Source organism: Callospermophilus lateralis, chromosome 4 (assembly GCF_048772815.1).
Source record: "Callospermophilus lateralis isolate mCalLat2 chromosome 4, mCalLat2.hap1, whole genome shotgun sequence".
In the NCBI taxonomy this organism is placed as follows: Eukaryota; Metazoa; Chordata; class Mammalia; order Rodentia; family Sciuridae; genus Callospermophilus; species Callospermophilus lateralis.
In genome coordinates, this window is record NC_135308.1 from 81,372,702 (window position 1) to 81,444,790 (window position 72,089).

The 72,089-nt window shown below is 40.5% G+C and overlaps 1 protein-coding gene across 1 annotated transcript; it reads right to left on the reverse strand.

Moving 5' to 3' along the window:
* Window positions 1–7,224: 7,224 nt before the first annotated feature.
* Hebp1 (heme binding protein 1) lies at window positions 7,225–34,956 on the reverse strand. Its single transcript, XM_076852682.1, has 4 exons — window positions 34,788–34,956; window positions 21,892–22,030; window positions 19,210–19,390; window positions 7,225–7,805 (listed from the first exon to the last, which is right to left on the reverse strand). The coding sequence occupies exons 1-4, from the start codon at window positions 34,863–34,865 to the stop codon at window positions 7,634–7,636; spliced, it is 570 nt and encodes a 189-aa protein (XP_076708797.1). The 5' UTR covers window positions 34,866–34,956; the 3' UTR covers window positions 7,225–7,633.
* Window positions 34,957–72,089: the final 37,133 nt, after the last annotated feature.

The following is a 72,089-nucleotide window of genomic DNA, read 5'->3' on the forward strand; positions in this document are numbered from 1 at the left end:
TATTTTTTTCTCTGATATATCTACTTGCCTGTAACAGGGCTTGGTATGCAGATGGTCCCCACAAAGGTTTGTGAAGTAAATGAATGATAAGGAATCAAGATTGTGTTAAGGCAGAGGAAGGAACCAAATACAATAAACAAGGTACAGGCTAAAGTATGGTTAACAGGGAAGAATTTGCCGGGCATGATGGGGCATGCCTATAATCCCAGCAACTCGGGAGGTTGAAGCAGGAGGATTGCAAATTCAAAGCCAGCTTCAGAAACTTAGCAAGGCCTTAAGTAACTTAGTGAGAGCCTGTCTCAAAATAAAACATAAAAAGGGCTGGGGATATGGCTCATTGGTTGAGCACCCCTGGATTCAATTCCTAATGCCAAACAAAACAAAACAAACAAACAAACAAACAAACAAACAAAACAGAGGGAAGAATTTTAAGCAGAGGATTGGTCAAATGCATGTGGTATCCCATATTCTCACTTCTGGCTGGAGGCTTTGTTGGGGTTTGTGTTCCAGGAGCGGGTCCTCACTCTTGCCCACCACCCATCCTTCCATTTTACATAAGAGAAGTTAGGAGAAGTCAGAAAACTTGCTGGATGATCAAGAAGAAATGGGACTTTCCAAGGGAAAGATGGCCTTGTGACTGGAGGAATATCTGGTCTCAGACTGTAGGAACCAGGGGAGAAGGACACCATAGGGCATCAGCAAACAAGGGAGATTAATCTTTCTCAGACTGATCTCCAGTGTTTTGGTTTGAGCAGTAGGTGAATGGTGGTATGGTTTAGAGACAAGGAAGGAGGGGTGAAAGGTTTTGGGGGTTGGGAGGGCGTGAACCAAGAGTTCAGTTTTGGACATGGTAACTTTACAATATGTGACTTAGTTGTGCAAGTAAGTCAAAGTAGGTCATTGGACATACGCTTCTGGAGATTTTAGATTTATTTCTGCATTTTATACCTTTCTCTTACAATTCACAGGTATAAAAGGAGGAGCATAAGGGAGAATGAGAGATCTGGGTCAAATGATATGGAGTAGCCATGCAACCCGATAAAGACCAGTGTGTGCTGGACCTTGAATGATGATTGATTTCAGAAAGTAAATATCAACAAATGGAATAAATGAAAGAAAAGGATACAAGAGCTTTGTATGTAAAGTAATTTGTAAGGTAATTTATGAAGGTAATGAGAGGGCTGGAGTGTACTGGAAAGATCTCCTGGGGGATTTATTTCTTACTTTCTTTTTATTTATTTTTTGGTTCTAATTGGAGAGACATGAGTGTGATTTCTTGTTGAGAGGAAGGAACCAGGGATGGGGGAGAGACTGAAACCTCAAGGACAGAATAGATGAAAGAGTAGGAGACAGGGACCTGGTTCCCAGTACAGGTGACAAGATTAACCTTAGATGGGATACCTAATCCCCTGAGAGGGGGAAGGAGTCTAGATGGTGTTTCCAGTAGCCAACAAGCTTCCCCTGAGGATTAAATTGACCCCACTTCCTCCATGGGGTCTTATGAATACTCCAAGTGCTGCAGGTTTCATTTGATTCTTAGAACAATTGAGAATTTGCTAGACTCCACCTCCAGTGTGGTCACTACCTGTCTCCATACAATACACTCTGTCCACCTGAAAAACACCTGGATGAATCCACAATCTGATAACCCATAAGAAAGGACTCAAAGGAGGGCAGGGGCAAGGACTTTTAGCTGAGTTTTAATCAACAGGCAGAGGCAGAGGCAGAGGCACAAGATGAGGCTGCTGATTGGATAAGTGGCAGAGAGGTTGCTCCTGGGTGTCTGCTGCTTGTGGAGTCTTGAGTGCATGGAGTTCTTCCTCTCCATCCCAGGCAGTGCCATAAACCCTGGGGACACAGGGATTATATTATCAGCACTTTGGCTGAGCCACAGAGTAAATACTACAGGGAGGAGGAAGCATCCACCCAGCACACTCACTGGGGATGTACACCCTCTGCCTTTCGTGCCAGCCAGGGAAAGCAGACACTGAACCGAGTATATAGTGTTGCACTGCAGAATGGCCAAGAGCCTGGGCTCTGGAGTTAAAACTGCCACAGTTCAAAGTCTGGCTCTGTCACAAATCATCTGATGGACTGGAGCTACTGATGAACCTCCCTGAGCTGCCTAGTTCATCTGTGAGAGGGGTAAAAGTCACAGAAGTAGTGACTGGTAACATAGATAATTCACGTAACTGGTTTGCAGAGTGCCTGACATGGTGAATGCTCAGTGCTAGCTATTGATAGCTCTTATTTTTAAAATTCTAACCAATCTACATGAATAAAACTGAGCATCTTCTATGTACATCTCCTTAAGCAATGGATATGAAGTGGGGGTCATAAATCACAGAAAAGAAGGGTATTACTGCAAGGATCAGGGAAGAATTCAAAGATGCTATCACTGGACTTGAGGAATGGGGAGAGGATTTTAGGTATAGGAGCAGATTGAATGAAGGCATGCAGAAGGGATGGGGGTGGGGGAACCCTAAGGGAAACAGCAATTATCCTAATGCCACTGGAGGACAAGGAACCCTGGAGAGAGGAAGAATCATCATATAGGAAGAAGCTGGGGTCTGAGCAGCTATAAAATGACTTTTTGATGAGAGTCTAGTTGATTGATGATAAAGAAGAGATAAGAGGTGGTTTTACCAATTGTCACCACACTTGCAGTCCACTCTGCATTGATTTGATTCTTAATTTTGCATTGACGGTTATATTGTTTGGGTTGGTGCATGAAATTCCGGCAGAATAATTGTTGCTATAGAAACAAAATTATTTCTAAGGGAAAAGCCGAGAGCTAGTCAAGAGTATAAATTCAAAGGCAAAATCCATGGCATTCAACCAAATAAATACCTGTCAATGTGGCATGCTCAAGATCAAAGTAACATTACTCAAGAGTGGAGAAGCCAAGTGTAAATGAAAAAGATCTTCCTGAAACAAGTGATGACCAACCAGCTCCCTGAACTTAGCCTAGGGTTCCCCTGTGTTTATAACAATCATCCCAGGGTCTTAAACACTCATAGAAGCCTAAGAATGTGGTATTGCACCGTGGTTCAGGCAGAACAAATTTTACTGGGTGGAGCTCACAAAAATGCAAGGAATATTAATGCCACAGAAAGGTGGCTTCTGGTAGGAGGCAAAGCATCCTTACAGAATCAGTTCTGGAGAGGCTTCAGCCTTGAGGCTGTGACCCTGGGCACTAGGCCTAGAGTGTAGATTAGGTATTTGTTGGTATCTGCAGTCTCCTGTTGACTAGTTTCCAACTTAGTTGTACAGCATTCTAAAGTTTTACTCCAGACCCTAGGGAAAGAAGAATGAGATGAGGCCTTCATCAGCTTCTATTTTGGGAAAGATACTGATTAGGAGTGTGGGAGGGGGGAATCAGGAAACAAGACTACTCTGCCAGCCCATAGATTGGCAATTAGAAACTCTGGTCTCTAGTTCTGTTTGTCACTATTAAATTTAGAATAACGATAAACTTATTTCATCTCCTTAGGTCCTGTCTCTTTTCCCCTCCATTTATAGTATCACCACTATCCAGTCACCTGCTATGTCCTCCATGTGGGGCAGGTGGCTGAAATCATTTCTCCCTTCTTTCCCTTGACCATCCTCCACTCTTTTGGCTTTTCAAAGGTGAAGAGAGGAGAGGGGGGTGGGAGCAGGAGACACTGAGAGGGCAGGTAGGAAAGTGCCTCTGAACCAGTGTCCATTGGCTCAGAAGCCAGGATGCAGAATCCAAGTCTGTAGGATCTTCTGCAGTCTGATGTCTCCCACCTCCCACCTTCCCATACTCTTGACCCCAGGCACACACACCTACTTTTTTTCCCCTTCCAGAAAACACTGTTGACCAGCTACCCCAAAGCCATTCTGAACATCCTTCTCCCTCGCTGCTCTCATGATACAAATTGGACAGCCACACACACACTTTCCCCAGTTTTCTTCTGGCTCCCGGGGGCCCTGTGTGTCAGTTCTGACCCGTGAAATATAGGAACTGATTTATAGAACTGAAGATAGAACTGATTCCATAAGGACGCTTTGCCTCCTGCTGCTTTGGGAACTTTGGGGAAGTTTGTGTTTTCTTATAAAACGGGATGGATGCAACTGATACAGCATCTTCTCCTCTTCTCCTTTTCTGGCCTTGAACACAGATTGTGATAGCAGGTGCTACACTAGTCATCTTTCTGCCCCATGGGAAAGAGAACAATTTCAGAGGTGCCAGCATTGAGTCACAGAACCTACCTCTGGATTTTCTGCTATGAGAGGAAAGAGGACATTATTGGTTTCAGCTACTGATGTGTAAGTATTCTGTTACTTAAAGCTTAATTTATTCCTAAATGATAAATCCCTGAGGTAGGTGATGGCCATTTAATGGAGAACAAAGCAGATATGAATCTCTTTTTTCACCAAACTTACCTGGTGTGAGAAACACAAAAAAGGACGTGAATAAGTCCAAAACATTACAAGTGATGATTTGTGTGATAAAGAAAAACAATAAAAAATGCTGTGACAGAACACCATAGGGAGGTGGTACTTTAGACAGAGGGGCCACTGCAGGCCTCTTTGAGAAGGGGGTCAAGTTAGGACTATTAGGATGAGAAGACCCAGCTGTTGAAATGGGGACAAAAAGGGAATCAGGCAGACATAACAGCTACTGCAGCTACTAGGGTCAAGCAGAGCTCAGTGTGTCCAAGGCTGGAGGATAAAAAGAGAGCCTAGAAATGAGGGAGCATGGAGAAAACTCAGGGGCCAGATCCCACAAGGCCTTACAGGTCTCAAAGTGGAGTCTGAATCTCAGTCTAAGTGAAAAAAAAAAAAGAGTTTTAAAGCAAAGATCTTTCTGGATGTTGTGTAGAAAAAGGGAGGCAGGAGTGCAAGTGTGAAGGCCAGGAAGGGGCTGTTGTAGGAGTTAGGTGAAGGAGGATGCCGGATGACTCAGGACTGGATCAGAGCACTCTCACAATGGCTGGATTCTTTTTCCATTTTCTGACATGTCTCCTCTACCACTTCTTTTTTGTCATTGTCAGACTCTTTTTCTCTGTTCTTCTTCAAATGTTCTGTTCCTTCCTCCTCCACAGCCTTTCCCTGAGTTCCTATTCACCCATTCCGTCTCTCTCTACATGGCATCCAAACACAGTTACTGAGTTAGGTTCCTTGTTTAACCATCAGACTCACACTCCCAGCCGTCCCCTAGGTAGCCTCACTTGAAGGCTTTGAAAACTAAATATGTCCTCTGGACACTATTCCCCAGCCAAGCTGCTTCCCACCTGTTTTCACCTTTGAGGGGTGACACTACCCACTCACACAGCCAAGCCCAAATCCTGGACGTTGTACTTGACCTTCCTAAATTCTATGGCTGGAGCCTGGCGGTTGAACTGAGCAAGGAGACTAGCAGGAGAAAAAGCATACACACTTTATCTGATATTAATATTTTTATGTGGTATGGGAGAGAGCTTCCCAGAAGAAGTGAAAACCCTGAAGCAGGAGCTAGACCCAGGGCTTCCATACCATTTTAACAAAGAGCAGCAAATGTGGAGACATGATAGGACAAAGGAGAAAGGGGCTGGAGCTAGGGGTGGTAAATCATGGGAAAGAGTCTAGGAAGTTTCCTGGATAACTTATGGAAGATAAGGGTTACTTTTTAAGAACTTTTCTACCTTATAAAAGTAACCCCTGAGTACTGTTTGTACAGACTCATCTTGTCATTGACTCCCCCTCGTCCCTGGTGACATGAATGTTCTCTTCCTGGTACAAGAAGAGCAGGAAAAATGGACTCTGCTTTAGGTAGAAAAGGGAAGAGCAGAGAGACCTTCTGGTCTCTATTTTCAATTGCCTTCAGCTCAAAATAATCAATGTGACAAAATGACATACTTGGGGGTAATATGCTCTGATCCTCATCAAAACTTTCTCCCTGATCTCATTCACCCATCACTCACCGAGTCCTGGTGATCCTCTCTTGTTCCAAACTGTCCATGTTGTTCCATCTCCACCACCACCATCCCAGTTTAGGCCACTATCATCTTTTACCTAGCATTGCGACTTGTCTCCTTGCCTCCTGACACATCCCCTTCCCATCTATTTTCCATGCCATGGACAGAATTTCCCTGCTAAGACATGATAGTATCATGTCCTGTTCAAACTCACTCAGGTACTGTTCATTTTTCTCAGGACAAAATCTTAACTGTTTGACATGTGCTAAGGCCCCTGTGGTGTCCTTTTGTCTTGGCCCTGAGTTCAGTGTGAAAACCCATGGGAGCTCCAGTCTCCTCAGCTCTTTGTGGGGATCTAATGGTACCTCCTTTTCCCCAGAGACTGAGCATGGAACATATGGGTAGGAGGGAGCATGCATGGTGTCCAGCATTGTATCTGGCAGACAATCAAGGCTGATCTTCAGAAACGGCTATGACTTGCCTTTAGAAGAGACCCAGGAAGATCTCCAGGAAAAGTTATGTGCAGCTCTCATTCCGCTCCTTGGGAAACCTCACTCCTGTCCAGTGAGAGCCTCTGTGGTGAGAAGGCTGTTTTCTCTTTCCCTACCTAGCACCCCACCGAGCCCTCACCTCTCAGGTAGTAACCCAGTTGGGCCACAGTGGGGATTCTCCTGGAAAACCTTTCCATCTGTCCTAGATAGAGTGGGGGACAGCTTCAGACTCTGGTATGCCTTGGGAGTATCGGAGCACCCTCTACATGCCTTGTGACCCACCAACCTCTTCCACGCGCACACACTCACCCACAGCCCGGATCCAGCCTAGCTTTCTGCACTTCCCGCTCACAGCCTCGCCTCCTCTTTCCTTCTCTGCAGCCAAACTGCATGTCATTTCTGTTCCTTTTAGTTAAGGAAATTGAACCACAGCCTTTTTTGTATCTCATCATCCCAAATAGGTTCTTCTGGCAAACTCCCTGCCCCCAGAGTTGTTTGTGATTCCAAGTGATGTTTCTCCTTGATCTGCTTCTGTGACTTCTGGGACCCTCCATGGGCCACAGTGATGCTCACCTTAGGGGCATATTACGTGCCCCACGATGGTCCTGGTAAACACCAGTTTAGAGACAGCCAAGCACACGGTGAATATCCCCTTCCCCAGGGTCTTTGTGTTAACATTCTGAAGGACTTTGGAACTCCAAACACAGGATTCCTGCTGTGAAAAACACCGTCAACAGTACTAATAACTATATTATCTGTAAGACTGCAGAACCTTGGAAATAATTATACTTAAGATTTGTCTCAACTGCTTAAGTCAGAGATCTTTATATTTGGTTTATTTTTAGACAAGCTGTTATAAGAATCAAGCTGAAAGATCGTGAACAATTCACATATTCCCTCATTAACAGAAATACAAATTCAGTGATGTTTAAAAATCAGTTTTTAGTGGCCCATATGGCTGAGAAAGTACTGCTGGAGTTTTTCTGATCTGCCACAGAAAATTCTAAATTAACAAGAACCATATTGCCTATCTTGGCTGTATTATTCCCCACCACGAGAAAAAGAACCTCAGTATATGGACTGCGCTTATTTCAGAAAACTGGCAGTGACTGGCTTTGAAGGAGAGTTGGAACTTGAGAAGCATTGGCCCCTCCTGACCCCAGGGAGTCAGGGAACGCAGAGGCACACTTCCAAGAAGCTCTCGATGCCATGAGTCACTCAGGTCTTCACGAGCCAGACCTCATTGCGACGTCCGTAGGGCTTCATGGGAGGGTCATATCCAGTGCAGAAGTAGATGTCATTTCGGTAAGTGGCTGTGCCCTCCAGGGCAGCACACAGCTGGGTGGCATGGGCTACGTAGTCAGCTTCCTTGGCATAACCACCAAACTGCCTGAGGATACAAGAGCAAGGACTGGTAAGAAAGGATGTGACCTTAGTGGGGAGAGGGGGGCCATAGCCAAGGTCATTGTGACAAGCATTCAGTGTAGTAAGACTACATCCGTCACTTCCTAGATAGGTGAACTGGACCTCTCTGAGACTCAGCTTCCTCATCTGTAAAATATACATTTTCCTTTTCCTCCACAGTCATGAGTGTTACATGCAACAACAGAGGTGAAGAACTATAATGCAGGGCCTCAAACATGATAGCCCCATGCTAAATGCCAGCTTCCCTTATCTGCAATTTCCCAAAGAGGTGGTGAGCTAACTGTCTCAGGGCCACCCTTCACCCTTCTCTCTAGCTCCCTCTACTGCTCTAGCTGCTCCTCTTCTGGCCTCTGTCACCAGTAGGAAGGAGGGCATCAGGGAGCTAGGGTGGAGCTGCTGTTAAAGGTAGTAGCTACTGTTGCTTTCAAAGCAGAGCAACTATAGTGATGGAACTCATCCAGCAGGGACATGTGACAGCTTCATTAAATCAGAGCTAATGAAGGCAGGGACCCAAGCAAGTTTTAGGAGGGATCTATGTCAATTTTACACATACCCCAAATAAGAAAACCCCTTTTAGTAAATCCCTTCTGCTCAGATCACGAAAGCCTGCTTTTTCTAATAGGTTGAGACATCTCCCAAATCAGGTGTTTTTCTTGATGGCAGAAGCTGGGGACAAAAGCAATAAAGCCTTCATTTTCAAGAGATTATTATGTCCCTGACGTCATCTGCCTCTGAACCCAAATTCATCCTGTAGCCTACCCTAACTATACCACTCTAAATCTGGTTGCACTAAAATCTTTATTAGAGTCAATACATGGCATTTCTAATGAGCTTTATGACTCAAAAGTCTGAATTTGTACCAGGCTAAGACGAGGCCAAATAACGCATTATTTTTGGTGGAGTTCTCTGAATCATGCTTTGCTCTTTTATAAGTAGTTAGTCATGCTCGGCAAGCATTCAGCATGTTGATTACAGGGTCGCTGATGTGAAAAACACCCAGGATTCATCTGTGAGGGATTGGTTATTATAATGTCTAGACAAGAGCTATAGAAGAGAGATGGAGCCGAGACCAATTTCAAGCAGACGAGGCTTGGTTCTTCAAATATATTGAAGAAGGAGTATAAGGCAGATGAAGAAAGTTGAACTCCAGTTTCACTGGGGCTCAAGAAAAGGGAAATTGGATTTGTAGACAGAGAAGGAAGATTCAGAAAGTTTTTTTTTTTTTCTAGCAATAAAAGTCTGCAAGATGCCAAAGTTTCTCACTCAGAACATTGTTAGATTGAGAACCACCTATCTGAAACAAATCAGATGCTGGAGGTGAGAAAAAGTGTTGAAGCTACCTGAAGGCCCTGCCAGTGAATGATACCCAACTGTGAAAAGGGATGTTACTGGCTCTTCAAACGACTTATTTTGGAAATGCCCAAAAGGACTGGTCCTCAAATGTGGCCATTCATCAGTTGGAGGCAAAATGGCTAATGTGGATGCTCAAATTCTAGCTCTGCCACTTCCACTCATGGTCTTGTAAAAATTCTTAATTTCTTGACCCTTAAGGTCCTTTGTTAAATATAAATGACGATAGCATTGATTCAGAAGATAAAAGGAGAGAAGACAGCAAACTGCTCAACCCAGAGCTTATAAGATAGTAAACTCACAGCACACTGCAGCTTTTATTGTTAACTATTTCTTGGTATCCATGGGGATGAGTTCCAGGACCCCCTTAGGGTACCAAAATCTGTGAATGCTCAAGTCCCTTATATAAAATGGCATAGTATTTGCATATATCGTATACACATCCTCCCATATAATCTCTAGACTATTTATAATACCTAATGCATGGTAAGTACTGTAATGTTTAGGGAATAATAGCAAGATAAAAGTCTGTGAATATTCAGTACAGATGAAAAATTTTCCCCAAATAGTTTTGACATACAGTTGGTTGAATCTGAAGATGCAGAACCAGCCAATACAGAGGGCCTGTTACGCTTTGCAATTCTCTCGGGACAGGCTTTTAATCCTGATTCTGCAGGTGGGGGACATGATGGTAATCTAAAGTAGTATCATGAACTGGCTCATTTAACAATTCTCACTTTCTCAGGTCTACTCTCAAAACCCCTATTTAACCTTGTAAAACCTCCCTCCTTCCCAATCTTTTTCATTTCCTCCTTCCCTCATTTTCCCCTCCTTCCCTTTTCTTTCCAGTACATATCAATAAGATTTGCTTATTATGTTCTGTTAGTCAGCTTTTTGTTGCTATAGCAAAATACCTGGGAAAATTAACTTACAATAGAGGTTTATTTGGCTCCAGGTTTTGGAGGGTCTAGTTCACCATCAGGCAGCCAGCCCATTGCTCTTTAGGTCTCTCTGGGGGGTGCTGGATGGTCATGGCAGGGAGAGCACACTGCTCAACTCATAGCCAGGTGACAAAAGGGGAAAAAAGGAAGAAGTAGGGTCCTACAATCTCCTAGCAGGGGACATCCCCAGTGACCTGAAGGTTTCCCACTAGGCACCTCCTCCTAAAGGTTCTGCCACCTCTCAACAGCACCAAGCTGGGGACTGTCCTTTTAACACATGGGCCATTCAAAATCTAAACTGTAGCATGTTCATTGTTTTATGCCCCCCGGTAGACTAGAGGCTCAATGATGGCACAGATCTTTGTCACTTTCTATGCATTGATGTACCCAGCACATCTAACACAGTGCCCTTGGCAAAATAAACAAATCTAAGACAAAACAGTATAAAGAGATTGTCTTCAGGTTGACAGACCTAAAGCTAGCACTTAAGACCTACTCCCGAGTTAAGTGTTTAAATATGTCAGTGTGCTGCCAAATTCACCCACTCATTCACCTAACAACCCTCTGAGCACGTACCAAGAGGACAGTGTTGGGAGCTAGAACAGGAAGCCTGGGTTGACTGGAGCCATATAGGGGAACCTCATGCAATTTCTTCAAATTCCTAATCCCAGATGCCAAGAAGAATCCACAAAAGGATTTTAAGGCAAGGGACCGATATGAGCAGGTTGCAACTTAGAAAGATTCCTCTGGTGGCAGTGGAAAGATGGTGGAAATGGTGGGGGACTGAGGTGGGAGGTCACTTGGGGCCAGGGATAGCCATTATGAGGCGATGGAGGCCTGGGCAAGGCAGATTTGAAAGGTGTTTGGATGAAGGGGAGGTAAGAGAGGGAGAGGAGAGAGTTCTCCTGGACTATAGGTAAGCCCCTGGTTGGAAGCACACCTCTAACTGGAATAGGGATTAAAGGCTGCAGAGTGACTCTGGAAAGGAGCAGTGGGGATGGGGCACTAACGGTCTGGTCTGGGGGCATGATGACGTTAAGGTGCCTTTGTGAAATACATTCATGTGAGTTATTAACTGAGTACTAAATGTGTGTCTGACCCTAAAAATCTTAGACTCAGGAAAGAATTGGAGTCAGAGATATCCACTGGGAAAGTGATGGATCTGGTGACAGAAACTGGGCATCCTAACCACATAGGCACTGGCTGCAGTCATGGTAAGGAGTGATGCAGGTACTGATGTTGCAGAGGGTCAGAAGATTTCTCCCGAGAATCCTAATACCTCAGTGGTGGGTGGAGAAAGAGGATGTGGCAAGGACACTGAGAAGGGTTGTCTGAGAAGGAGAAAATCCGGCTGAAGGTAATCGGGAGAATATCATCACTAAGGGATTCCAAAAATTCACCACTGGAACCGCCCCTCTTTCTTTCCATTTGTTCCTAGGCAGACCAAGATGCTCATAATGAAGATTAAAAGTTCCCTACTGCTTCATCATGGAAGCATTTTACTAGAAAGCAAACAAAGTTGGGAGGGTCATGGAAACATCCACGTGTTGTCTTTTCTGATCATATAACCAACTCACCCTGACCCTAATCACAGAGCCACAGAAACAAGCCAAAAAAACAGACCCTATTCAGGGACATTGCCTTGGAACATGAAGGGAGCTGGTGTATGGTGACTCAGCTGGTGATCCAAGAAAAGGTGCCTCATTCTTCCCTGCCTCAGCTTCCAGGCTGGACACGGAGGAAAACAACACAGTGCCCACAGCTCCTGAGTTCACAAGCATGCCTGAGTGTGAGTTAAGGAATGCTCATAATGTGGTTTGAGCTCCTAAAAGGAAGTAAACAGAAAGTATGCATATTATTTTTGTAAGCCTGTTAATAAGTTTCTAACTCCCATCTTCAAAGAAGTTCTCTAGGGCACTGTATTCTATCTTACCCAATGTCAGAACAAAGAACTTGGTTACCATGGGAACAAAGGACACACACAAACACACACACACACACACACACACACACACACATGCACAACCAGAAAAACAAAAGGAGCTGACTAAAAGACTGAGAGAATTGGAAGTCAGGGAGAAGGGGAGTACTTTAGGTAGTATGGAGGAGGCTGAGAGGCAGGCTTTTGATCCAAGGTGGCAAAAATTCATTATGTGTTATTTATCCTTCAGGGAGTGTCTGGTGCTGTCACAGTGAGGAAGAAAGAGGAATGGACTTACTGTGCTTGACCATCCACTGTTGTCTAAAACATCAACAAACCACAGGTCAACACCAGTTTGTGTAGGATCTATGGTGCATGTAGCTGTGTGCTAGGCAAAAGGAGTATCCGAGTAGCAGCTGTGAGTCCATCAGCAGGAAAAAGGACTAACAGTGCAGACTTTTGTTCAACCAGATCAAACCAGTTCTTACCATATGGAATGTCACTGAGCACAAAGCACCAGCCAGACACCATAAGAGCAGAAAGATGATGAAAGATATATATATATATATATATATATATTATAATCATTGTGAGGTCCAACTGTATTGGTTAGGGCAGAAACACAAATAGATAACCCTGGACAGAAAGAAACTCTACAGTGGAGGTAGAAGGTACATACAGAAGACTGTGGAGAGAAGAATAGGAAATAGTTGATTCTGAGATACTAGATAAAGGGAGTGATTATGGAAGACAAGAGTAAGCATCTCTTTTTGATGCTGGCAGGGAACAATATGACAAAGTTCCTCTTCTCTTAGAACTTAGGCAAAGACTGGGGAGTGGAATGAGAAAAGTCGGATGTGTGAGCAAAGGTCTGGAAGTGGCTGCAGTTGGGTGAAGGTTGGGATCCTCAGGGATCGGCCTCCTGAATTCACTGGGATTACTGCTGGGCACCACATTTTATGCTTTTAATAGAGCAGTATATGATGCCCTATATTTATAATTAGATGCCCTGTATGAATACAGTTGTTTATATACTTGGGTTTCATTTTATTTTTACATGAAGAAGAGACCAAGGATCATCGACTTCACATTGCCTTCAGCTATTTACATTTATATTTAAGCTGTAGCTTAATGACACAATAAAGTGTGCATTTCCTTATTTGGAATGAAGTACCATCTTGAGACTGACTGCGGCCATGTTGTAGAGGGTGGTAAATGCCATGACAAGTACTTTCACTGGGTGTAACCACCTGGTCATATATGGGGAGACCCAAGATTTTCCCATACCCCTCCTCCTGGGAATGGAGCAACTCCCTACTAACTTGGACTTTGGTCCAATCCCTGACATCTATCATGGTCAGGGACATGTCCCCAACCAGAGCTCAGCAGACTTCCATGAGGCTCAGAGTCCAAGCAGGTAGAGGTGATGTGAATGGTCCTGTGCTTTAGGGTGGGGTGGGTAATGATACAAGGGTAATTTGGAGGAGGCAGTGGTGGGAAAACCAGAGCCAATCAGGAGACCATGATAATCATTCAGGCAAGAGGTGAAGGAGACTTGTGACAGTATGGCTGTAAAGGTAAGGCTGGGAGGTGGTAGGACTGGGCCAATCAATGCATGTAGAAGGTGAAGGAGTGAGAACATCTGCACCAGGTAGGCAGGGGTGGAGGGGACTGTTGGTAGGACAGGGATCACGGACAGGAATCAGACTAGGGGAGGAAAGCCGAGTTTGGCTGGGGAACTCAGATTGGGTCACGGTGGTAAATGAAATGGTGCTTAATTAAATTTTAGATATGGAATCTTTTCATTGGCAAGGCTTTTAGAGGTGAGGTGACTTAAATATCAGAGATTCTCAATAAACACTTGCTCAGCTGAACTAAGCATCCACTCATCTGCATCATTACATATCACAACATCACGTGCCCCTCCAGATGGTGTGTGACCCCTCTGGGGGAGAGGACCTCACGACCTTGTCATCAGTCCATTTTACTGTCAGGAACCTTGTGCCACAGTGCTTTTATCTCTGAGTAGAAATATGTTTCCCTATAATGCTGGTCTGTGGATACCAGTTCTTATCTCTGGAAAAATGCAGTCCTTCAGTGTCTGGAGACATTTGCTTTTTGTCTGTTTTCCCACTAGAATGTCTTTCCTACTTCCAAGGGCAGATGTTGCTTCTTCTCTAATGTTCCTTCAGCACCTTCCCAAAGTCGTGAAACTAATAGGTAATAGAGTTGAAATTTAGACCCAAGTGTATCTATAGTAACTTTGATTTTTTGTTGTTGTTGTTTTTTTCTAATAAAACTTTTTAATTCTCGAGGCAGGTAAAGTCAAGAAGAAGAGAACAGGCTAGGATTTACTGAGTGTCTACCTCATGCCCAGTATTGGGTGGGCATTTATAGATATAGTCCTATCTCCTGTTTACAACAACCATGTGAGCTAGGCACTCTTACCCACACCTTACAGATGAGGAAAATGAGGCAAAGCAAGGCTTGGTTACTACCGGTGGTCCTGTGGGTATGGTGAGTGGATTGGAGCACTGGTCACCCTGGCAATGATCTTCTGGTTTCCAGCTCTTTCCTTCATATGCAAATATTTCATTAAAATGGTGAAAGTTTTAATAAAACTATCCAACCTTTCCCACTGTGGATCTTGTGGAGAACCCAGCACTGGAGGCCAATCTCTAATATCAGTGGCTTTTAGAAAACACAGAGGAAGGACAGTGGTCTGGAATATCACCCCTAGTCTAAGTGCGAGGTAATTCTATTACCTCCTAAGACTACTATGAATATTCTGATAGTGGTCCCCTACCCCTACAGCATTCTATTTATCAAAATACAAACAAACAAACAAAAATACAGCCAAATAAAAAAGCACTAGCAATTAATACTGCCAATAAGTGTGCGATCCCCTTTGTGGACAAGGCCATAAAAAAAGAAGACTTAATTCGGATGTAAAACTTTCATCTTAGAATTAATTTTGTCATGAACTCCCATTTTTACCCCGTATGGGAGTTCATAACCCACTTGAATCAAATGTATGAAATATGATATGTCAAGAGCTTTGTAATGTTTTGAATAACCAATAATAAAATTTTAAAAAAAAGAATTAATTTTGTCATGAAACACCTCACTGCTTTATTTGAGAAGTGCCAAAACCTAACCACTAGACCACCAAGGAGCATCATCACTGCATCCTTTGAAATTATACTTTTGTATTTGAAATAGTACTGTTGCCTTCTACCATCTCAATGCTCCTTTCAACAGAATCAGAAATAGCACACATTACCACAGGGTACTTTTAAATGCACATTTGATTGTGCAGTGACATCAAGTGGCTGGTTGAGGAACAGCTATATGCTATTAAAACATTTTTTAAAAAATTCACAGAGCCAGGCTAAATACGATATTTGTAGGTTAAATACCATATTTCATACTTTCATCTGGTGAGATTTCAGAGAATTAAAAGGAAACTTACACAAACCTGACTTTAATCTATCTTTTAAATTGATATCTTTTCCATTATAGGAATAGGATTTCTTAGAGAAATGGCTAATTCTTCCTCTAGAATAAAAAATAGTGCTTGAAAATAGAAAGTGATAAAAGACTATTAAAGACATGTAAAAAGGACTGAGAAATCAACTTAAAGAGGCTGTACTGGCCCAAGAGGCAACATGAGCATCAATAAAAAAATTTTTCAAAGAAAGGAAACACAACAGGCATGTTTAAATTCATATGTTTCTGTTGCTACTCAAAAAACAAAGACGATGACCACCTCACCTTTGGAGGAGGTCAAGGAATGAAATTATTATTCCAAAGTCTGGCAAATAAAAGAAGGTATATCAAGCACTGATCATGCTTTTTCTGTATGACTCTACCTTTGCAAAACCAAACAGGAGATAAGGAAAGCTTCTCATTATTTAAGTATTTCAGCTAATAAATGAAGAAGGAAACAGAACATTACCAATTTGCAAGCTAGTGAATAAGAAACCTACCTTAACTCTGGTCTCTAAATCACAAGAATAGAGGTAACCAACACTGTGACCCTGATGGGAATATACATCACCACCTAGGAAATATTCTTGCCCCGAATCCTAAAACCTGAATCTGAACACATCTCTAGTTTCAGATGCTTTAATTTATAAGGCAACCAAAGGAGGCAGAGGGACATATAAAAGTGCCACAGAAACAAAAATCAGCAAAATCTTGACTGTGGGAAATAGGACAAATGATTCATAAATTACAAGGAAAAATGAACAAGTACCATGGTGAGAAAAGCCATGGATTGTAAAAGTTCAAAAACATACCAATAGGGGACTGGGTTTGTGGGTCAGTGGTAGAGCACTTGCCTAGCATGGGAAAGGCACTGGGTTCAATCCTTAGCACCACATAAAAAATAAATAAATAAAATAAAGTTATTTAAACACACATACACACACACACTGACAGGCCAAGTGCAGTAGCACATGCCTATAATCATAGCTATTCAGGAGGTTGAGGCAGAAGGATCACAAATTCAAGGTCAGCCTGGCCAACTTAGCAAGATCCTATCTCAAAATAAAAATTGAAAAGGTCTGGGATATAGCTCAGTGATAAAGTGCCCCTGGGTTCAATCTCCAGAACCGAGAGGGGGTAAAATATACCAACCACTTGCAATGGATGGATATTACTTGGATCCAGATTCAAACTGTCAAAACAAACTATAAAATAATGGGAGAAGTCCTAACACTGTCTATTCTATGTTATTAGAACATTAACAAATTCCTATTAAAATTGGATTATGATTATATTTTTAAAGAAATCTTCACTAGTCACACTAAAATATTTATGAATGAAATAATAAAATATTTGAAATTTGCCTAAAATTAATCCAAGGTGGTATCATGTCAACACATGACACAAAACTGCCACTGAGTTAATTTTCAATGGTGAATGCTGGGTATGTATGGCTTCATTGTCTTATTTTCTATAAGTTGAAAATTCCCATACTAAAAAGTTAAAAGAAATAGGGCTGGGATGTGGCTTAAGTGATAAAGCGCTTGCCTGGCATGCGTGGGGCGCTGGGTTCGATCCTCCGCACCACGTAGAAATAAAATAAAGAAGTTATGTCCACAGAAAACTGAATAATAAATATTAAAAAATTCTCTCTCTCTCTCTCTCTCTCTCTCTTAAAAAAAAAAAGAAAGAAAAGAAAACAATTGTGCCAACTCTTCACTATGGCTCTGGTCTAACAAATAATGAGACATTAGCTTATCAGCAGGAAGTCTTAAGTAAACTAATTTGTGTCAACCTCACTCCTAATGAAATGAGAGAGAAAAGAATAATTACTGAAACCTACTTCCAGATGATAAACACTAACTAATTTATAAATAATATCTTAGTACATACTGAAAGACATTCTTTAACAATAATCCTACAAAATAAATTATATTATCAGTGCTTAGCAGATGTGGAAACTTAAGTTTTTTAAAAAATATTTTTTTAGTTGTAAATGGACACAATATCTTTATTTTATTTATTTATTTTTATGTGGTGCTGAGGATTGAACCCAGTGCCTCATATGTACAAGGCAAGCTCTCTACCTCTGAGCTACAACCCTAGCCCCATGGAAACTAGTCTTTTATTTATTTTATTTTTTGGAAACTAGTCTTAAAGGGGCCTAATAACTTCCCAAGTGTCATCCTGCTACTAAGGAGCAGAGCTAAGAATCACACTATAAAATACTAGCTTGTTATATTGTACCAGGCTGCCTCGCAAAGCACAGGAAAGAGAATGGGAAAGACAGAGCAGAAATAAGGATGAGACAAGCAGATATTCAGGGTGCAAGACAAGGAGGTGCTCACTTTTAGTGCCTACCCTGCACTTGGAGACAGGATAGACTATGAGACTGAATGCTTCTTTAAATTTTGTATCTTATGGCTGGGGATATAGCTGGGTTTGATCCTCAGCACAAATAAAATAAAATAAAATTGTATCCTAGGTGACTCACTTTCCTACCCAGAGAAAAGACACTGCTTAATCAGAGTCTGCTTTCTCTGCAGCTTCTGCACTGAAGGCTGGGAAGTCTGAACCAGGTCTGGATTAGAGGGAAACAGGAGTTGGAGGCTCCCAGGCCAGCTATGCAGTTGCATTGTGTCCACTGTCCTCTGGGAGGCTCTATGACCTAAGGATGCCACAGTAGGAAGGTTCAAAGCACTGCACTATCTCTAGGGAAAGCTGGCCCACGGTCAGCTGCAAAGTTGGAGTAGGTAAGCCAAATAACCAAGTTTGGAGGTCCTGGTAGTGGACCAAAACTCTGTCCAGTGCAAGATTATATGTAGTTATTTTTCATGAGGTTGTTGTAGAAAAGAACCAAACCCCAACCCACGGTTACCATTGGTCAAAATCCTGTTCTTCTCTTGTACCTGGTCCCGTGCCAGTCACACAGGAGGATTTTAACATGTGGGGAGTTACCAACCATCTAAAAGAGACTTGTTTACTGGGTAATGATTGGGGCTCAGGGATAAATACATGTAACAGGGCTGTGGGCATAGCTCAGAGGTACATTGTGTGCTTAGCATGCATCAAGCCTGGAGTTCAATCCCCGGCACTGCCAAAAACAATACAAACAACAAATATGCAACCATTTGTTTCTGCTACATTCTACACTCAAGGGAACATGACTCTGAATGAGGTCCTGGAAATAGGATCAAAATGACAATAGCATGAATGCATGCCACAGACTATGAACAACTAGGGATATGGAAGCCCAGCTCTGGCAAATGCTCTTTGCCCTTCTGGTATTCAGAGGGAGTGTGGGGTGAAAATCAAGTATTCTCCAGCTTTTCATATTTCCCATGCATACATGACCCCAAACCACAGCTTGACTTAGATATTCTAGAATGCAGCTAGTGTAATTATTCATCTTAAGCTAAAACTAAAGGGATACAGTCTTTACCCACCAGTTTGGCAACTGGCCAATGCATGTATTCAGAGAAATTACAAATGTCTGTGTGCTGCAACCTGAGGAAATTAACGTGAATAATTGTTAAGCTCCAATATTTCTTACTTGAGTTAATTCAGCAACAACAAAAAGCCAATACAAGCGCTAACTGGAGATAATCTAAGGAGTGGCAATGGAAATCAAGTGCTGCCCTTGGATGCCTTCAGAAAAGTTTCCTTACGTGGAGTAGACAGTGATGCTTTCCCGCTCCTCAATTTTGATGCTTTCATCACTGGGAATTGGTGGGTTGCTTTGAAACTGATTTGGAATCCGGAACCAGACTTTTAATTTCTTCTGTAAGGAGCCATCTTCATTGGGGAACACAGCAAAGGAAATAGGGACTGTCATCCCCATTCCAATTCCTGAGAACATAAAAACACAGAATGAAGTAGGTATTAGAGTCAGAGCTTACTCAGGGCACTGGAAAATACACTAACTAGTGTCATTTTTCTTTCATGCCAATATTTTTTGTTCTTGAAATTAAGAACAGGGTTGGGGTTGTGGCTCAGTAGTATAGCACTTGCCTTGAGTATGTGAGGCACTGGGTTTGATTCTCAGCACCATATATAAATAAAAAATAAAGGTCCATCAACAACTAAAATAGATATATTTTAACATTTAAAAAAGAACTAAAAAGACTATGATATTTAAAAAAAGAAATTAGAAAGATGGTGGAATGTGATAGACATCATTAACCTAAGTACATGTATGAAGACATGAATGGAGTGAATATACTTTATGTATAACAAGAGATATTAAAAATTATACTCTACATGTGTAGTATGAATTGTAATGCATTCTGCTGTTACATATAACAAATTAGAATAAAGAAAGAAATTAAGAACAAGTAATTCAGGCACTAAAACTAGATAGTTAGACAAATGCAAACAACTTTTATTTTTATATATATTGGAGTTAGGAATATGGTGGTACAATTCTTAAAAAAGATTATTTGGCAGTATGTCTCTAGATTATAGACATATCAATATTTAATTACTTCCTATCTAAACATTACTTTTAGAAAATAACCCAAAATATGGAAAAGGCTATACATAACAGGATATTCAGAAGCAGAATTTATAATTCTGTTCAAACTGTGCCCCCCCCAAAAAAAAGCCCCCGAAAACCCTAGGAATCCCAGCATCTTGGGAGGTTGAGATAGGAGGATTTTGAGTTCAAAGCCAGCCTCAGCAAAAGTGAGGTGCTAAGCAACTCAGCAAGACCCTGACTTTAAATAAAATACAAAATAGGGCTGGGAATGTGGCTTAGTGGTCAAGTGCCCCTCAGCTCAATCCCTAGTATCCACCTACCTCCCCAAAACCCCAGGAATATATCTAAGTAAATTATGGGCACATGATACAATATAATGTAGCTACGAGAAATTGTGTGATTAAGAAAACTATTTAGAAATAGTAGAAAGTAATCATGAAATAATAATTTAACAGAAGTAAAATATACTATTGTAGTAAAATATACTATTAAGATTACATTAAGGGGCTGGGATTGTGGCTCAGTGACTGAGCTCTTGCCTCATACATGTGAGGCCCTGGGTTCGATCCTCAGTACCACATAAAAAGAAAATAACAAAAAAATAAAAATTAAAAAAAAAAGATTACATTAAAAAGCCCTAAAAATATCTTCAAAAGACAACAATGATTGCTCTAGAATGTGATCATTAGAGATACTATTTATTTTCAGGATTTTTAAAAATAAATGTTATAATTTTTGTTCATATATTCATCTAAGAAGATACTATGAAAATACTAAGGAAAAAATATTTCTTCTTGACCTCCTATCTGTCAACTTATTTTCCAATCCAAAGTCTGATTACTTTGTTCATAGAAAATGTTACTACGGTTAATACCATTTTCTTTCTAAATTATCAGCTTGAGCAACAACCTAAAAATTAAACCCAATATCTCTTTTTTCACTTGCTTTCTGACTCATATTTAGTTTGCAGTGATTCCAAAGTGCTGACCAAATTAGAAAGTTTTCTTAAGAGTTCAACATTTTAAAATATGGTTTATATTCTAACATGTAGACCTTACATGAAACTCCAACATATCATTTTGAAAATGAGGAGTCAGCCAGCATGGACTGCCAAGTCTTTTAAAAGTGGAATGACCTAGTTGGGCAGGGTGGCACACTCTTGTAATCCCAGAGACTTGGGAGGCTGAGGCAGGAGGATCCCAAGTTCAAAGCCAACTTCAAGAACTTAGTGAGATCCTAAGCAACCTAGAAAGACCCTTTCTCTAAATAAATATAAAAATGACTGGGGATGTGGCTCAGTGGTTAAGTATCCCTGGGTTCAATCCCCAGTGTTAAAAAAAAAAAAAAGGGTGAAATATCCTAAGAATTCTCAGACACTTCTGTTACCAAAACAAAGTCTGGAACCTATTATCCCCATAGGTCACTAGGGTCTCAGTATCTAGCAGGGTCTGAGCTACCAGGAGTTGGTTTGGTATTTCCAATCTGATGCCACCATGGAGGTCTCAAGTCAGATGGTGGCCTTGCCTTGCACTGGGGCTTGGCTTACCTGGGTATACCTCACTCAGTCAACCATTCCAAAGTCACAATGAACACTGTAAGGTTAAAAAAAAGGGGCGGGGGAGCCTATGGCTACACATTAGGAAAAACACATGAACTGACTCCTACAGAACAGGGAACCTCATAGTGAGGGATAGCTGGGCTGACATGAGAGTGGCTCCTGCTGAACTCCTTGTTCAGGCAGCAACAGGAAGCTCACATGATACTGAAATAGTTAGGGGAGCCTTGTAGCCCCCACTTATGTTTTCTCCTGATGAAGTGAGATCATGCAGTGCTTGCCTCTGAGACCAGATCCACATCCCACAGGGAGACTCACCCTTGTCATTGGTACCTCCTACATACTTCATGACCTTGGGCATTGCTTCCCGTAGAGCCTCATCTACAGGCTTCTCTGTCACTTCCACAGTGGCAAACTTCCCCCCTTCACAGGTTCTTTCCTCATAGGAGACTTCTTCCTAGAGATTTAGGAGACATTGTAATTGAGAGGTATAAAGTAGCAGTCTATGCCAGCTGTAAGAAGTACAAAATTCTAAAGAACTTTCCATAATGGATATGGTGAGAGTACAGAAGAGACAGGTCTGAGTATGATGGACCATCAGAAATAGATTCTTGGATTCTTTTGAATGTAGAGATACCAGAAGCTGAAAACAAACAAAAACAAACCCAAAAACCAAAAATCAAACAAAAAAAAAATTCTCAGATTTGATATTCTCAGGGAAATAAGAGAACATACTGCATTCTAAAACAATGGAATACTATAAAAATGGAACACTCAAAGATCAAAACAACTCTTGGAAATAAAAACAATCTGATAAGAGAGATGAAAAATTCCATAGAAACCTTGGAATATAAAATTACAGGAAATCTGCCAGAAAGTAAAGTGAGGAAGTCCAAAATAGAAAAGAAAATAGGAGGATTAAGCCAGGAATCTATCATCTGACTAACAAGAGAGCCAGAAAAAGAAGGAAAACATGGAAGGGAAGAAACAAAAAATACAGTACTAACAACAGTCCCACAGAAGTCAAAGGCCCCCAAATCAGCCATTCCATTATCAGAGCTGTCCTGTTCACGCCACACTCCTGGACATGACATCTTTCCCTCTTTTAAAAAAAATAATGCATTATTTTTATTATAAAAATTAACTCATGTTAATTAACTGCAAAAATTAATGGGTTTCATGCGACATTTCCATTCTTTAATCATATCCACTCTCCCTATGTGACCCTCTCTTGCCTTTTCCTCTCCCCCTGCCCCCAGTCCTCTTCCCCATCCCTAATAATCCCTATCCCTCATTCACACATTAAAAAAAAAATGGATGAAAGACTTTAAAGTGAGACCTAAAACTCTGAAACTACTAGAAGAAAATATAGGGGAAACACAGTAAGATACAGGCCCAGGCAACACTATCCTGAAGAGAACTCTAAAATTAGCTCAGGATATAAAACCAAGATTTGACAAATGGGATTACCTCAAATTAAAATGCAATGAAAACAACAGAATAAAGATACAACCTACAGAATGGGAGAAAATTTTTACTAGGTATTCATCTGACACAGGATTAATATCCAGAACATATAGAGAGCTCAAGGCAGTTATCAATAAAAGAATAAATAACCTAATCAATTAAGACAAATGATCTGAACAGACTCTCCTCTTTTTTCCATATTTTTCTTTGTATTATAATACACATAGGTGGAATTTGTTGTTACATATTTGTACATGCACACATTACAATAATATAATTTGGTCAATATCATTCCTCAAGTATCTTCCCTTTCTATCCTTTCCTCTCTACCCTCCCCACCCCAGGTCCCTTCCTCCTACTCTACTCTCTCCCTTAGGTTTTCATGAGATCTCCCATTACCACCTTTCCCCCCCTTTTCTGCTCCAGCTTCTACATATGAGAGAAAACATACAACCCTTGACCTTCTGAATTTGGCTTATTTTGCTTACCTTCAAGTTCCATCCATTTTCCTCAAATGTTATACTTTCATTCTTAAATGTTATAATTTCATTCTTCTTTATGGCTGAATAAAACTCCATTGTATATATACTACATTTTGTTTATTCATTCATCCATTGAAGGACTCTACCAATGGCTGGTTCCATAGTTTGGCTATTGTGAATTATGCTGCTATAAACATGGGTATGCGTGTATTACTATAGTAGGCTGACTTTGATTCTATAGGTAAATACAAAGGAAAAGTATAGCTGGGTCATATGGTGATTCCATTCCTAGTCTTTTGAGGAACTTCCATATTGATTTCCATAGTGGTTGCTCTATTTTACAATCCCACCAATAGTGTTAATGTGTTCCCTTTTCTCCACATCCTCTCCAACTTTTATTATTTTTGTATTCTGGATGGTTGCCCTCTGAACTGGAGTGGGATGAAATCTCAGTCTAGTTTTGACTTGCAATTCCCTAAATGCTAACGAAGTTGAAAATTTTTTTCATATGTTTAATGGACATGTATATTTCTTCTTTTGAGAAATGTGTGTTCAGTTCATTTCCCCATTTATTAATTGGGTTACTTGTGGGCTTTTTGTGTTTTAAAGTGTTTGGAATTCTTTATGTATTCTGGTTATTAATCTTCTATCTGAAGAGTGGCTAGTAAAATTTTCTTTCATTTTGTAAGTTTTTGGTCACATTCTTATTTGTTTGCTTTGCTATGCAGAAACTTTTTAATTTGATGCTGTCCCACTTACTAGCTCATGGCATTATTTCCTGAGCTTTAGGGGTCCTATTGAGAAAGTCATTGCCTGTGTCTATATCCTGCAATGTTGACTCTGTTTTTCTCTAGGATTTGGTGGGTTTCTGGTCTAATTCCTAGGCCTTTTATCCATATTGAGTTGATTTTTGTGCAGGATAAGAGATAAGGATCTAGTCTCATTACTCTATATATGGATAATCAGTTTTTCCAGAACCATTTGTGAAAAATGCTGTCTTTTCTCCAATGTATGTTTTTGGCACCTTTGTCAAGGATAGACAACTGTTCTGGGTGGATTTGTCCCTGTGTCTTCTGTTCTGTACCACTGGTCCATGTGTCTGTTTTATGCCAGTACCATTAATGTTTTGATACTATAGCTCTGTAGTATAATTTGAAGTCAGGGATTGTGATGCCTCTAGCATTGCTTTTTTTTTTTTTTTTTTTTTTTTTTTTTTTGCTGAGAATTGCTTTGGCCATTCTGGGTCTTTTATTCTTCCAAATGAATTTTAGGACTTTTTTTTTTTTTTTTTAACCTCTGTGAAGAATTTCATTGATTTTTTTTGATGGGGATTTCACCTACTCTGTATATTGCTTTTGGTACTATCACTTAAACAATATTAATTCTGCCTATCCATGAACAAGGAAGGTTTTTCCTTCTTCAAACATCTTCTTCAATTTATTTTTAATTTTTATTTTTTTGTAGTTGTAGATGGAAAGAATGCCTTTATTTTATTTGTTTATTTTTATGTGGTGCCAAGGATCGAACCCATTGCCTCAAGCATGCAAGGCAAATGCTCTACCATTGAGGTAAAACCTCAGCTGTTCAATTTCTTCCTTCAGCATTTTATAGTTTTCATTTTAGAGGTTTTCCACCTCCTTGGTTAGATATTCCTAGATATTTTAATTTTTTTAGGTGACAATGGATTATTTTCCTGATTTCATTCTCAGTAGATTCACTATTGGTGTACAGGAAAGCTACTGATTTTTGTATGTTTATTTTGTAACCTGTTACTTTGCTAAATTTGTTCGTTAGCTTTAGCAGTCTTCTGGTGAAGCTTTTTGGATCTTCTAATTATAGGATTATATCATGTGAAACAGTGATAATTAGATTTCTTCCTTTTGTGTTTTTATTCTTTTCATTTCCTTCTTTTAACTAATTGTGCTGGCTAAAATTTCTAGTGCTCTATTGAATAGGGGTGGTGAGAGTAGACATCATTCTCTTTGAATGGAAACTTCTCAAAAGAAATATGATGGCCAATAAATATATAAAAATGTTTAACTCCTTTACCTATCAGGGAAATGCAAATCAATACTACACTGAAATTGTACCTCACACCAGTCTAAATTGATATTATTAAAAATAATGCTGGTGAGGATGTGGAGAAAAAGGAATCCTTATATACTGTTGGTGGGAATGTTAATCAGTACAACCACTATGGAAAACAGTATGGAGTTTCCTCAATAACTAAAAACAGAGTTACCATATGATCCAGCTGTACTTGCCCCGGGTATATATCTGAAAGAAATTAAGTCAGCATACAAAAGAGACACTGGTACACCTATATTTATTGCAGCAAAATTCATAATAGTTAAGATATGGAATAAGTCTAGGTGCCTATCAATCGATGATTGGATAAAGAAATATAATAGAGTATTATTCAGCCATAAAGAATGAAATCATTTTGTTTGCAGGAAAACAGTTGGAACTGGAGGACATCAGGTTAAAGTAAGTAAGCCAGACACAGAAAGATTAGTATCACATGTCTTCTCTCATATATGGGGGGAAAAAGATATCCTTAAGCCATTTTCTTTGTAGGGATTAAGCCCAGGGCCTTACACATGTAACCATATGCTCCACTACTGAGATACATCCCCGGCAACTCTGCTCCCTAACTCTTATCTCATGTGTGGTAGACTCCCAATCCCTTAGTGATCAGGTCTACTCTCTTCCTACACAAACCCTTCCCCCCCCCCCCCCCCCCCGCCACCACCACTCTCTGCACTGAGTTTCTGTCCTAAATCCATTACCCTTTCCTTGGTGTCTGGATTCATGGCAAATCATGCAGCTTTCTTTCAGAACCCCAGCCCCCTTTTCCTTGCCATGTGGTGTCTCATAGGATATAATTTTGCATTGCTGGACATTTAGCAAGGTAAACTTTTAAATAATCACAGTCCACACCAAAAAAAAACATTTCTACATCTTGCCTTATCATGAATGTACACATGCTTAAACTAAACCAAAAACAACACTTTACCCTTAGGGATGGGGTGTATTCTGATTCTTTTTCTCTGTCCTGTTTTCTCCGACTCTGCTTGAGTGAATTTTATTCTATTGTACTAAAGAAGAAAAGTTGGTATATATTGATTTTACAGTCTGCTAATGGAAAACTGTTACATTTGACAAATCTACAATGAAGTATATGTGGACAGGAACTATAACACAGAGCTTTATATGATAGAAGCTCAATAGGTATTTATTTGATTAAGGAGCTTCCTCTTCTACTAATGACTAGGAAAAACAGACACACGATAGAGCACCTGGCTGCCTCAGGTTGGTCAAACAGGCTTCCCTATGTATCCTAGACTGAAGATTCTCAACTAGGTAGGAGAGCCTGTGAGTGGCCTGTGCAGTTCAAACAAATGTATTTAATATTATAACTATATCTGGAATGCAAAAACACCTATCATTTTTGTGATGTAAAATTAAAGGTGAATAGTGAGAAAGAGGTCAGGGTCACCTGACACCAAACCCTGAGTGTCAATTTCATGCTTAAACTCTCCTAGACATGGGTGGGAGAAAGCACCAGATCAAGAATCAAGAGGCAGCAAATCAGCTGGCCTTGACTTTGGGGCCTTGTGCCTGGTAATCCAAAGATGGCTGCAATGCCCTCCATTCATTGCATCTTACACTTTCAAAGAGCCGTCAGTAGCAAACTGTTGTGTAAGCTTGGGGCCTTTTGCTCTTTTAAGTTCTGTCATAGCAGAGAATTCCAGAACTCCCCCTTTGTTTGAAACGCCACTGATCTTGCCATTTGTAGTGTTTTGAATTCCAGAAGTGCTACTCTGTGAATCACATAATTTCAGCACTGCAAGTGGTTTTAAAGTTCACCTCATCTAACTAATTTTACCAAAAAGGAAATGAAGAATGGGACAGACTGAATTGCCCAAGTTAGCTTGGTTACTAAATGGCAAAAACAGGAAGTAGAATTCCAGCCCCAGCCTCCACTAATGCTTGTTGCAAGACTCTCCACTGCCCTTGAGTGTGAAGTGAGTATTTTACCTCTCTTTTAGCCACTGTGTTATTTATCTGGGGAGACATCAGTATGCCCGTATAGCTCAGAATGAAGGTCTTACAAGTTATTTCATGCAGTTACTTCTTTTACAAATAGGGAAGCAACAATAGGACCTTCCTGGGGGAAAACCAGCTGGCTCCTTCCTTTGGCCTTTCTTTCCTTCTTTTATGCATTCAACCAACAGTTATTGAGCATTTGCTATGTTCTGAGCATGGTGCCAGGTACTACAACACAGAGATGAAAGACAGTTTCTACCACCAGGAAAAGCCGGGTCTAATAAGGGAGGAACCCAGGGAAACAGAAGATTATTATCTGAAGAGGTGAGGAGTGCCAGGGCAGTGTGGGAACACAGAATAGGACTCCTTAGGTTAGCATGGGGGCATTTATGTTTGTGCTTACATGTATGGGTAGCTCTTGCTGACTCTGAGGAGCTTATAGATCACCCACCTGGGTGTTCAGTCCTGGTTTCATTGATTCACTGAGGAAACATTGAAAACCTCTGCTAGATGCTACAACTTGGAGATTAACATGATAAGGAAGACTGTGGTGAAAAGAAATACACAAATGATTATTATACGATGTGGTAAGTGATGATTGCTTAGGGAAGGGATTCCAGGTAGCAGTTTTGTTAGTTTAGATATGAGGTATCCCCCAGAAGCTCATGTATGAGACAATGCAAAAAAAAAAAAAAAATCATAGAGTGAACTGATTGGGTTATGAGAGCCTTAACCTAATCAGTGCATTAGTCCACTGGAATGGATTAGCTCGGTGGTAACTGGGCAGGTGGATATGGCTGGAAGAGGTGGGTCATTGGGATATATGTTTTGTTCCTGGTAAGTGAAGCTTTCTGCTTCTCAGTTGTCACATCCTGAGCTGCTTTCCTCCTTCTGTCATGGTGTTCTGCATCACCTTGGGCCCAGAGCAAGAGTCAGATGTCTATAAACAGAGACCTCTGAAACTGGCTGCAATGCCCTCTGAAACTGTGGGCACCAAATAAACTTTTCTTCCTCTAATACTGTTCTTGTCAGGTCTTTTAGGTCACGGTGGTAAAAAAGCTGACTAAAACAAGTTACTATAGAGGTCAAGAATAGTATAATGATGGTGAAGAATACAAGAAGTTCAACCAGGCCTGGTGGTGTGCGCCTGTAATCCCAGCTACTAGGGAGGCCGAGGCAGGAGGATTTAAAGTTCAAGACCAGCCTAGGCAACTTAGCATGACCTTGGTTCAAAATACAAAAGGGCTGTGGATGTAGCTCAGTGGCAAAATGCCCCTGAGTTCAATACCCTGTACCTCAAAAACCAATGATATACGTGGATGGAGCAAAGATTGTTAAGCCAGTCATGGCAAAGCAAGAGGCCAGAGGTTCTGACTCAGAAGAACTTACCAGCTATTGTAGGGAGTTGGATTTTTAGCCATTAGTACAAGGATGATGATCTGATAGTATGCCAGACTCATCTACTCTCAATTAGTTCAACTTTAACCAAAAGAATGGGAAAATTGGGCTGGGGATGTGGCTCAAGCGGTAGCGCGCTTGCCTGGCATGCGCGGTGCACTGGGTTCGGTCTTCAGCACCACATAAAAATAAAGATGTTGTGTCCACCGAAAACTAAAAAATAAATATTAAAAAAAAAGAATGGGAAAATTATACTCCACCTATGTATAATATGTCAAAATATATTGTTCTGTCATGTATAATTAAAAAGAATAAATTAAAAATTTTAAAAATGAATTCAACTGACTTTTGTGAGCTAAACATAGGATTCTTCAAGTATATGTCAGTCTCAGTGAGTCTCAAGGGAAGGGACCTGGAGCAGGAACGAGCTCTAGGGAATGCACAAGTGATCTGGGCCCTCAGCCTCCTAGGCAAAAAATCCACACCAAGGAAAGAAAGGCTGCCAACAAAGGATCCGGTTCTACTCAGATTGCCAAGGCCCCCACTGTAAGACCACCATCCTTAAAGAACGCTCTTCAACACCACCTCCTCCATTTGAGTGACCCTCCTTTCTATGAATTACAAAAGTCAGATTTAACTAGTCTAGAACTGCAGGGCCTTGATACGTCTGCCCAGTCATATGCCTCCTGGTGGATAAGCAAAGTGTCCATTGGGAAGTTAGTTACACTGGGATCTGCAGCTCGCAGGAGGCTGGCATAAACAAAAAGATGTAACTTGGGGAATCATCAGTATACAGGGAGATTCTAAATGGGGTTGAAACTGCCCACGGACCTATGTAGAACAATCTATATAAATCCAATCATGTCCACCCATTCCTTGTCTAAAAGTTCACCGAGTTCTTAACCTATTCTGGATAATCCTGACACCACCCAGCTTCTTTCTATCCTTCTAGCCACACCCAGAATACCTTCTCATCAGCCTCCTGCTATTTCTTTTCTTTTTTCTTTCTTTCTTTCTTTTTTTTTTTTTTTGTACTTGGGATTGAACCAGGGGCGCTCAACCACTGAGCTACATCCCATCCCTTTTTATATTTAGAGACAGGGTCTTGCTGAGTTGCTTAGGGCCTCACTAAATTAATGAGGTTGGTTTTGAACTTGTGAACCCTCCTCAGCCTCTTGAGCCACTGGGATTACAGGTGGGCGCCAGGATGCCCAGTTGCTATTGATGTGGGGTATACATGTTGATTATGGAAGCCTGCTTTCTCATTATAATATTAATAATAGTATCCTTTTTTTGTGGGGGTGGTTACTGGGGATTGAATTCAGGGGTACTAATCTACTGAGCCTCATCCCCAACACTATTTTGTATTTTATTTAGAGACAGGGTCTCAATAAATTTCTTAGCACCTCGCATCCCCAGCACTATTTTGTATTTTATTTAGAGACAGGGTCTCAATGAATTTCTTAGCACCTCGCTTTTGCTGAGGCTGGATTTGAACTCTCAATCCTCTTGCCTCAGCCTCCCAAGCTTCTGGGATTATAGGTGCGTGCCACTGCACCCAATATTGGTATCCTAATGGAATACTTTATATGTCTGGCATTGTTTAAACACTTTACATTAATTAATTTATTCAATTCTTCCATCAAGTCTGTGAGAAATTTAGTGCTTTAATACTCATTTCTAGAGCAAACTGGGGAGGTAGTCCAACAGTGGAACCAGGACTGAACCCAGGCTATCGGGTCCTAACATATTTGCACAGGCTGGGCACATCTGATAAAGACCAAGTTTTTAATTATCAGTCATGCTCTGAACATTCATAAGACCCACCCAATCCCACACAGAAAGCTATCTTCCCTTCTCCCTACCTGTATTAGTCAGCTTTTACATGGCTGTGATCAAAATACCTGACAAGGAGTTAAAGTTTATTTGGGGATCACAGTTTCAGAGGTCTTGGTTCATAGATGGCTGATTTCATTGTTTGGGACCCAAGGTGTGGCAGCTCATGGTTGGGGGTGATGCGGATGGGTGGCCTGGCTACTCATGGCAGGGTGAGAGAGAGAGAGAGAGAGAGAGAGAGAGAGAGAGAGAGAGAGAGAATATGAATATATGAGAGAGAGAAAGGAAAAGGAAGGAAAGGAAAAGGAAGGGATTGCAGGGAAGAGGCACCTTCAGGTCACACATCCGGTGACCCACCTCCCCCAGCCATGCCCCACCTGACTTCAGTTACCAACCAGTCATGGACTGATTGGACTGCAGGTATCACTATCTAATCATTTCACCTCCAAATATTTCTGCATTAACCCAGGAGCTTTTGGGGGACACCTTATATTCAAACCATAACATTCCCTAAGCAATGAAGGAGACACTTGAAAAGGTCTGCCGGACGGTGTGCCTGAAGTTGGCCTGAGCATCTGGAGAGCCTGAAGCCCACACTATTGGGAAACATCCACTTGCCAGGGAGTGTGGCCAACAATTTCTGGCCCAAACTCTTTCCAGAATAAGGGACATAATTTCAGGCAGAGGCTATCTTCAAAATAATAACACACTGGCTTTGTAAATTAAAAGTTTACATGACGATGGGCTGGGGTTGTAGCTCAGTGGAAGAGCACTTGCCTAGCATGTGTGAGGCACTGGGTTCGATTCTCAGCACCATATATAAAGAAATAAAACAAAGGTCCTTTGACAACTAAAAACATATTTAGAAAAAAAAAGTTTACATGACTCTTTAATATTTAATTAATTGCCACACCAGCTAGTCTTCAGAATTGAGAAATGAAAGGGTTCGGGGAGGTCCAGATGTTAAGTAACCTAAAACTACCTGTAAAACTGGGGAAAGCTAACAGTAATGGTGCTCAACCAAGGGCCAGGTGTGCTGTGGAGCAATTTATAATTGATTATCTCTCTAAAACCTCAAAACCATCTATTAAGACATGAACTATTACTTTCTCTCAAGATTAGCTTCAGAGATTAAGTTGCTTGTAACAGTGGGGCACAGGCAAGTTCTGACATAATTGAATTATTATATATGTAGAGGGTACTTGCTTATAAAACAGTTTCATATTTTTTTAAAAAATTATAGTATCTCTGGGAGTAGATGGTAAAGCTACTTTTATACCCATTCCAGCTGCAGAAACTGGGATTCCTTCAGGCCGAATGATTTGCTTCGGCCTGGTAACAGTATGAATGATATATCATATCCCATATGGCCCCATCAAACATGGCAGGAAATGCTTATAAAAAGCTGTATTTATCTCTAGAGGTAACAAATCAGTGGCAGGTGACATTATTAATAAGCTTCTAATAGGAATAGGAATGACTGGAGCACTCAGAACAGAAGCATTAAAATGCAAGGAATTGGTTACAAAGGTAACAGAATAATTGAGATGCCAAACAGGACAGAGAGGTAGCCCAGAGGTTAGTAAACATCCTAAGAAAGACAGAGGATTACCTGTTACCTGGGCTTCAGTATCTGGATCACTGAGTAGAAGCTAGAACCATGGAGGCATGTGTAAGAGAAGCCAAAGTTACAAGTGCCCAAATCTAGTGTTGGAGACTTTCTGTCTCTCACTATACCTGCCCCACCCCCCCCACACACACACTGGGCAAACTAAGATGGGAGCCAGCTGACAGCTGAGACTGGGAAATAACTCACAGGGTTCAGCCTGGACTTCACACTGACAGACAGCAGGGCTAGGAATGGGTGAGAAAGGAATTGAAGGTACAGGCCACAGACCAGCTTAGTCGCTGAACGGGCATCACCATTAAGCCAAAAAGACCAAGTGAGCCCCATTCATTATAGAAAAGAAGGCTCTCTGGGAGCGGTTTGTAACACACATTCTGATCTATTGGAGCCACAGGAACCTTATCAGGGCTGAAACCACAGACCGGTTTGACACTGGCATGATCTGATCCAGGCAGGATCCTTGCAGTGTTTACGAACATTTTTAGTCACTTATTAATGGTTAGTCTGACAAAGTTGCCTTATTCAAAGCCAAAGCATCACTTCTAGTGCTCTCTATTCCTTACTCCCCTTCCCTGCTTGCTTTTTTTTTTTTTTTTTTTTTTTTTTTTGGTGCTGGGGATGAATCCCAGAGACTTTATGCATGGTAAGTGTTCTACTACCAAAGCTACCTCCAAGGGCCCCTGCTTGCTTTTTTTCATAGTACAGATTACCACCTGATATTGCATATAGTTACTTATTTATTTGATCATTAATCCCTAAAACATAAACTCCATGAAGGCAGGGATTTTTGTTGGTTTTGTCTACTCTTTATTCTGATAGCCTAGAAGAGTGACTGGCACATAGCTGGCATTAAAAAATTTGTTATTTGTTAAGTTAATGAATATTAAATTGGGAGGTTTCACATAAAGAATTTGGATATCTGATTTTCCTTAAAAATCTGGCAACACTGGGCCTGTAACTCAGTTGCCTACAATGCATGAGAACCTGCATTCAATCCCCAACACTAAAAAAAAAAAAAAAAAAAAAAGTAATACTTTTTCACATTACTGCATTGCAACAACTGGTTAAAGTCATCTTTTATACATGCAAATCTGAGCTCTCTCTTGTGTTTGCCTCAGTCTCCACCATGCTGTATAGTAAAAAACAGTCAGTTTAGTTCATTTCCATTACCTGTCTGGGCGCTGCAGGCATCTGAATGTGTCACCTTGACTGGGCTTTAAACTACTCAGTCTACATATAGATGGGGAAAATTAGATACGGGATGAGTGACAAGCCTCTGGCTGGCTGAACAGTCCAGACTAGAGTTGAGTGAAGGGCTTTTGTTTGATGCCCCTTGTACTGTTTCAAAAGTTGGCCCCCAGGTAACATGGTCCTTTAAAAAAGTGAGATGGTGTGCTGGGAGGTTATATACAGCTTCACTGTACAAAGTGCCTGTCTGAAAGGATATTATAATCAAGCAACACACTCCTTGTTTTCAGGGAGGCAGACCCATTGATGTAAATTTGGGGAAATAAAGCAATTATTCCTCATTCATTTTATTCATCCAATTCTAGCAGTTCCTGTTTTTGGAGAGGGGGCTACTGGGGATTGAACTCAGGGACACTCAACCACTGAGCCACATCCCCATTCTTATTTAGTATTTTATTTAGAGACAGGGTCTCACTGAGTTACTTAGCACCTCGCTCTTGCTGGCTTTTAACCTGCCATCCTCCTGCCTCAGTCCTGGGAGCCGCGGGGATTACAGGTGTGTGCCAATGCGCACAGCCAACTCTAACAGTTGTCCAAGGGCAACAGTATGGCTCTGGGCCTTTGCATATGCTCTAATCTATTTTGTGCACTCCTAATCATCCCTGAGGCCTTGTTCATGGCACTCCTATGAAGATCAGAATTAGCCTGCTCCCTTCCCTGTGTACCCCGACCCATCATGCATCAGGTCTATTCAGTACAGACCTTACTTGTTCTTTAATACTCAGTTCTCTAGTACTTGGAAGTTTTGTGCCGGCAAGGGCTTTGGCAGCCATTTCTACAACGATATGTCTCTCAACAAACAAAAATGTTCAGAATGTTTTAATGAGCAAATGCTTCATCAGGCGGTGTCCAACTCGCCAAAGTGGATAACCACCCACCCCGCCCCGCCGCCCATCAACCTCTCCCCTGACCTATGGTCTGGCTGCAAGAGACCTTTAGTTCCCCTCCTTCTCTGGGTAGTAGGGGGCCAAATCACCGCAGAGACCAGAACACACACTCGGGGGCACAGTCCCATCCCACCTGTCCTCAGAAAGCCCTGCAGCCCGGGCCAGGATGAGGCGAAGTCGCAGGCCTCCTTCAAGTTCTCTGCAGCCCTACGGGCTTACCTTGCCCCCAGTGCTCAGAACCTGCCAAGGCCAAGTCTCCACGCTCCCGAACAGCGAGTTCCTGATCATGCCCAGCATGTTGCCGCCGCGCCTTTCCGGCCTCAGCAGTCACGGCCGGCAGGAGGCTCGCAGGCCAGCGGTGGCAGGGGCTGGGAGAGGAGAGGCGGGGCCGCTAGCGCTCCGCCCACCAGAACGACGCTCCGGCAGGGGGCGGGCGGGGCGGGGCCAGCGGCTCCGCCTACCGGGACGGCACTCCCGCTGGAGACCCGGGCGGGCGCGCACCGCTGCCTGGAAGTGGCGGACAGAGCAGAGCCAGCGCTGCTTGTACCTGCACCCACAGATACAGTGTTGGACACAATTCCCGCCCCCTGACCTCTCATCTAAATGACTGGAAAAGCCGCTGCACTAATTTCCTTCCGCATTCTTTCCTACAGTCTATTTAAATCACAGATTCTGTTAGTTGTCCGCACAGCTTTGCATACTCTCTTATATAACCGTCTAAACAGTTTTTAATACCATTTATTGCATTGTCTGCTCCCTGCCCAGTATTTTACAAATATGATCTCAGTTCCTCACATTACTTTTAAAAATAACATTTTGTAGCCATTTTGCAAAGGAGGCAAAATAACGTTTCCCAGCCAGTGGGCAGTTTGGCCAGGATTTAAACCAAAGCTTCTGGTGTCAATGTCCAAAAATCTTTGATTGCACCGTCACCCCAGCTTTTTACAGATCTATGTCTACCTCTACATTTGACATTGCTTTCCGATTATTCTTTGAATGTTCCTCCTCTGAGGCACATTGATCCCTCCACCAGGTCAGTGACCCCTCTGACTCACCCTTGATATTTGGCTTCTGTGCAAATACACTTCAAACACGGTGTTCCCACAAGAACTGTGTAATCCTATTTGTTCTAACGTTCTACGTATATTATGTTTGCTTATGTACTTTTAACCCATTGCTCCAAGTGTCATAAAATCTGTAGTCATTTGAAATTGTCAATTGAATTCTTAGTCTAATTTGTGGAGGCTACTCTGAGCTTAGCTGAGGGACCTTGTTTTGTGTTTCTGACTCTTGGGAGAAAGCACAAGTCCAGCCTGCGCCAGAAGAGGCAATCAATAATGGTGAAATTGCTGATCTCTAGCTTTGTGAAAACAGTAACTTTATTAACTGTGAATAAAAAGAATTACTTTTTGACAAATATTTGTTCATTGCTGTAAAATAAATTACTAAATTACCACTTAATTATTTAGTTTTTTTGAGTTAAAAAAAAGTCATTGATTGTAAAAGGCACTATTATTTCATGTACTGCCAAGAAAGAAAACAAAGGCTGTGATTCTGCTCATCAGTGGGAACAAGGGGCTTTTAAAGAGGTGATTCAAAGCTGGGTGCTGCTTGGGAGGCTGAGGCAGGAGGATCCCAGCAGGATTTCTAGTTCAAGGTCAGCCTCAGCAATTTAGCGAGGCCCTAAGTAACCCAATGAGACCTTGTCTCAAAAATAGAACATTAAAAAGTGCTGGGGATGTAGATCAGTGGTTAAGTGCCCCTGAGTTCAATCCTCGGTACCAAAAAAAAGTGATTCAAAGGCTACATTCCCTGTGTTCCCTGTTGGAGTTGTAATTCACTTGTATATTTGTCATTTCTGAGAACCTCTGGTACCATCCCCAAGTCTGGATTACTTGGTTCCTATTGATGTGTACAAGGACAGATATATCTGCCTAAAATGGAGAAGAAAGTTAATCCTGTTTCCCATGTGATTAGGGAGGGGGAGAGCCAAGAAAGAAACAGGGAGATAGAAAGAGAAAGAAACATGTCCATTTTAAAAATAAGTTGCAATGGCAGAGCAGCAAGTGCTATATTCAAAGCATAAAGTAGACCACTGTTACCCTGTATCCACAGTTCATCCATCTTCTTTCTTATACACTAACCTCTTAAATGATGAAGGTAGGCAGGTGGCAGTGCATGCCCATAATTCCAGGAGGCTGAAGTAGGAGGATCACAGTTTTGAGGCCAACCTCAGCAACATAGTGAGACCTTGTCTCAAAGTAATAAATAGAGGGCTGGGGTTGTGACTCAGTGGTAGAGCACTTGCCTCGCACTGGGTTTGATCATCAGCACCACATAAAAATAAATAAATAAAATAAAGGTATTATTGTGTCCATCTACAACTAAAAATTATTTTTTAAAAAAGTACTAAATAGAAAGGATTGGGGATGCATCTCAGTGGTAAAATACCCCTGGGTTTGATCCCTAGTTCTGTGGGTAGAGGTGGGGGAAGAGGGTGAAGGGAAGTTTACATTTTTCTCTCTTTTTTAGATGTGTTAAATAAAAATTACTGGAAGCCATTTTTTTGCACTAAACTCCTGTAATAGGCCCCAAAAGAATTGGTAAAAATCAAAATGGAGTCATTCATGTTAAATTCTATGTTGTCAACTAAGCTGTTTTCTGACTTGAGAAATCAGGATAAGGAAGAGAACAACAAAATTTCCCCAAACTGGCCAATTTTAATCTAATTTAAACCAGTCGTTTCTTTTTTCGATTGTTCTGTCTCCCTGCCTCTGCCTTACAAGGAAAGTAATTTTAAGATGACCAATTCATTTTCATTTCCTATTTCTGCTTTCTTCAAAACTTTTCTTTCGATAAAACCAAACTTTTCTGCTTTGCTCATTGCAACACTAATTCTATTTTATAGAACGAAGTGTTGCCTGATTCTAGAATAGAAAACAGAGTCAATGAAGGTCTTTAAGTTGATGCAATTTTGCTCTTTGATGGTGGTTGAGGAGTTTGAATTAGTCATATTTACCTAAGGAAAGGTCTTCAAGCAATACTGAAAGGCTTGACAAGAAGGGGTACGGCCTGGTCGGGAGGGGCCACAGACAGACAAAGTGAGACACATGATCGTAGGCAATTCCAGGGACATCACAGACACAGCAGAAGGTACAGGATAGAGGCTCCAGGGCTTCCAAGCTCCCTGGAATGGGTGAGGTACAGAGGAAGCAAGGGAGCTGAAGAGGGATGGAATAGGGATGGCTCTGTCTTCTGATTACCTGTCTTCCCATAGAGTGGGCAAGGTTGTGGGGGGTACTTCTCTTTGTATTCCACCTCTTGTATTCCACCCCTTGCCCTTCAAACCTGTAGGGCATGATGTGGCATGTGGGGCATGTTGCATCGAAAAAGAGGAAACTTAACTTGCTGGCTACTACCCGCTTTCCAGTCCTGAGGCCACATGTGGCTAAGATAGCGCCTGGCGACTAGCCAGAAGGCATTGCCGTGGGTTGTGATGAAGAATCGGACCACCTCTAGGATAGGCTCAGAACCCTTCTGCTCTCATTGACAGCTGGTGTCTCCCTCTCTGTAGGATGGGTGTACACGTGAACTCTCCCCACCCTGCTGACCTTTATCCTGATTGGCTCCTGTACATTATATTAGCTGTGTGTGTGTTTTCTCGATAAATGAGCTCCTGCTTTGACTGGTCTCCCTGACTCATCTGATTGTCCTGGTCGGTGAGGGAGGGCTGGGTACAGGCGGTCAGTCGACCTTTGGCTTGTCCTGGTCGGGGCATGCTTTCCCCATCTCTCCCGCCGGTCAGGAGGAAACGGGGAGGGGTGGGGGGCTAAAAACCCCCGACATAAACCTTATCACCCAGCATTTCCCAGGTCACCTTGGTCCCCAGCCTTGGCCAGGGGCAGAGAGAATATTTAGCCACTGAAAAGAGAGGGCTGTTTTTCAGGAAGGCACTTTAAAGCTTAATTTTCTTTCTGATATAGGAGATAATTCCTTCTCCCTTTTCTGCAGGAAATGTTCATTAAACCAACATAATTTCTTGAGTCAGAAGGGTTTTATGGGAGATCATGTTTGAGACTGGTGTGGTAACACGAGGGCTGGGATTGGGTTTGTAGTAACAGAGACTTAGTAACAGAGACTTCCCCAGCATGCACAAGGCCCTGGGTTCAAATACATATGTAACATTACTTTGGGTTCACATTTGGTTAACCCTGATTTTTACCTTTATTCTTCCCTCGAATCAAAAATACACGTTACATTGAGAACGTGCAATTTTATACATTCTTTATCCCCAAACAGGACTGAGTCATGGAGCCTTATTGTGAAAAAAAACCCCCAAAACAAAAAACATTCAGGACACTTACTGAAGATTTTAGCGAGTAAGGGAAGCTATTCAAGGGGAGCCTATTGCAACCAGTGTAGGGCTCATTGCAGAGGGGAAGAGAGTTGGGGCTCAACTCTGAACACAAGGAAGAGTGGGAATTTAAAGCCCAGGTGCTGAGTAGAGGTCAGAGGGTAAAAATTATTCAGAGGACACATCAGGAATAAGGGAAGATTCTGGCTAACTGACCTAACAGGCCAAACTTGCTAAAAACAGTCCAGGATAACCAGACCTCACCTGGGGGATGGTGAATGATAAGGAACCCAATAGATATTGAGGGTGATCAAATATTGAGGGTAGGGGTTTCTGGCTTTCTAGCTAAACTGAATTCTTGCTGAAAGTAGACACTGCAGAGATGGAACTCAGAGGTTCAAAAGTCAGAGACCGGTTGAGAAGAGAGTTCATGACAGCCTGAGTAGAGTTTGGTCAATGAAATGGTGTCTTGCTACGCTACCCAGGTTGGCCTCAAACTCCTGGTCTTAAGAGGCCCCTCTTCTCAGCCTTCCAAGTAGCTGGAACTACAGGCACACTGCACTAGGGAGAGAATCTTTTTCACAGGAAGGAGAAGCCATTTCTCCTTTGGTCTTCCACCCTTCAGAATAACATTTAATTTATTGTTTTAAAAACTACTCATACAGGGGCTGGGGTTGTGGCTCAGTGGTAGAGTGCTCACCTAGCATGCATGAGGCACTGGGTTCGATCCTCAGCACCACATAAAAATAAAATAAAGATATTGTGTCCACCTAAAATTAAAAAAAATAAATCTAAAAAGAAAACTACTCATACATTAACTGGGCATGGTGGCACATACCTGTAATCTCAGCAACTTGGGAGGCTGAGGCAGAAGGATTACAAGTTCAAAGCTAGCTTCAGCAATTTAGCAAGGCCCCAAGCAACTTAGCGAAACCCTGTTTCAAAATAAAAAATAAAAAAAGGGCTGGGGATGTGGCTTAGTTGTTAAACACTCTTGGGTTCAATCCCCTCTGCCCCCTCAAAATCACTCACACATTAAAAATCGGCATTTTACTCAAATATACCTATTGTGGCAAATATACAAAGAATAGTGCTAATTAGGCCAGTGCACTAAAATAGCTCCTAATGTCTTTGGCATTTTTACTGTGTGACAATTAATACTTAGTTTTTCCTGAGAGGAAAGAGATGCTCTTAATATGCAGGTAAGCCACATTTCTGAACCTTCAAAGCTGAGGCTGAGTGGTAAACCCAGGACCATGGTGTCTCAGGGGAGAGATCAAGGTTGGAAGGATAGATATGAAAGGCATTGGCCTCTTTTGCTGGTCAGTGGCATCTCAGAAATGATGAAACTGCTCAGACAGAGAATGTAAAATAAGAGAGTCTGAGAAACCCTGAGGGATACCAGCACTCAACAGTAGGAGTCATGGCCCTGTGGAGAAAGAGAAAGGGGGATATTCAAAGGGGAAATCCAGAAGCCAAGAGAACAGCCTGTTCCAAGAAGGAGTGGTGGACAAAGCCAGATGCTGCCAAGAATTTAAGTGAGAAGGAGACTAGGAAGTGACCACTGGAATTAGCAGCAAGAATGACTCTGACCTTGGGAAGAATGGTTACCATGCAGGTTGGTAAGTGCAGAAATCATTTATGGGCAAGCTGCAGAAAGAATGGGTGATAAAGAAGTGGAGAGGAAACAGTCTGGCTGTTAAGGGGAGGTGGGAAATACATACACAGGCAGCTGAACCAAGAGGTAGGTTGAAGATACATTTGTTGTTGTTGTTGTTCGTTTGACATGGGAGAGACTTACCTAGTTTTAGTTTTGCAAGGAAGGAGCTAGGAAGAAGACACGTGATAAAGGTTCTGGAGGGAGCTGGTTGACTAAGCGGTGCTCCTAAGAAGTTAAAAACAGATATCAACAACAACATGGGAGGTTGGACATAGTTTTCATTATAGGAAGAGGGAAGGAGGAAAAGACAGGCATTTGTGTTTGCACTTTTGTAGGATGGAGGTGGGCAATTGTGGAAGCTCTTGTTGGCTTTATTTTTCTCTGTGAAGTAGGTTATGAAAATGATGGAACATGTAGCAGGCTATGGCAGGTACCGTTCTTTGCAATCAGGGCATAGGCAAATCAAAGAATAACTGGCAATGAGGCAATGGGCATATTCAAACTAAGAAGGCTAGATTTTATTCTCAAGGTTGTGGGACTCTATCTCACTAGGATTTTTATGTGAGATTGTTGAATAATTGAAGTTCCTAGCCAGGCAAGGTGGCTCATGCCTATAAACTTAATGGTTTAGGAGACTGAGATTGGAAGATTTTAAGTTTGAGGCCAGCCTCAGCAATTTAGTGGGGTCTATGCAATTTAGTGAGACCCTGTTTCAAAATAAAAAATAAGCCAGGGGTGATGGCACACACCTGTAATCCCAATGGCTCAGAAAGCTGAGGCAGGAGGATCCAGAGTTCAAAGCCAGCCTTAGCAAAAGCAAGGTGCTAAGCAACTAAGTGAGACCCTGTCTCTAAATAAAATACAAAATTGAGCAAGGGATGTGGCTAACTCATCAAGTGCCACTGACTTCAATCCCTGGTACAAAAAAAAAAAAAAGTGCTGACTATGTGGCTCAGTGGTTAAGCACCCCTGGCTTCAATTCCCACTACAAAACAACAAGTAAACAAACAAAAACCTGGTGTTCCTGCCTCACCTTAGGAGTAATTTCCAGTGCCCCTTCTTAGAACACAGGGCAAAATCAGCGAAGGAAGTATTTACTTACCAGTAATTGTTTCCCTTCATCTTTCCCTCTAAATTGCTAATGCTGCCTTTGAACTTGCAATTCTTCTGCCTCAGCCTCCTGAGCTGCTGGGATTACAGGTATGCATCACCACACCCGGCTCATCTTTCCCTCTAAATGGTAAAATAAAAGTTCCTTCTTTTAATTTCCAACATTTCTCAAGATCTGATTTGTTTAATGTGATTTGTTAATCTAGCACATTGTTTATTTAGTACCTACCCTGTTTCCAGTTAATCGCTGGGGTTCTAAACTGTATTGGACAAAAATTTTTGAAACACTGGAGTTCAAACTTCCATGTGGAGACGGGTGGTCAGTAAACACATTAATAATCTCTAATATGGCATGGTGGTGTGTGTTGAGGCAGAGGTTTGTCAGAGTGTGCCATGTTAGATGGGGTGGTGATATCTAAACAGACCCAAAAGAAAAATCCAGAACAATCAAGGAGATGGCTGGGAAGAAGTTTTCAGGAAGAACTGGGCCAGGGTCTTGAGGTGGGAGAGTACCTGGAATGTTGAAGGAAATAAGGAGGCCAGTGAGCTGGAGGTGAATGAGAAACACCAGCTCCAACCATTACAGGTTGGGTGACCTTGGGTGACTTATTTGTTCTTTCTGTATTTCCAGGTTCTTATCCACAAAATGGAAATAATGATAATACCTTGTAAACTTGTTAGGAGGACAGTTATAAAGTACTTAGAAGAGGGCCTGGGGCAGAGTAAGTACCCCAAAGTCCATCCTTCACCAAGATGGAAGAAAAATGACTATTTTTATTTTTTTGGGCTGTCTCTTGGTCAATCAGCTCACTTCTGAAGCATGTAGGACCTTGTAGGCCATTTACTGAAGGGCTTGGGGTTTATTTTGAATAGCATGGGGAGCCATTGAAGGGTTTAAAAGGATCCCTCTTGCTGTTGTGTTGTTGAACACAGATTGTGGGAGGCATGGGCAGAAGCAGGGAGACCATTTGGGAAAGTCCTGAGGTATAGGAGTGTAGGTGAGAGACGTTGGAAGCCAATGGTGGGAACTGTAGAGATGGTGAGAGGTGGTTACACTTTGAATGTACTTGAAGGCACAACTAACAGGATTTGCTGGTGAAATGGGGTGTGTGGTGTTGAGGGTGACTCCATGACATTTGGTCTTAATGAATTAAGAACTTTGTGGCCCTTCCTCAGGAGTACTGTACTCTGCCTCAGCTACTCAGCTCTTGCTGGCAATTGCTCAAATAAGAAGAAATATAGCTCTCAAATAACCAATGGTTTTTAGCTACACTACAGTCTAAGTTTTATATTTAGAAAAGGAGTATGTTGGGGCTGGGGATGTGGCTCAAGTGGTAACGAGCTTGCCTGGCATGCACAGGGCGCTGGATTCAATCCCCAGCACCACATAAAAATAAAGTAAAGATATTGTGTTCACCGAAAACTGAAAAATAAATATTAAAAAAATTCTCTAGAAAGAAAGAAAGAAAGAAAGAAAGAAAGAAAGAAAGAAAGAAAGAAAAGGGAGTATGTTTTTTCTGCAGGAAGTGGTCTGCATAGATGACCTTGGCTTGTATGCTGACAAACCATTGTACTGGTGCTCAGAGCCCTTAGTTTCTGGTAGTTACAGCTTTCCAAACATTATCACTTCCCACCTGGTTTCTGCTTACACTGGCATAGCTAAGTAGTCCAGTTGGGCAGTTCTTCTAAATATAAGTATCTGTTTCACAATTACACTCAAGCTCTACCTCTTGCGAAAAATAAAACAAAACAACAACAAAAAACCCCATCACATTTGCATGTTGAAAAGAATGTTTTTCCAGCTTTTACCATTCCTAAAAAATGGTATTTGAATATTGTATAGGCAAATTTTAGTTGGCATTAAACTTCCTCTCACCCTAGCTAGCAGTCATTGTAAAGAGCAAGTGTTACCCAGATGCTTGGTCTAGCGTAATGACAAAGAATGTCTATTTTCCCCATTTTACACCTTTGCCTCCTCAATTGGCTGCTCTGCTAAAGCCTCACTGGGACTTTGGCTACGCTGATGTTTTGCGACTCTGTCCTTATCTAGATTTTAGACCACAGCGTAGCCGATACCTGCAGTACAATGAGACAATGTGTGTTCGTGTGAGGAAAGTGAGAACCCAGCAGTTCAACAAAAATTTATGAGCTGTTTTTGCCAGGTGCTGGAAACCGAAGAAGGGTGTTGCAGTACATGTCCTCTTGATCAGGTAATTTTACACTTGTGTGAGTTGTTGAGAATATATGGTCCCCTGTCACAGACTGAGATAGACTTGATCTGTTTGGATTTTTTTTGGGGGGTGAGGTGGGGTGGGTACTGTAAAGGTAAAATTTCTAAGCTGATTCTAAGCCGCAGAGCCTGAGTTAAAGTGTAAAAGACCGGACATTGTAAAGTTTCTAAACTGCAGGGCTTGGGTTAAAAAGTAAAAGACCAAGTATTGTTAAGTTCCCCTGCTACCCCCAAAACCTGTAATCCCTTTAGCTGTTAGGACAATAACCCGAACTGCCCAGTAAATATTCTCACTGACTCCTCTGGTTGTCTAATAACTTGGGGTTCTGTGAAGCTGGCACGTAGGCATCGCAGGACCTAAAACCAATCAGTTTAAATGTGTATCCCGCTTAGAAGTGGCCAGTCACCCCCGTCCAGTCTGTTCCCGCCAATGAATGTACTAATCAGGTCTCAGAGTTGTTGTTCAATTTTCCCACGCCTCATGATGATTTGTTCTGATGTATGCAAAGCCCCCACCCCCTCCAAAAAGTGTACTTAAGCTCTGCTTAACCTCTGCTCTGGCCTCTGGGCTGCTCTCCTTTCTTGAGTGGGCACGGAGCCCCAGCATGCTGGTTCAATAAAACTTCCCCCTGCTTATTGCATGAGGCTGGTCTCTTGTGGTCTCTTTCTCCAACGCTTCGCCGGACCCTTACAGTACCAGGGATTGAACTTGGGGCACTCGACCACTGAGTCCAGCCCTATTTTGTATTAGAGACTGGGTCTCACTGAGTTGCTTAGGGCCTCGCTACATTAATGAGGCTGGCTTTGAGCTCACAATCCTCCTGCCTCCGCCTCCTGAGCTGCTGGGATTACAGATGTGTACCACTGCACCCAGCCTCTTTTTGGTAGTGGGGATTGAACTCAGGGTCACTTGACCACTGAGCCACATCTCCAGCCCTATTTATTTTGTATTTTATTTAGAGACAGGATCTCACTGAGTTGTTTAGTGCCTTGCTTTCTGCTGAGACTGGCTTTGAACTCTGGATCCTCCTGCCTCAGCCTCACCAGTCATTGGGATTATAGGCATATGCCACTGTGCCCAGCCAACAATTCTTTTTTAAAAAAGTGTTTTATTTATTTATTTTTTATGTGGTGCTGAGGATTATACCCAGTGCCTCACATGTTAGGTGAGTGCTCTGCACTGAGCCACATCCCCAGCCAACTTCTTTGGATTTTGATGTAAACAAACTAAGGGGAAAAAAATCTAAATAATACAGAAAGTTGAATGCAGGAAGTATTCTTTGTATGTCAAAGAATCAAAGAATTCCTTTGGTGAAGAGTAAGATATTTATATTCTTTCAAAATATCTCCCCACAAAGAGTAATGATACAGTGGACAAAATGGACAATCTCTTCCCCAGATGATTAAAATAATTAAAATTGACATCACCAATAAGGGGTGATGTGTTTCTGAACTGATACTATTAAAAGGATAGAAAATTGCCTATTTGGCCAGGTGTGGTGGTGCATGCCTATAATTCCAGAGGCTTGGGAGGCTGAGGCAGGAAGATTTCGAATTCAAAGCCAGCCTCATCAATTTAGGGAGGTTCTGAGCAATTTAGCAAGACCCTGTCTCTAATATATATAATATATATATATATATATATATATATATATATATATATATATATATATATATATATATATATATATAAACGAAACTGGGGATGTAGCTCAGTATTCAATGCCTGGTTAAAAAAAAAAATTAGTGAAACAACTGTCTAAATTGGAATAAGGACCGTGGGTTAGATGAAAGGATTATATCACTGTTGAGTTTTCTGAAGTTGACAACTGTTTTGTAGTTGTGTGAGAAAATATCCTTGCTATTAGGAAATATACACTGAAATACTAAAAGAATAAGGGATATGATATATAAACCTACTGAAGGGAAAGTGAGGAACGAGAGACGGGTAAGCAAGAAATGAAAGACGGAGACCAGGCAGAGCTACACAGGAGAGTATTTTTTTTTTTTTGTCAGAGCTGACAAAATTAAAGGCCATCATCTCTCTATAGCAGAGAGAGGCGAAACAGGCTTGGGTTCCGGGACTTTTATAGGGCAGACTCAGGAATCAGAGCTGAGCAGGTCCTAATGCAGGTGGTTAGGGGTTGGGTTGTTATGAGGGAGTGGTGAGCCTTTCTCAGAAAGGCCCTTGGGCGGGAAAGCGAAACTTTTTCCTTAAAATGGCGGCTGTCATTTAAGATGGCCGTTCAGATGCTAAGCAAGGACCTTATACCTACTATCAAAATCCATGGAGATAAACTGTAATACACACACACACACACACACCTTCTTTAGCTTCATATTTAGTGTCCTCTTTCTTGTTGACTGTATTCCAGCCATAGTGGTCTTTGCATTTCTTGAGAATGTAGATATATTCTAGATTAGGGATGTGGCGCCTACTAATCTACTGCTTGGAATGTTCTTCCCCTATGTTCAGGTTATGGATCACCTTTTCAGAGAGAACTTTTGTGACTACCCAAACTAAAGTGCTTCCTTTCTCCTGGAACATTTAGCATCATCTGAAAATATTTATTTCATTCTGATGCTCTTTTCCCTGCTTTTGTCTCTTCTTACTAGGATGTACACATCCTAAGAGGAAGGAGCTCGATTACAACTCTGTCCATAGTACCTAGAGTAATACCAGAAATATCAGCTCTTGATAAGTTTGTGCAATGGATGACGGTGGGACAGGGTGGGATGGTGTGAGATGGGGCAGGGCTCTAGGAGGAAAGTGATGAGGTGACATGGTCATAGGAGGGAATGTGTGTGCATTAGTGTCTGATGATCCAAGTGCATTTTCAAGAAAGGGGACATTTTTTAAAGTGTGCTTAAAAGAAGAAGAGGGAGAAAAGTGGTGGGGGGAGGAGAGCAAGCATGACCAAGGGAAAAGTTGTATACAATGCTTATTGAAACTTAAAGGTTGATCGTAATCAGCAAAAACTATGAAAAAGAAAAACCAAAAGAAGAGGAACATTATCGACATGGCCGTAGTTCAATTTTAAGGTCAGCTATTTCTTTTTGATGACATAGTCTGTATTAAAATTGCAGCAAGAATGATGAGAGGAGCTATTAGCATCTGTATTGGTTCATTGTCAATTTATCCAATTAACATCTATATGGGTTCACTATTCTTTATTTTGGAAAATTTATTAATTTTGGAAAATTTCTTTTCCATCTTATTTGGGATGTTATAATTTTACTATTAGGATCAGCACCTGGCTGTCGTCTTTGGCTTTTCATCCTTGTTTGTGATACTTCTTTCATAGCGCTCTTACCTGTGGGCCTGTGATGTGGGCCGATGGTCTTCAGTGTACTTCTTGCATTTCTGCATTGCCTGCAGAGCCTTTAATAATGCAGATTCCTTGACCCCAAATCAGAATCATGGGCAACAGAAAAACTGTTAACTTTTCAAAATTTTCATCTATTTTTTTAGTTGATATATGTTTCAAAAATTCAAAATATACTGAAGGATATAAAATAAAGAATTTTCCTTCTAGCTTCTGTTTCCTAGCTACCCACTTCCCTTTCTCAGAAATATGAATTGTTTTATTAACTATATGTAACTTCTTCTGGAGATATTTTATGTATAGACATGTCAATATATGCATATATTCTTCTCCCTACTCCTGAATTATTCACATGGTAATATACTATATGCATACTTTCTGTACTTTTAAAAAATATGACAATATATTTTGGAAATAATTCCAAAATATTTCAGGGCACATAAGAAGCTCCTCATTATTTTCACAACTGTATAGATTTTCATGTATGTATGTATGTGTCAAATTATTTGACAACAAGCAGCCTATTAGTGGACATTTATGTTGTTTTTAAATTTTTTTGAAAATAGCAACAGTGTTGCAGTGAATAACTGCTTGCATACATCATTTCCCACCTGTGCAAGTGAAGAAAATTTTCCTGGGTCAGAGGATATGTAACATTTAAAATTTTGATAGATATTTATGTTAGTCTGCTTTGTCACCACAATAAATATCTGTGATAACCAACTTATAAGAGAAGGGTTTATTCTGGGCTGTTTGGGGGGCTTCAGTCCATGATCAGATAGCCCTACTCCTTTGTGCCATGGCGTACATTGTGGTGGAATCCTATGGCAGAGGAAAGCCACTCACCTTATGGCCAGGGAGGGAAAGAGTTAAAATAAAAAAAGAGGAAAGGGGCTAGAACCCACCCTTCCCTTCAGAGACACACCCCCAGTGACCATAAGACCTCTCACCAGGCCCCATCCTTTAAAGAATCCATCATCTTCTAGTAGCACCAAGCAAGGGATTAAGCCCTTAACATGTGGGCCTTTTTTGGGTGACATTTAATATCCCAACTATAGCAACATTGCTAAATATTTTTCCATCTGGGTTGTTAAATTCACCAGTACAACTGTTCTGGCCTGTGATTTTCTTTTTTGAATGATTGTTCATAACTGATTCAATTAAAATAGAGCAATTCAGGCTATTTATTTCTCCTTGTTTGAGTTTTGGTATTTGTATTTTTTAAGAAATTGGTCTATTTTATCTAAATTATCAAATTTGTAGACATGGAGTTGTTCATAGTATTCCATTATTGTCCTTTTAATGTTTATGGGGTCAATAGTGATCACCTCTCATTTCTGACATTGGTAATTTGGGTCTTCTCTTTTTTCCTTAGTTAGCTTGGCTAGAAGTTTACTAATTTTATTTATCCTTCCAAAGAATCAGTGTTTTGCTTTGTGATCCCATATATTGTTTTTCTGTTTTCAACTTCATTGATTTCTGTTCTGATTTTTATTATTTCTTTCGTTCTTGCTTTAGGATTTGATTGCCTTTCTTTCTCTAGTTTCCCAAGGTAGAGGCTTAGATAAATTTATCTTAGACTTCTTTGCCTGTCTAATACATGCATTAAATTTTCCTATAATACTGTTTGTGTTGCATTTCACATATTTTTGTAGTTGTTTAGTTTGTTTGCTTTTTGGTGCTGGGGATTTAACCTAGGGCTTGCGCCTGCTAAACATGTGCTTTACCATTGACCCACGCACCTCCAGTCCATTTCACAAATTTTAATAAGTTGTATTTTCATTTAGTTCAATTTCTCTTAAAAATTATATTTTGACAGTGTGTTATTTGGCAGGATGTTCCAGCTATCTCTCCCTTATCCATTTCCAGCTTAGATCCATTGTGGTCTCAGAAATTCCTTAGTATGACTTGTATTCTTTTTAATTTGCTAAGGTGTGTCTTGTGGCCAAGAATGTGGTTTTTCTTGGTGAATGTTCTGTGTAGGCTTGAGAACAGTGTGTATTCTATTACTGTTGGATGGAATAATCTATAATGTTAATTAGATCCAGTGATTGATAATGCTATCCAGGTCAGCTATATCCTTACTGATTTTCTGCCTGCTTGATTTATCAATTTCCATCAGCAAGTTGTTGAGGTCTCTAACTATAACAGTTGATTTGTTTATTTTCTCCATTCAGTGTGGGCTTTGGCACATTTAGGAGTGTATATCTTCTTGGATAATCGACCCTTTGTCATTATGTAGTGCTCCTCTATCTTTGAAATTTTTTCTTGTTCAAAAGTCCATTTGTCTGAAATAAATATAGCTCCCCCAGCATTCTTTTGATTAGTGTTAGCATGATCTATCATCTATCTCTCTGTTTTTCTCCATCCCTTCACTTTTAATCTGTCTCCATAATTAAAGTGGACTTCTAGTTGACAGTACCATGTTGAATTTTGTTTTTCTTTTCTACTCTGACAGCCTTTCTCTTTTAATTGATATCTTTGTTGTTATATTTCGATAGATATCATCTATGTTTGTAACTGTTTTTTATTTATTGCCAGAGCCTTCTTTTTCTGTCTTCTCTGGTTTTAATTGCACAGTATTTTATATGATTCCATTTTACCTGCTCTCTTAGTTGATCAATAATGTCTCTTTGAAAAAAATAGTAGTAGTTTTCCTAGAGTTTATAATACAAGCCTTTTACTAATCTAAGTCTACCTTCAAATAACACTATGCCACTTCCCGTGTAATTCAGGTACTCTATATTTTATTTTTCATGGCACGGCTATATCATTATTTATTCAGTCATTTTTTCTATTGACAAGGAATTCTCTTTTATCCTATTCTTAGCCACTTTGGACAATATTGCAAAAAAACATACATTCCCTCATGAATTGAATACAATTGTTTTTAAGCAATAAATTCCTGGAGGGACCATGCTCATTGCTGTGGTCTGGATCAGTGTCCCCCAAAGGTCTAAGTGTGACAGCGTTGGTTCCCTGCTCACGGTGATAATGGAGATGGTGGAACCTTGAAGAGTTAGGTCATTTGGGGCATGCCCTCAAAAGGGATTGTAGTACCATGGTCTTATCTCTTTGTATCCAAACTATCATGAGGTGAGAAGTTTCCTCTGCCACATGCTCCTGCCATGATGTACTGCCTTGCCGCGAGCTCAAAAAATAATGCACTGAACTAACCATGGACTGAAAACTTCAAAACTGAGCCAAATGAATCTTTTCTTTTCTCTTTCCAATTTTTTTTAGTGGTGCATTGCAGTTGTATATAATGATGGGAATTTGTTGTAACATATTTGTATGTGTGTACAATTTAACAATATAATTTGTCCAACCATCACTCCCCAGGGCTTCTCCCCTCCCTCTCCTTCTCCCAGTCCTTGGTCTTTTTCCTCTATTGGTCTCCCTATGATTTTCATGAGATTCCCCACCCTCCACCTTTCTTTTCCTTTTTCCTCTCTAGCTTTCACATATCAGAGAAAACACATGACCTCTGACCTTCTGAGTTTGGTTTATTTCACTTAACATAATGGTCTAAACTTCTACCTATTTTCCTGCAAATGACATGATTTCATTTTTCTTTATGGCCAAAACGCCATTATGTATACATACCACATTTTCTTTATCCATTCGTGCATTGATGAAACCTAGGCTGGTTCCATAGTTCAGCTGTTGTGAATTGTGCTGCTATAAACATGAGTATGCATGTGTCACTATAGTAAGATGACTTCAATTCTTTAGGATGAATACCAATGAATGCTATATTTGGGTCATATGGTGGCTCCATTTCTAATCTTTTGAGGAACCTCCATATTGATTTTCAAGTGGCTATACTAATTTACAATCCCATCAACACTGTAAATGTGTTCCCTTTTCTTCATAACTTCTCCAGCATTTATTATTGTTTGTATTCTTGTTCCATTCTAACTTGAGTGGGATGAAATCTCAGTGTAATTTGCATTTCCCTAACTGCTAAAGATGTTGCAAGTTTTTTCATGTTTATTGGACATTTGTATTTCTTCTTTTGAGAAGTGTCTGTTTAATTCATTTGCTTGCTTATTGGGCTATTTGGGGGGATTGGTGTTAAGTTTTTTGAGTTCTTTATATATTCTAGATATTAATCTTCTGTCAGAAGAATACATCGCAAATATTTTCTCCTATTCTGTAGGTTTTTTCTTCATATTTCTTATTGTTTCCTTTGCTGTACAGAAGCTTTTTAATTTGATGCCATCCCATTTGGCATTATTTCCTGAACTTTAGGAGTCCTATTGAGAAGGTTGTTGGTGCCTGGGTCTCTATATTGGAGTGTTGATTCTATGTTTTCTTCTAGGAGTTGCATAGTTTCTAATACCTAGGGTTTTAATCCATTTTGAGTTCATTTTTGTACAGGGTGAGAGATAAAAGTCTAGATTCAGTCTTCTACATATGGATAAACTGTTTTCCCCAGTATCATTTGTTAAAACCTTTTTCCCCCAAAGTATGTTTTGGACTCTTTTTTCAAGGATCAGATGATAATAAATGTCTGGGTTTGTCTGGTGTCTTTCTTTCTTTACTACTGGTCTATTTTAGGCCAGTACCACAAGGTTTTTGTTACTATAGCTTTTTAGAATAATTTGAAGTCAGGTACTATGATGCCTCCAGGATTGCTTTTCTTTCTTTCTTTTTCTTTTTTTGCTATCCTGGGACTTTTATTCTAGGGCTGTTTTTTATAGTTGTATGAAGAATGTCATTGGTCTTTGATGAGGTTTGCATTGAATCTGTATATTGTGTTTGATAGCTTAACCATTTTAACAATATTAATTCTGCCTATCAATGAACAAGGGAGGTCTTTCCATCTTCTGACACATTCTTCAATTACTTCCTTCAGTGTTCTAAAGTTTCCATTGTAGAGGTCTTTTACCTCCTTGGTTAGATTTATTCCTAGGTGTTTTTTTTTTTTTACACTATTATGAATGAAATTGTTTTCCTGATTTCTTTCTCAGCAAATTCATTGTTGATATATGGGAAAGCTATTGATTTTTGTATGTTGATTTTGTAAGTGCTACTTTGCTGAACTTATTTATTAGCTCTACCAGTCTTCTGGTGGAGCTTTTTGTTTATTTTACACATAGAATCATGTGCAAACAGCGATAACTTGACTTCTTCCTTTTCTATTTTTATCCCTTTTTCCCTTTCTCTTGCCTAATTGCTATGGCTAGAATTTCTAGACTAAATTAAATAGGAGTGGTCAGAGTTGACACCCTTGTCTGTTCCAGATTTTAGAGGAAATGCTTTCAGTTTTTCCCAATTTACTATGAGGTTGACTTTGGGTTTTCCATACATAGCCTTTGAGATAGAATCTGTGTATCCCTAGTTTCTTCTTCTTTTTTTTTTTATAAATCATAAATGGATGCTGAATTTTGTCCAAGACCTTCTTTGCATCTATTGAGATAGCTAAATGATTTTTTTCTTAATTCTACTTATATGATGAATTACATTTATTTATTTGCATGTGCTAACCCATCCTTGGAATAAAACAAACTTTGTTGTGATGTATGATCATCTTTTTTTTTTTTTTTTGGTACTGGGGATTGAACCCAGGGATGCTTAACCACTGAGCAACATCCCCAGCCCTTTTTAAATTTTATTTTATTTTGAGACAGGGTCTCTCTGAGTTGCTTAGGGCCTCACTAAATCGCTGAAACTGGCTTTGAACTCATGATCCTCTGCCTCATCCTCCTGAGTTGCTGGGATTACAGGCATGTACGACTGCAGTTGGCTACAAGCTTCTTAATGTTTTGTTGAATATGATTTGTTAATATTTTATTAAGGATTTTTGCATTGAAGTTCAGGAATATTGGTCTGTTGTTTTCTTTTCTTGATGTGTCCTTATCTGCTTTTGGTGTGAGTGTGATACTAGCTTCATAGAATAAATTTGGAAGTGTTCCATCCCTTCTATTTCATAGAATGATTTGTATAGCATTGGCATTGATTCTTCTTTAAAGAAGTATTCTCAGTTGGTAGAATTCAGCTGAGAATCCATCTGGTACTGGGTTTTTCTTTGTTGGAGGGATTTTAATTACAGCTTCTATCTCATTACAAGTTGTTGATCTGTTTGGATTTTCTCTGTCCTCTTGATTCAATTTTGGCAGATCATGTATGTGCATCATTAGGTTGTTTGGGATATTTCTGATTTTCTTACATAGGCACTCATATCTATAAACTTTCCTATTAAAACTGCCTTGATAGGGTCCAGAGGTTCTGGTATGTTGTATTAATATTCTTGTTTAAATCTAAGAATTTTTAAATTTCACTTTTCACTTCTCCTATCACCCATTAATCATTCAAAAGTATATTTGTTCAATCTCCATGTATTTATATAGTTCCATAGGGTTTTGTTGTGTTGATTTTAAATTTAGTTCTGCTATGATCTGATAAGATACAAGGAATTATATCAATATTTTTTGGTACTTGCTGAGTTGCTTCGTGACCTAAAATATGATCTATTTTGGAGTAGCTTCCATGGGCTACTGAGAAGAAAATGTATTCAGCTGTTGTTGGATAAAATATTCTTTAGATATTAGATCCATTTGATTTATGATATTTTTTCAGGTCCAAAAATTCTTTTAATAAGTTTATGTTTCTATGATCTATGTAATGTGGATAGAGGTGTGCTTAAATCACCCAGTATTATTTTATTGGGATCTATTTGAGGCTTTAATTTGAGTAGTGTCTCTTTTACACAATAACTTGCACCCATGTTTGGGGCATAAGTATTTATTATTGGTATTTCTTCTTGTTGGATTATTCCCTTTACTAGTATGTAGTGTACTTCTTTGTCTCTTCTGATTAACTTTGGTGTAAAGTCTGCTTTGTCAGATATGAGAGTAGTTACTCCTGCTTGTTTTCAGGCTCCATTCACAGGGTATATTAATTTTCATTGTTTAATTTCAGCCTGTGGCTATCTTTGCCTATAAGGTGAGTCTCTTGTAAACAATATATGGTTGTTTTATGATCCCGTAAGTCTGTATCTTTTAATTGGAGAGTTGAGACCATTTACATTTGCTGGTATTATAGAGAGCTATTTATTAATTTCTGCCATTTCGATTTATTTATAATGTTTAATTTGGTCCTGTTTCTCATTTGCTTTGCTACTTTTCAAATATGATGTTCATTTGTGAGCTCTGGGGTTTGCTTTTTATTTCTTCTGTGTGGAGTATTTCTTTAAGTAAGTTCCATAATGTTGGCTTAGTAGTCTCTTTTAGTTTATGCTTGTCTTGTAAGACTTTTATTTCCATTATGATTCTGAAGGATAACTTCACTGGACATAGTTATCTTGGCTGACAGTTATTTTCTTTCAGGACTTTGAACACACCATTCCAAGCCCTCCTGATGTTTAGAGTTTGTGCTGAGAATTCAGAAGTGATTCTGAATAACTTGCCTCTAAATGTCACCTGGATTTTTCTCTTGAGGATTTTAAAATTCTATCCTTGTTCTGTGTGATAGGCATTTTATTATAATATGTCATGGAGAGGTTCTTTTTTTATCTTATCTATTTAGGGTTCTGAATTCCTCCTGTATCTGGATGTCTATCTCATTCTGAAGGTTTCGAAAATTTTCTGTTATTATTTCCCTGAAGAGTTTACCCATTCCATTAGTCTGCATCTCACAACCCTCCTCAATTCCAACATTCTTAAATTTGGACTCTTAATGTTGGTCCCAGAGTTCTTGTATTTTCTGATAATGGTTATTTCTTTTTCTTTCTTTCTTTCTCTCTCTCTTTTTGGGGGGGTACCAGGGATTAAACTCAGGGGCATTCGATCACTGAGTTATATCCCCAGCCCTATTTTGTAATTTTATTTAGAGATAGGATCTCACTGAATTGCTTAGTGCCTCGTGTTGCTAAGGTTGTCTTTGAATTCACCATCCTCCTGTCTCAGCCTCCTGAACTACTGGAATTACAAGCATGTGCCACTGCATCTGGCTTTTTTTTTTTCTTTAATATTGTCTGAATATTCAAGTCTGACCATTGTGTCTTCCATTCTGAGATTCCATTTTCAGCATAGTCTGTTCTATTAGACTTTCAACTGAAAATTTTTATTTGATTGTATTGTGTCTTTCATTTCCAAGATTTCTGTTTGGTTCTTTTTCAATAGCTCTATTGCTTTATTGAATTTCTTATTTATGTCCTGTACTGATTTCCTTAATTCATTCAGTTGTTTTTCTGTGCTCCCTTGGAATTCATTGATAATTTTTATAATCATTCTTTTGAATTATTTATCTGGTATTTCACCCGCGTTAGTATATTTGAGTCAGTTGCTGGTGAATTATGAACTTTAGGAGGTGTTATCTTACCTTGTTTTCTTTTTTTCCCCTCACATTTCTAGTATTCCTGTGTATGCCTCTGTTGAGATGTATTTATCTTCCACTCTTATGTCTTGGACATTTTAGGCCTGGCCTTCACTTGTGAACTTGTCCTAAAATGATCTAGATTACGACCCCCTTATAGGTCTGGTATCCACTTCCTTTGTGTTAATTCTCTGTTTTTGCTGTAGCTGAAGATGTCTGTGAATTGGACCTGCTTGGGGCCTGGTCATTAGTTTGGATTTTGTCTCTTCTAGTCTTTATATTAAAGCATAGCTGAAGTTTGAGTGTCATTAGTTTGTGTGTGGAGCAAGGTACTCTGTCTTTTGGCTGAGTTTAGTTCAGCAGAGAGTTTCTACCCTGTGAACTTGTAGGGTCCCTGTAGGTTCTCAGAACTTCACAGAGGAAACAAACAATAAAAGGAACCAAAGCAACCAGTATACAGCAATAAAATAAATACATGATTTTTACTATGACATCTACAATATTAATTATTACACACACACACACAGAAAACCAGGAATGTCAGGGTGAACAATTGTCAGCAACAAAAGCAATAAGTAACCACGAACTATATCTGGCATTAAAGCACATAGCAGGGGGCTGGGGTTGTGGCTCAGTGGTAGAGCGCTTGCCTAGCATGTGTAAGGCTCTGGGTTCAATTCTCAGCACCACATAAAAATAAATAAAATAAAGGTCCACTGACAACTAAGAAAATATTTTTAAAAAATTAAAAATTAAAGCACACAGCAGGTGTCAACTATGTAATCCACAGCAGCAATTATTGCAACAGCATGAATGGTGGGGCAGGAATTCATACACCAATTAATTGTGAAAGATGGTAAAAATACAGTTCATTAAGAGAAAAGAAAATGTGATAGAAAGGTAGAAGAGAGTTAATAAATTCCAAAAGTGAACAGAGAGAGAAGAAGAAATGTAGTAGGTGATGATTATAAAAAAGAAAGAGAAAAATAGGAAAAACAAAGTAATGGGAGAAAGAGAACAAGAGAGTTTGGTTGTTAGCAGACAAAAGAAAGAAACAAATAAAAATGAAATAAAACAAAACTAAAATGACCAAAAAGACACTATCATCTACAAAAAAAAAAAATGAGAAAAAAGGAACAAATATGTATATGTATGTATGTCCATGAACCAATCAGAACAGGAAGGAAAAAAAAAAAAGGAGAAAATCTTAATGAAAAATGAAGGAATTATCTCCACTGAGAATGAATGGTCATTGCTTATGTATAATTTTCCTTCTTTCCATTTCTTCTTGCGCTATGGAGGAGGGAGGGAGAGGGAGGGGAGAGAGAGAGAGAGAGAGAGAGAGAGAGAGAGAGAGAAGCACAAGAGTGTTGCTCACTAAACTGCTAAGCTACCAGTTGAAGTAGCCTAAGCCTGAAGGTGGTTGAAATAGCTCTCAGCTTTCCTTCTGAGAAGTATGAGATAGGATCAAAAGGGAAGTTTTATCAGTTGGAGTTTTGTCTGCACAATCCAGAGCGTTGAGTTCTTGGGTGGGGCTCCTGCAGAGTTCTCTGAGGGAAATTCCAACTGCTGGGGCTTAGGTCTAATCAGGCTTCAGGGGGTTTGTTGAGTGGTTTCTGCTCTGGAGAGATTAGATCAACACACCCAATGGGGCCTCCCAGTTGCTGATCTCTGTCAGGAGTCTGAATCTCAGGAGCTTCCAAAGAATTCTACTTATGGGGTAGGAGAGCCAGCCTTCACACACGCTGCTGCCCACAAACACAGCCTTCCCAGGCTTAGTCCCTGAGTGTATGTGTTCACACCCACCTGTTCAGATTCCTGACTCCCTTCAACTGGTCACATGAGCCACCAAATCCAAAGGAGAAGTGAGTTGAGCTCCCCCTTCAATTTTTTGACTTGGGTTCCCTGGGTACAATATTGTATGTGCCTGTTTCACTCATGCTCTGCTAGGTACACGGTGATAGGCACTTGCTGGGGCAGTATGACAGTGTTTGCTATGATCTCCTGGCTCCTGCAGTAGCAAGCTGCAGTGAGACCACATCAAGCCAACTCTCATCTCAGTTCTCTGTGGACAGTTGAGAAATACAGAGCACTTTTCAAACATCAACTTACAGTGCAGGCCTGGATCAGCTAAGTTCAGACTGCTTTTCTGATCTCAGGTTTTTCCATATCAAATCTGTCTGTGGTGTTTCTGTCTGTCATTCCCCACTTTTGTGGTGAACCAGCATTGCTTCTGTTTGCCACTGCTGCTGTCACAACTGCCTTAAGTCCAATATACTCTTTCCTTTTTGGTCAATGTACCCAAATTTCTGAGTCTCTATGATACTCTGTCTAGAATTAAAGTTCCTCTTTCACCCACTTCACTGAGAAGCAGTACTCCTGAAGTGGCACCCCTTTCTCCACAGAAAAGTCTTAACTGGGCTTCTCCAGAAATCTTCACCATGGCTGATTTTAGGACTGTCAGCAACAGAGCCTATGCAAAAGAGTTCTATGCAACAGAGTCTATGCAAAAGATAAACTTCCTATTTTCGTGTTGCCCTGTCTTACTTGGCCATTGGCCTAGAAGAAATCAGCACTCCAGGTGCTGGACACCCCCTTACTAGTTTTTCACAAACATATCCAGTATAGTAGTTTGTAGAAATGTGCAAACAAGGCCTCTGGCCATGAGCTGGGCTTCACAGAGATATCTACATTTTTAAAATAAGTTACTAATTGGGCTCCATGGTAACAGCTGGCAGGGGGAGGAAAGAGAGGGGAGAAGAAGCTCTCCCCTTCTCAGGTGTTGTCCTTGAAGGGTTAACTTGCCCAAAACAGTGAAAGAAAAAGCTGCTTTTATGTGAACTTCTCTAGACTGTGAAGTTCTGAGACCCTCCCCTTACATGTGGGTAAAGAATTTTGAAAGTACCTGAATTTGGGGATCAGGGGGATTGATTAATTATAGTAAAAGCTGTTCCTCTGAACCTGGCTGCAGCCAAATAAAACTGTTTCCTGCTATCTTGGGTGCCTTGCCTCATTTTTCCCTACAACATAAGATTTTAAGTTTACTTTCTATTTTCATAATTTATATCTTTCCTTTATGTGTATTTCTTGTTAACACAGTATTTTATTTTTACCCAGTTTCCTTTGTAACTATGTTTTTTTTTTATAACAGCCTATTCACCTATATTTCTTGAGAAAATGCCAATTAATTCCCTCCTGAGGGTTGGGAGGAAAGGTTCCACATCTCACTCTACCACTTCTGTTGGTCTCAGACATTCTGTGGCCTGTAGATGACATTCTCTCTGTGTCTTCACATTATATTCACTCTGTACAAGTCTGTGTCTATGTTTTCTTAAGAAGGCACTCTATAGTGGATTAGGGACTTACTCTATATGACTTCATCTTAGCTTTATTGTCTTCAAAGACCTTATTTCCAAATAAGGCCATTTCCATAGGCACTGTGCATCAGAGTTTCAACATTCCAATAGTCAAACTCAATTCAACAAATGATATCCTTCCACTGAAAAACCAGCCTCTACCTCAGAGCAAAGCCTGTCCAAGGAAGGGACATGACCTTTGTCCTTAGAGAGACCCACAGAGCCCTCCTAGGCACATTCCCACCCTGCTAAGTTGTTTATCTACAAATAACAGGAGAGATCTGCTGTGCCAGGTGTCCCTGACTCAGTCAGGCTAGGTGGGGATCCATAGCAACCCCCTAGCAGCCACCAATCAGCATGAGACAGGGAAATACCTGGGATGCCAGATTGCCGCAGTCTGGCTGGGCACAAAATCACGAGCCACTCACAGCTTTGTAGATTCAAACAGCAATTGTTTATTCCCAAACTCACACTGGCCCTCTACAAAACACGTTCTGGGGAAATCCACGTTCTCTGCCCAAATCCACCTCCTCTGCTTCCCAAAACTCTCTGAATCCCGGGAGGACTCAAGGGGAACTCAGGCAGCAGGATATGCCCTATTCCCAGCAGGAATAATCTTAAACCTGGAACCGCCCTAAACCCGGATTGTCCTAAAACGGGAACGCCCTAAATCCAAGGAGAGCCTTAAACCCTGATTCGCCCTAAACCTGGATCCGCCCTAGTCCTTGAGCATGGTCACCTTACATGCAATGTCACTGCAAAATGTCTAAGGCAAGTCCTATTTCCACGAGTCCTTCCACTAAGCAAAATGGGGTATGCTGGCAAGGAAATTGTCATACCTACTTGGCTAATGGCTCTCAGCATCTCCCCCCTTCTGATTAATTAAACAACAAGCAATGTGGCTTAAGGACTGTGCCTGGTAGGTTGTCCAGTTCAACATATGGTTCTTACCCGTCATCAGAAAACTGACCTTTAGGTGTCAGCCTCCTGTCTTAGGTTGGTACCACTGCAATTGGATCATACCCATCACTGACTACCGGTCCAGCATACAGCCATACTTGTGGATAGGTCTATGCACCAGTGGGGGGGGGAGGTTCTTTGCCTCACCTCTGTTGGCCCCCAATTTTGGCCTTGGTGCCAGTGGGGGAGTGAGGTTAATGTGGCTTAAGGACCGCGCCTGGTAGGTTGTCCAATTCAACATATGGTTCTTACCCATCATCGGAAAACTGACCTTTAGGCGTCAGCCTCCTGTCTTAGGTTGATACCACTGCAATTGGATCATACCCGTCACTGACTACTGGTCCAGCATATAGCCATTGGCCTCCAAATTTTAGACCATCAATAGCAGAAGGGAGGAGGATACAGAAATGCCATGACACCAAGCCAATTGATGGCTCCTTTGGAAAAATTGCATCACTGGTGACACCATCAGCAAAGATATGCCAGCACTACCACAATTCGCTGCACCAAACGATAGTTACATAGTCCAGGCAAGTTCTGCAAGCAGTTCAAAGCGGAGGAATCTATCAATATGTCCGTTTCCTCCCAAAGTCCATTTCCTCCCAAAGTAAGTTGACTCCTTGATTGAGCATTACTTGTTGAGTTATATTAATTGATGCATCAATTTATACAGTTTACTGTGATAGCTATCATAGAAGCTGTGGTTTGGTTTTATCTTTGTCTTCACCGGCACTGGGATGAAGATAGGAATTCTGGCAATAATGCTAAAGAGACATTATCCTGAAAAGAATTATTAAATAAAATGAAAAGGAAAGGTGAAAGTAAACAAACAGATCTGTTAACCACCTTTAAAAACAATCCTTAACAGCTGTTTACCTAATTTAAATCACGTGAATAAAAAAAAATTCAGTTCCATTTTTTCATGAGCACTCCTCATATGATATATGAACATACACACACACAGAAACACAAATGTGCACACAAACGTACAGCACATAAGACAATAGTAAAAGCCTTGTAGCTTTACCTAGGTGAAATCTCCATTGCAATGTTTAAAAACTCCACATTCAAAAAATAAAACTGATCAGAAAAATATTAACCTAGGTCTGTATGAGCTCAAAAAATAAAATAGAACCTTATGATGTGGAAAAATGCAATAATAAAATAGATATTGAAAAAAGCACCCTGGTTAATCACTGTTGCAGATGTAAGAATGGCCAAGCTGGAGTTCTGGATATCAGCTGTTATGGATTTGAGTCAAATCATCTTCTTTTTGATCTGTAGAAATTGTTTTAGTTAATCTCTCTGGAATCCAAATCGGCTGCTGTTCTCCCTGTGGAAAAACACAAACAGAACCCCGACTCCAGACAATCACTGGGTCAGGACCTTTCCATTGTCCTGTTAGAATATCTTTCCAAAGTACCTTAGGCTTATGTACATTTTTTGGACACATATGCCTTTCCGCAGCACTAAGTCCTGATGAATCCAAATTTAAAAAGTTTAGAGTAAAAAGGGTTATTTTAAGTTTATCTTTGGGGGATATATACCCCTTTCCAATTCCCTCTTTTTGCTTTAATAAGTACGTTTTAATTCTATCTTGAATGTCTGTATCTAATAGTTGTCTTAGCTTTTTGTATTTTCTATCTGAAATACCTTTACTTTACATTTTCAACCATTTTCTATCTTATTTCTATCTTCTAGTTTTCTTTTAAGGTTTATACATACACCCTTAGTTGCTTTTTTCCTCCTATTTTTCTTTTGTTTCCTATTTTGTGGGTTTAAAATTCTTGTCTTCCTACATCTTCTCTATCTTCTTACATCTTTTCTGTCTTTTTTTCTTTTTAACTTTCTATACTTCTGTCTTTAAAGTTTTTCACTTCAAATTTTTAATCTTCTTTATCTAAATATCTTTTATCCTATTATCTTCCCATTTTCATAGTTTTTTTTTCCTTCGTCATGAAGTCATCTTAACCACCTTCAATTTAACCTTTTAAAGCCTTCCAATCATCGTCTATACTGTACTTTTAAACGTACTTTTTCACCACCTATAGCTTCACTCTTTTAAACGAGGCTTAGACTCTGTTTAAATCGCTTAATGTTAGTTTACATGGCTGCCCTTCAACAAAAGGCCTTTTTTACTCCATTAAGAAGCTTTGTCTCAATCTGCCATGTACAAATACCTTTTTCTTCTTTCTTCCTTTCTCAAGCTTTTAAAGTAAGTCTAGTTTCCTCAAAATCTTTTTAAATGGCATTTCACAACTTTTTACTTTACCACATAGAGATTCTCTCATATAGAAACATTTCTTTTTCTTTTAACCTTTTATATTAAAATATATTTTCACATCTTCAATCTTTTAATATCTCTTTTCTAGCTGTTAACCCTTTTTATAAATTCACATTCTGAAACAACTCTTATAAAATTTCTGATTTAGACAAATTACTCCACTTTAATAAGATGAAATACTTTCATGTTTTTTATGGTACTATAATACTATAATTGAAACCCAACTGAAACTTCTTATACTCTTTGTATATAAATTACACATGATAGAATCTTAACTCTTAGTAACCTTGTCTCAGCAAAGACACAGACCAAAGCAATATTAAACCTTTTTTCCATTTACCAATTTATGAAAACACACATAATGTTTAAATATATTACCTTATGGAACTTAATAAGTAAAGAGTACTTGATTTTATATTTAATGGTTGATATTTTAACACTTTAGCTTTGTAAATTAATCAGGACTTTGTAGAAACCAAGATCTTAGACAAGTGTAGTAAACATAACTAGCCATCTCTTTCTTGTTGAAGAAAAATCCTTCTACAGGATACCATGATGGTCCCATTGATATATTTAATAACTCGTCTTTAAAAAGCCATGGGCTACATTTTTGTATTGTATCAACATATGTCCTAACTGTTCTTGGTCTTACTGGGGTGCCTCCTTCCTCTAACAATTTCTCTTCCTTGGAGGCGGACAACTTCAAACTTTGAGCCAACCATTTTCCCCAGTTTGTCTGAGAAAGTTCTAGGAACAGGCAACTTGAAATAAAAACAAAATAAATCAAAATAAGAACACATTGTTTTTTGAAATGGTCACCCATTCTTTCGCTCTTTCTCAGGGGCAAACAATTTCACTTACCTCCAAGTTTCAAATGTTCCGCATACGGACCACCAAATGCTGCAGTCTGGCTGGGCACAAAATCATGAGCCACTCACAGCTTTGTAGATTCAAACAGCAATTCTTCATTCCCGAACTCACACCGGCCCTCTACAAAACAATTCTCGGGACAATCCACGTTCTCTGCCCAAATACTCTCTGAATCCCGTGAGAACTCAAGGGGAACTCAGCAGCAGGATACGCCCTATTCCCAGCAGGAATAATCTTAAACCTGGAACTGCCCTAAACCCGGATTGGCCTAAACCGGGAACGCCCTAAATCCAAGGAGAGCCTAAAACCCTGATCCGCCCTAAACCCAGATCCGTCCTGGTCCTTGAGCAAGGTCACCTTACATGCAATGTCACTGCAAAATATCTAAGGCAAGTTCTATTTCCACGAGTCCTTCCACTAAGCAACATGGGGTACGCTGGCAAGGAAATTGTCATACCTACTTGGCTAATGGCTCTCAGCACCAGATGACCCTCCCAGTAGTTTATGGTGGTTGATAACGTGTTGGGAAACCATGTAATTCAGCATGAACACCCCTCTTGGCTTAAACCAATCAGTTCAAATGAATACCCCTTTTGTACTGACCAATCACCCCTACCCAACTTGTTCCCGCCAGTGAATGTGCTAATCATGTTTTAGAGTTGTTATTTGATTTTCCTGCTGTGTGCGATGATTTGCTAAGAGATGGTATGATGTATGCCTTCCCCAAAGGGTGTATAAAACTGCTGCAAACCCTGGGCTCGGGGCCTCTCAGCATCACCAGTTACTGTGTGTGCGTGGAAGACCCAGCTAGCTCGCAATAAACACCTCTTTGCTGCTTACATCGATCTTGGGTCTCTGGTGGTCTTTTGGGGGTCCCAAATTCAAGCATAACATATGGCGGCTCGTCCGGGATCCCCCTAATAAGCCTACCCAGATACCCCGATCGAGAGGTGATGAAAACCCAGCTGGTAAGTAAAGGCATTGCCGATGTGTAAGATTCTGTACTCTGGTTGCATGCAGGTTCTGGTACTGTGTTGTGTGGTCGGCAAAAGATCCAGGTAGACGCACCGAAGGGCAGCCGACGGGGTTTGTGGGAGACGTCTCCAGCCCCTTTCTGGGTTCTGAGTGGATTGCCTGTAGTAAAGTATTTTGTGAAGTATTTGGTAAAGTATTTTGTAGCTGACGGATCCGCGGTCCGCCTGTGCCTTTAGTTTCTGGGTAGCAATCCACTACGCGCTGCAAATTCTGTGGCCGTGCTTCAAATTTTGTGTTATGTGTGTTTGTTTCTATTGTCCTGTCCGTCTCCACCCCAACACTCTGGCAAGAGAACTAATCTCCCAATCTGGGGTCGTCAGATCCAGTCTGAGGGGGATGCTCCCCCAATCCGTTTGTCTGAAGGGAAGGCCCCAGTTGGCTTGGGGCCAGCACCCACTTTCGTTTTTTTGACAATCTGAAAAGGGAATCTATGTCTTTGTGTGTCTTTTTGTCTGTGTTTCTGTTAAGTGTGATGGGATTGTTTTACTTTGGACAGATGCAGAGTCCCAAGTTCCAATCTGCCTTAGATGTGTGGAGGTAACTTTAGCTAAATTTTAGCCTAAGAATGTCCCTAGTATGCTTCTCCTGTAAGGGACCAAAAGTCAATAGAACCGCCAGCTTTTCTGTTCTCACCTTTTACACCCCTTTTAGCTGTGTTTTAAAGAACTTTGATAAACTTTACTCCCCTTTGTTAAATGGGTTTAGGGAAGCAACATTTTCTTTTCTTCCTGTAGTTGGCTTGAGTGCACCCACTGCAGAGGGAAATGCCTGCTGGGGACCTAAGAACTTTGATACCTCACTTTTTCTTTTTCTCAAAACCGTGTCTTCATTATTAAATTGGCATTAATTGGCTTTGAAAACAGGAACCAAACATTCAGTCACAAATTTTGGCACCCCAGAGGGGACTTTAGAGGAGCCCCCACTCTGCTTTCTTGGGGAAGCCTAGCACTCGAAACAACTGCAAGCAGAGGATGAACTTTTTGAGAGCTGACTACTGGAAAGTTAGGAGATACGCCAGCGTGCCTGGGATCAGACCCAACCAAAGGAGCTAATCCTGTAAGTAAAAGGAGGGACGGAGGGACTCCCAGCAGCTGCCGAAGCTCCTTTCGCTTCGGGGAACCTCCCTCATTTCTTCCCTGCACTGTAAGGATTGCTCCATCTCTGTCTACTTAAAAAGAAGGGGACACTGAATGCAGTAAAGCCGCCACACCGAGACCCTTGATTTTACACCTTTGGTCGCACCTATGTGAGAACATCTGGTTCACTCGTGCGGTAATCTATGGTGCCACTGATGTAGGAGTCATAATTAAATGGGAGTTAAAAACCTGGAGAGATTTTTCCTTTATATGGCCTGTCTATTTTAAAGGTTATTATAGATTGTTTCTTGGGGATGATCTTGGCTGAATGTGTATCTAAAAGATGATTTTTTATTGTAACATTCTGGTATCTGAATGGGTTTTTGAAGCATTGCACAATCTTGCAGTTAAAAGTTGGGTTTAGGTAATTGTTTAGTTTATGATTTCAGATAATTCATGCTGGAGAATTTAAATACTTAGGATAGAAAATTAGAGAACTCTACTTCCAAGTTGGCAAGTAACTCCCAATCATTTATTTTTTCATCAATTTTTGAACTGGGTAGCCTGGGAAGATTTCACTAGGTGTACCAGTGCATTAATTTGGGCAAGGATAGTAAATTATGATATGGTATCTGTTCCCCTCAGTGTGTAGGATTTAGAAAAGGAAAGTGTTGGATTGGGACGTTGGTCTGGCTTATTGAAATGACATTGAATAGCAACAGTCTTGGGAATTTTCAAAGCTTAGTTTTGGATATACATGGTAGTGTGTGGTTCTCTTTTAGAATTTTTTTCAGGTGATTTAATGTAATTTAATATTACTTTAGGAACTTCAGAACAAAGGAAGTGGCTTAATGATCCTGAAGGGATTTCTTCTGATGGTAGCTTTTATATTATTAAGTAAGATCCTATTTTCAGTTTTGTGTGAGCAAGTTTTTCTAGTGTAGTAAGATGTAAAGGTGCCGCAGTCTCTGGCTGGGCACAAATCACGAGTCTCCACACAGCTTGTAGATTCAAACAGCAATTCTTTATTCCCGAACTCACACCGGCCGTCTACAAACACGCTCTGGGGGAATCCACGTTCTCTGCCCAAATCCACTCCGCATGGGCTTCTGTCTCCCAAAATATACTGTCTGACCCTAAGCACTCAAGAGGAACTCAGCAGCAGGATACGCCCTATTCTAAAGGGGGAACACCCTAATCTCCTATTATGATAAACTGCCCTATTCTAAAGGGGGAACACCCTAATCTCCTATTATGCTAAACCGCCCTATTCTAAAGGGGGAACACCCTAAACACGGATCCTGCCCTGGTCCTTGAGCAAGGTCACCTTTCAGAAGTCCTTCCACTAGACAGCATGGGAGTAAGCTGGCAAGGAATTTGTCATACCTACTTGGCTGATGGCTCCCAGCATAAAGGTATAAAATTTTGTGAATTGTATCTTAAACTTGTATCATAATTTTCAACATCCAAACCTGAAAATTGTGACTTATGGTTAAAATGCCTTAGGCATGAGGCTTCTCCTCAGAATTCCAGTTTTTCTTGCTCCTTCCAGACCTCCGCCAGGACTTAAGTTGAAATGCAATAGAAGAAGCCTGCGAGCTCAGTAGGAGACAGATCTGAGGCCCAAGGGCAAAAAAAAGTAAAGGTGTCTTTATCGAAACTCAAACTAGACCAAATCAAAAAGTAAATTGTATGGCATTTACTAATTACTGGCTGGTCATTTTTTTCTAGGACTCTTGCTTTTTCTTTATTCTATATTTTTTTTTGAGCTCATGATTTTGATCCTACAGACCTAGGTTAATGTTTTTCTGATCAGTTCTATTTTTGATCATCTGTGGAGTTTTTTAAACATTGCAATGGAGATTTCACCTGAGAAAATTACAAGGCCTTTACTATTGTGTTATGTGTGCACACTTGTGTTATGTGTTATATGTCTGTATGTGTGTATGTCCATATATCATGCAGTGATATGACAAATGGCAGATAAATGAGGAGCCTCATGAAATTAAAAAAAAAAGGATCTAAATATCTTTGATTCACGTGATTTGAATGGTTCAATTTAAATTGGGTAAACAGATAAAAGTAAAGATGTCTTTAAAATTAAGCTTATAAGTTTTTCTAGGTGTTCAAAAATAAAATCTAATAAAATGTTGATGTCTATGAAATAATCTGCCTAAATTCAGAAATTTACAAGTTTTGTTTCAAAATGTGAACAGAAAAGGAGGTTAACAGATGGAAAAGAGAAACTAGAAGGTTCTAGGTATGAATTTAATAGAGGAAAAATGTGTTTCTGAATAAGAGAATCTATGTGATTAAGTTAATAAGAGGGTTTAAATAAGTGATAAAGAAGGTCTGTGTAAATTGGTTATTTGTGTAAGTTTTTTGAGCAAGTAATCTTAAAGAAATTAAAAATTATACAACTATGGTTAAACAACAACTGTTATTTTTCAATATTGTAATATGTTATTTCTTTAAAAGCTAAACTTGGTTAATATAAAATCATCAATGTAATTGTAGTGCTGTTAATGTGTTCATATCTTCCAGGTATACAAGTCTGTAAGGTAGAAGCTTTAAAAGAGCATTATATCAAGCTGGTGTTCTAAAGTAGTATGGTAATTTTAGGCTTAAAAGAAAAACATGTTGGAGATTTACTCATATCATTTGTGTTCTATAACTGGAATTGTTATCAATAAGACATGTAAAGTTCTATGTTACTTTTTACACTGAGATACAATTTAAATGTATTTTTAAGCTAATGAGAGCCTAATCTGTGTAAAGGTTGATATTGTAAAACACAAAAGAACTTTGCTACTTTTCTACAAAATGTTAAAAGCTTTCAGCCTTTATTTAATTCATGTTTTAGATGTGATATTATATTGTGTTAGCTAATATTCATGTGAACTTGAGCAACAATTTATGTAGGTTTTGTAAAATGATGTCTAAAAAGCAAATTTTAGCTTCAGAACTACAGTACTTAAGATTTATGAAGAGCCCTGCCTTACCTGAGATAAGGCTCTGTGTCCCATCTCACAACATGTAAAAATGACTATGAAAGAAGTAGGCCAGATTTCAGTACATTTAAAGTTGTGTCCAAAAGTTGTTTTTTGTCAAGATTACTAGGATCTCAAACATGGGATTATAATGTATAACTCTGTCAAAATTCAAGGTAGCTATTACATGAACTAAATATGTTTTTACTCTTGTTAATTTTATTTTGTAGTTTTCTTATAAATGGTCTAAAGATTGCCTGTTAATGTTTTGCAGAGGTACTGCTTTAAGAACTCACAACCTGGGTTTATTTAAGATAATGAGTTATCACCTACAGGATAGAGAGATAGACATTAAAGCCCAGTATTCTTAATGTAAGGCAGTTGAAATTTATTTGCTGGATGTTTAAGATTAAGTTTTAAAGTTAAATTAAAAGGGCCAAGAAAACCAACATTTGGCCCTTGCCCTCTGAGTCAGTCTGAATCCAGGGAACAGGGGACATCTCTAAAGAGCTTTGCAACTCTGGGCCACATAACCTCCTGATCAGGGAGATTAATGAGACCACTGGAGAACAAAAAGCCAATCAGTGCATTTGCTGTGAAGAGGAGGGTCATCAGAGAAGGGGGACATCCCTGATGCTTCTAAGGGAAGCCACATGGTCAAGCAAGGCCTGGACCCATCCTAGCACAAATGGCACTAGCAGAACCAAGAAGTTGCTATAAAGTTCCCCAGGACTCCCATGGAAACTCAGCTGTTAACAATAGATAGAAACAAAAGTCAGTTTGACTTGCTTCATCTTAAACACTTAGCAAAGACAGTTAAAGCCAAAACCACAGCTATTCCTGGGCATTTTAAATAATAATAATAGTTAAATGTAACTTCCAAGAATAAGTAAACTGTAGGCTACAAAAGAGATTCTTAGACAGGAATGCCTGATAACTATCAAAAGAAACTGCCAGAGTAGTTTTTAGTTTAAGGCCTACAGCTATTTCTAGCATACATAGGTAGACTTAGTGTTTGCTAGTATGAGTATCCAGCCCTAAATAACAGAATTAAAGGTTTCTCTATTAGACACAGGGGTCATACTAATAAAAGGATTTTGCAAGATCAGATGACATTAAATTATTAAACTGTATCTTAAGGGGAAGGACACCTGTGACCCTAAAAGTTAAATGTTATGTTTACAGTTCTAATAACTGGAGATGTTAATGTCAGGGTCCGGCGAAACGTTGGAGGAAGAGACCACCAAGAGACTGACTCATGCAATTGCAGAAGGGGGTTTATTGGGGATCCATTCCAACACGCTGGGGCTCCCGGCCCACTCAAGAAGGGCGAGCAGCCAAGAGCCCCTAGCAGAGGTCAAGCAGTGCTTAAGTACATTTTTTGGGGGAGGGTGGAGGCTTTGCATACATCAGGACAAATCATCATGAGGCGCGGGAAAATCAAACAACAACTCTTAAACTTGATTGGTACATTCATTGGCGGGAACAGATTGGGCGGGGGTGATTGGCCACTCCTAAGCGGGGTACACATTCAAACTGATTGGTTCGGGCCCTGTATACCTACGTGACAAGCTGCACATGGCCCTAGGCTATTAATCAGCTAAATGGCCAGTCTTAACTGCCTCAGGAATTTCAGGTTCTGGATGTAGCAGGGGAACTTAACAATACCTGGTCCTTCACTTTAACTTCAATTTCTTTTACTCTTACATTAAAGCCTGGTGAGGGAACTTCTGTACAGTGACATGTTCCAGCTGCTGCAACATTTATTCAGTACTCATGATTTTTGTTTCTCTCATAGAAGCACCCATCCCCAGATGACAACCTGTTTTTCCCCAACCAGTCCTCAAATGGAACTGACTTCTAAAAGGAAACTCACGTCCCCCGCGTCGTCCCCCATGTCTTCAAGCCCCCTCATGTTCGACACCCCTTTTTCAACTCTGAAGCAGCCAGAACGAGTCGTCGCCCCTTCTCCACACAGCAATAAAGTTTCTAAAATTAGGGGGAATGAAGCCAGAAATGGATAGACAGTGTAGATAGGTAAATTGAGTCAGGTTGGATGGATATAGGAGGCCCATTTGAGTGAGTCTGGAAGTTGAAGATGGTCTCCTGAGAATACTGTTTACCAAGATGTAGAGCCTGCCCAAATAGGCCCCCAACTGAGGAAACCATGTTTGTTTCCCAAGTTTCCAGACAAAGGGGGGAATGAAAAACCAGCCTCTCAGAATAAAGCCTGTCCAAGGAAGAGACATAACCTTTGTCCTTGGAAAGACCCACAGAGCACTCCTAGGCACATTCCCACCCTGCTAAGTTGTTTATCTACAAAATAATAGGAGAGATCTGCTGTGCCAGGTGTCCCTGACTCAGTCAGGCTAGGTGGGGATCCATAGCAACCCCCTAGCAGCCACCAATCAGCATGAGACAGGGAAATACCTGGGATGCCAGATGACCCTCCCAGTAGTTTATGGTGGTTGATAACGTGTTGGGAAACCATGTAATTCAGCATGAACACCCCTCTTGGCTTAAACCAATCAGTTCAAATGAATACCCCTTTTGTAGTAACCAATCACCCCTACCCAACTTGTTCCCGCCAGTGAATATGCTAATCATGTTTTAGAGTTGTTATTTGATTTTCCCGCCTTGTGTGATGATTTGATAAGAGATGGTATGATGTATGTGGGGGTCCCTGCCTTCTCCAAAGAATATATAAAACTGCTGCAAACTCTGGGCTCGGGGCTTCTCAGAGGCACCAGTTGCTAGTGGACCGAGCTAGCTCTCAATAAACACCTCTTTGCTGCTTACATCTATCTTGGGTCTCTGGTGGTCTTTTGGGGGTCCCAAATTCGAGCATAACATTGCTTTGTTGAGACTGGCCTTAATCTTGCCATCCTCCTGTCTCACTGAGTTCCTTAGTGCCTCCCCAGTAGCTAGATTATAGGTACGGGCCACTGTGCATAGCATAATATTCACATTTTAACTCTGAAATAATCTCTCCTTTTGTTAGGTTTTCCTTGCTTTTCTTACTTCTTTTCTATAGTTTCAGCAGTGTCCACTCTTCCTTCTACTCTTTAATTTATGTGATGTTTTCATTTTCCCTTCTTTTTGAGCTCTCTTCATTTTTTTAATCTCTGCTTTTTGTTATTTTTATAACTCATGACAAAATATTTGGTCTAAATTTTCATATGCCCTATTGAAATATTTCTCTGGTGAAGTTTTTTTTTGTTTGTTTGTTTTTTGGCTCTCCTTTTTTTCTGTTCCTTTCTCAATATTCCCTTTTTGTGTTTTTGTATAGTTCCTACATTGGTTCCATTTTGAGTACTCAATTCTAATGAGTCTAGTTTTTACTAATTGTTCATGGAAGATCAGTGTTTGAAGGGGGCAAGGGCATGTTTCAAGCTGGAAAAGTAAAAATGCCACAGTCTGGCTGGGCACAAATAACCGAGCCGCCACAAAGCACTTGCATGTTCAAACAGGAAACTATTGTCCGAACTCCACCAGCACTCCATGCACACTCCCCGGGAACTCTCCCAGCTCCACACCTGGGTGCACGCCTCCACTCTTGGAACCCCGAGAACTCAACGGGAACTCCAAAGTAGCGGGTGCCTGAGGCAGCAAGAGCCGCCCTATTGCCAGATAGTAAAGGTCTATATACAACTGAATACACAGCTTAACATAACCATTATCATCTCAATGGCTCAAAGGCTTCACCTCTCAACCACTCCCTTCTGGCAAAATGCCATGCGTCATCCTGACTGGGCTGTGGCCCTCAACATAAAAAGAAAAAAAAATCTAAAATATATTTACACGAGAATTCATTTGGCCTTTCCCTCTCCTCTGTGACCAGATAAACTCAGTTAACAATGTTAATTGTCTCTTTTCCCACTACCTCCTTTATGGCTGATAATGAGAAGGAAGTGTAGGAGAATATGCTGAGTCCAAAGGATTTTTCTT

Excerpts from the sequence above, each read along its gene's own strand:
- Hebp1 (XM_076852682.1), bottom strand. The coding sequence starts at position 34,865 with ATGCTGGGCATGATCAGGAACTCGCTGTTCGGGAGCGTGGAGACTTGG. Across the intron at positions 19,391-21,891 it reads AGGAGGTACCAATGACAAGG|GAATTGGAATGGGGATGACA; the intron begins GTGAGTCTCCCT and ends TTATGTTCTCAG. Across the intron at positions 7,806-19,209 it reads AGCATCACTGTCTACTCCAC|GCAGTTTGGTGGTTATGCCA; the intron begins GTAAGGAAACTT and ends TTGTATCCTCAG.